The sequence below is a fragment of the Meriones unguiculatus genome, chromosome 4 (assembly GCF_030254825.1).
Source record: "Meriones unguiculatus strain TT.TT164.6M chromosome 4, Bangor_MerUng_6.1, whole genome shotgun sequence".
NCBI classification, from domain to species: Eukaryota; Metazoa; Chordata; class Mammalia; order Rodentia; family Muridae; genus Meriones; species Meriones unguiculatus.
This window is the reverse complement of record NC_083352.1, coordinates 98664133-98733202: the sequence shown is the minus strand read 5'-3', so window position 1 is coordinate 98733202 and position 69070 is coordinate 98664133. Positions and strand designations below refer to the sequence as shown.

Below are 69070 nucleotides of genomic sequence, written 5' to 3'. Positions count from 1 at the left end.
CCCTGGAAGGAGAGTGGACAGATTCCCCACCCACAGGCTGAGGAGCAGCAAAGCATGACTCCTGGGGGGGGGCGCAGTGGAGGAGGTGATAACAGCACAGAGGGTGAAAGGAAGGCTGGCTTCCCCACTCCTCCTCCTATTCTTTCTGCTGTGCTGCAGTTTCCTCTGAGGTTAGGACTTTCCGTCTTGGAGGGGAGCTCTTTAAGACGAAGGGTGTTTACAGGGAAGTGAAACAGCAGAAGTTCTGCATCCTGCAGAGAGAAGCTCCTTCGGGTCAGGAAGAAAACAACACAAAACAGCTTCAGGAAGTCCCTGAAACTGAGCACATTCATTAGGCCCCTCCCTGTAGGTAAAGAGAATCACTCTCAGAGACGCTGAGCTTCCTGGAAGAGGCAGAGATCAACTGAGGTACCAGGAAAGGCGCTCTCTACCTGTTCAGCTGCTTGCAGGCTGTTCAGTGTGCTCCAGGTTGCCAGCTTTGTGAGTTGTCACCCACACTGGGATGGGCTTTGGTGGTGCAGCTGTCTTTGGGTCTTTTCTGTTCCTCTAAGTAACCACTCACCTAAACCCAGGAAAACTACCTCATGGTTCACCAAGTCTAATTTTAATGGTATCTGGACTTTGGTCCCTCATTGATCCCCTATCTGGAGTTGTGGGTGCTTGATCACTGTTCCTGAGAACAGCATCAGACAGCCTCCTCTTTCTAGCACTGTTCTCCCTCTCTCAGCTGAGCTGTGAGGGCTCCTTCCTTGCCTTCCGGTGCCATTGAAGTCTAGTCTCTGATCTCTACTGCTGAGCACTGGCTCAGAGCAGTAGTGGGAGAAGCCACCCAGGGGAGACCGGTGGGGGAGGGGAGCACAAAGGCATAAGTTACCTGTCTTCCACAGCATCTTCTTTCCCACCTATCTGTTCCCTGGACCTCAATACTGTGCCGTTAAGGAGAAAGGAACCTAAGGCTTGGCGAGACAGAATGGCTGCCCGAGGCCACCCCATCTCATCAGGGCCATCCTACAATCCAATCCCAGGTGTGAATACCTTCTTGGGGCAGATGTGAGTAACTGGAAGGAGGCTAAGAAGGGCAGAGAGCCACAGGTGCATTTCACTATGTGGCCTTGAGCCAAGTCATTTGCCCCCTCTAGGCCAAGATTTCACTGGGTTTTTTTTTTGGGGGGGGGTCATGCATCCTGGGGCCTGTGGTCAGTCCTGTCTGCTAGGCAGTGTTCCCTGCCTTCCAGTAGCTTTGGCCCAAACAGCATCAACACTTCAATTGTCTTTCTCTTAGAACCCTGGGGAGATTTGAAAAATAATTTCATGCTCTCTGCTTCCCTCCCAAGATTGCCCTGCCAGGTTCTCTGTCGCTTCAGCACAGCCTCACGTCTGGGATCCTTCAGTTGCCAGCCTCCCTCCTGGCTCTGGCTTGAGCTGACTCATAACAGAGGCCATCAGACTTCAGCGATTGCTCTCCCACGCCCCCTTATTTCCGTCCATCAACATTCCCCGACTTGCTCCCAGGAACCTGTGCTTTCCTGTGGTATCTAAGAGGCTGCCCAGTTACCTATGCTAAAGTGTGGAGACTATTTTCTTATGAACCCATCCAATGTACTGTTTATAAACCTCACTTGATCCCCTTTATCTCTATTATGCTCCCCCCCCACCACCACTAATCTTGCATCATACATAGTGTGCTAAATACACCAATGGCCTGGTAGCCTCAGGCAAATTCTAAGCCTCACATTTGCTGTATAGTCCAGGCTAGCCTCAAAGGCACAGCAGTCCTTTTGCCTTAATCTCCTGAGTGCTGCCATGACAGGCATGCACCACCATCCTTGGTTTATCAAAATTCTTGGGGGAGGGGGACGCAGCATAAACAGGCAAAATGGGGCTGGCTTGGAGCACTGAGTTGGATTGAGAGTGGGCTGAGGGAGCCCCGAGTGGGTGTGTTCCGCTGACAGGGGGATAGATATCTCAAGAACAAGTGCCTCGGACCCACGGAATCTCAGGCTCAGAGGGATGGCAGGCAAAGAGCCATCTGGTCTGGGTGCGGTGTGGATGGTGTGTGTGAGTGACCATTGACTAGGCTCTTCACAGGACCCGGGTTCGGGTCCTCCCATCGACCTAATTAATGGTTTACAATTGTCCGTAACTCCAGTCCCAGGGGCTATGACGCCCTCTTCTGCCCTCTGTGGGCACTGCTCACAGGTGGTGACCCGCCTATGTGTAGGCAAATCACCCTTACACATGAAGGAAAAGAAACAAATTTAAAGCGTACATCAGTGAAACAGACAATAGGGATAGAGGGAGGGACTGGCAGCTAGGAGAGCTGGGAGCTTTAGCATGTGAAACGGACTCCCCACACCCAGCCCCTCACAACCACCTCTAACCCAGCTCCAAATTCACAGAATTCACAGACACAGGTGGGCACATGCACACACACAGAGGGAGGGTGAAAATAAACCTCGGAACCAGACAAACAAACGTTACAACGTTCCAAATCCCTTGGTCAGGGAGGCGGGTAAAATGGAAAAGCACAACGGGACACAGCCTTTGGTTTTCAATTTTAATTCTTTGAGCTTCGTGAGCTTGCGGGGCATGGGCTGGCTGACAGGGGTGTGGAGTTCCCAGAGGGCACAGGGGTAGCCCGAACCAAGAGCAGCCACATCCTGTGGCCAGCCACTCAGTCGTGTGCGCGGGCACCCCGGGCCGCTGGTGCGTGCTCACTGCTGGATCCTGCGCACGCTCTGCACCTGGAAGGTGTGGGCATGGGAACCCCACTCCCTGAAGTGCTTGTAATCACCCGAGTGGTGATCGCTCTCCAGGACGTACTGAAAACCTCGGTAGCCAGGAAACTGGGAACAAACCCACCTGGAAAATGGAAGATACGGTTATCACAGAGAGTGAAAGGGGCCGGAACGAAGGCAGGCGGAGATGCAGCAAAAGGCCCACGCCGGCTTCATCTTCAGGGCCACAGTGTACGGTCTCTCAAGACTATCCCCCTGACTCCCTCAGGCCCTGGTTGTCCATTTGCAACAATGACAAGTTTGAATAATTTTAAGATTACATTATGAGCTGTCTGCCTTCCCGACAGAGTAAGCCCTCGCGTAGGGGGCCTGGAGCTTCCAAATTCTACTAGTCCCTGTCTCCCCAGCGCCTAGCAGACGCTGTGCACAGTGAAAGGCTCACGAAGAAAGAAGGGACAAGGGGATGGACAGGAAGTCTTCTTTGTCCAGCCCTCCCTTCCTGAGCGGAGTTCTCGGCCTTCCCCACTCAGGAACGGGGAGGTGATGAGAGAACATACTGAGACACATCCCGAAATTGGTTCCTCCTTCTCTAAACAAAAGCCCCACTCTCATCCTTCCCTGCAGGAGCCCACGAAGGAGCCTCTGGTCACAGACCAGGTCTCCCTCCCAGTCCCAGTCCCAGTCCAGGCAGGAAAACTGGAGCCTGAGGCGGGGGTGGAGTACTCGAAAGCATGTGACCCTATCCAGCCAATTAGAGCGAGCATCCCATGCCTTTGGACATGGTGATTGGTTCAGTAGGAAGCACGTGACCCAAGCTGGACCAATAAGCTCTTTTCCTGGAAACAGCGTCTCCTTGGGGGAGGCGTGTAAAGTGAAGGTCTCCCTATTTTCGTTGGGGGGGAGCCGGTTTAAGAATAGAGCAGGGTTGTGGTAGTGGACATCTGTAATCCCATTCAGGAGGCAGAGGCAGGCTGATCTCTGTGAGTTTGAGGCCAGCCCGATCTGTAGAGCAAGTTCCAGGATAGCCAAGAATACACAGAGAAACCCCGTCTTGAAAAACCAAAAAGAGAAGAGGAGAAGGAGGCGGAAGAGGAGGAGAAAAGAAGAAAAGGAAAGAAGGATAGAGCCGGATGGAGTGAGATAGAGAGAAAGGCAGATCTAGCAGTTGTGCCTGAAGCCCTTCCCGCATCCCTCTGTGTGGTCAGGGTCCACTTACGCCCCGGATTGAACATGGAAGGAGCCCACTTCCGTGCCGTCCCAGCCCATGGCCTGCAGAGAGGGGTAGTCATCGCTCAGTTCGCCTTTCCTGCCCAGGAAGTTTTCCTGCTCGAAGATGGTCAGCCTTGAATCACGGTGATTCTACAGACAACAGGGATCAGGGTCAGCCTGCCAGATGCCAGACTGGGACACACAGGAGCCGCTGCCCCTCCCTCAGCCTTTGCCCCACCCCCCGCCAACCTAGCCCTCTGTCCAGAGTTCCAAGAAAGGCAGCGAGCAACGGGAAGCTTTAAAGACGCTTCAGCATCTTTCTTTCCAAAGGAGCAAGGACAGATCAAGTAACTACAGGGATGTCTACCATGACTGTAAAAAAATAAAGGAACTAAATGTCCGATGACGGGAGAGGACAGTGTGAGTGTCTGGGTTAAGTCCTGATTCTTTCCTTTGCCAGCTGGGTGAGCTCGCATAAGCCACGCTGAGTTTCTGCAGCTCCATTTTCCCATAGCTGTAACGTGGAGCCAACCGCGTCTCCCCTCCATCCATGGGGTAGGGGAACAATGCCTGTCTCCCCATCCGTGCTCCGTCAGCAACAGCAATGCACAGCGGACGGGAGGCCCTGTCTTCCTGTCCAGGCCTGCCTTCCCTGGCATCCAGCCTTCCCAGGGTCCTTGAACCATGAAAAGAGGGAAGTACCTCACGGAAGGGCTCCCACTGTAGCAAACACTGCTAGAGCCTGAGATTTTGTGTTGGGGTGTAGTCACAACACGGGTACTGTCCCCTCTTTTCAAGTTACCAAAGTCAGGGAAGAGAGAGACCACCCACTTCACTCCCTTGACTGTGGATGAAAACTTGGGCTTAGAGCTCTGATTCCCGAGCGTCCATTAGCAGTCACCCAGTGGTGCAGGCAGCGGGACTCACAGCGCAGGCCACGGGCCGGAAGGAGGTGAGCCTCTCAGCGGGATAGGCCGTGTTGCCACTCCAGGCATCCCAGCCTGGGTACTCGCCCCTCTCCAGCACATATTGCTGCCCTTGGAAGCCGGCATGCTCAAAGCCCACCCACCTGCAGACAGACAGGGCAGAAATGGTAAGCGGGAAGAGCTACCAACCTCAGAGCGAGGTCAGGACTCTCATGGGAGTGACTGAGCCTCTGAGGCCACTTGACAATACCTGGGTTGTTACAACTTCACAACGTGGGAGGGGCTGCAATGGTGGTCATTCAGTAATTGGAGGCCAACCACACTGGCACAGCACCCAGGTCACCCTACTCAAGAACAGCCATGCCCTCACCTTGCTAATGCCAAGTGCGGGAAAGCCTGCGTAAGACCCACATAGGAAATTCCGCCTAGAATTTCCTAGTATCACACTGGCTTCCTGTGCCCAACAGGGAAGAGGCTGCTTTAGGCAGGTGCTCTAAGGTCCTTGCACATGCTTTGCCACAAAGGTCACAGCATGTAGACAGGGCTCAGCCACAGGCTGACCTCAGTTTCACTACCTCTTCGAGATCCTGTCAGACACAAGAGGTTGGCAGTCTGAGGAGCAAGGAGCTGTCTGCCCTGAGCCGTTCCTTATTATCTCTTCCCAGGGAGGCTTCTGGGACAGCGTCTCCTGCCCTGCTTATTTCTCATCCTTCCACGTTCCCACATTGAACGGGAGCACAGAAGTAGACCCTCATCAGCCCCTTTGTTTTGTGTCACCCTCAGAGACACAAAGAACCCAGGACACGTGTGAGCGCTCTCTGTGTAAATAATAGCGCTCCGTGTCCGTCCAGTCTCTTCTCCTGGGCAGCCTCAGCTGGAGGCTTGCAGGACACTGTCCAAGCAGCTGTCTGCCTGAGCCCTGCCTCCCAATCTGAGTGGAGAGGAAAAAACACCATGGTGTGAGATGCGCATGGACCGCTGGGGTGACCTCTGGAGGTACCAGAGCCAAAGCCTGGGCCCTGAGTCATACAGGGAGAGTTTTGTGAGTGTTCTTTCTAACATTCTGGGGTCTCCTACCCAATGGGATAGGTGTCTGCTGCATACATACAACTAACTACAATTTTGATCTTAGGATTAAGTAAAAATTAAAAGGCAGCTCCCAAGTCACGGAATATACATTTGAAATCCTTCCTCAATGGCCATGTGTGGCCAGTAACTCTCATTTAGATTAAGCAGATTTACAGAACTTCCCATCCTTGTAGGAAGGGCTGCTGCAGGGCCCAGGTGTGAGTAATGCCGGCTTTCAGCTTCTGTCTAAGAGGGACGTTTTCAGGCCCAATGGGGCTGCCTCATCCAGTGGGCAGGGACTGTGTTGGCATCCTTTACACCTGGGTAACCTGCCTCAACAACCCCATACACTCTCCATCGGTTGGAAGGGGGACATAGGTGCTGTTAAAGCCGAGAAGGTACGTCTGGGGACACGTATAGGTCCCAGCATCTCTCTCTATATATATTCCATCTTGCCCCCACCATCCTGATTCAATATCCTCCAGACTCACGCTCCGCTCAGGACTTTCAAAGATCGCACGGTCTCAAAGCCAAGCTCCAGCACGCTGGGACACTCAGCTGTGAATTCGTGCCGTCGGCCCTGGAAGCCCTCTTCATCCCACACCACCATCTGTGCAGGAGAGAAAGGAGATCTGTGGACATCAAGGCTCTGTGAGCAGTGAGGACCTTACCCTAGACCCAGGGTGGGTCACGTGGTCAGGCGCCTCCAGGGCCAGGCGGGTGACCGCGGTGGGCTGTGAGGTCCTAAACAGCACAGGCCCAGAATATGAACAGCTTCTGTCTACCACCCCGCCCTCAGCTGCTGTCAGGCCGGAATGCAGGTAGCACCTCCATTTCTCAAAGGAAGACTTTCATGTGGCTCTGAGACAAGACCTCACGAGGCCCAGGCTGGCCTTGAGCTCACGAGCTTCTCCCAGTCTCTGCTTCCCCAGTGCTAGGATTAAAGGCCTGCGCCATCACACACAGCTTGTAGTTTCTTTTTCCAAACCCTAGGAAGGCCAAGTAAGTACAGCAGAGAGATTGTGTGTATTGCCTCCAGGGTGGGGACCAGAAGCCCAGGTTGTGTGCTTTGGGCATGTTGCTCCCTAGCCTGAGCCCGTGGCAGCCCTCCTCCAGGATGGGGGGGGGGGGGGTGACAGTGAGGTTGTGGTGGGAGGTTCTTAGATGGCTTCTTCCCTCCCCTCCCAGGGCACACCCTACCCTCCAGTGTCCGGCTGACTTGGTGCACTGCTGGGTCATGTTGGCCCGTTCCTACAGAAAGAAGAACAGAGTCACTTTCCATCTGATTTCCGGCCGTATCCTTGACTGAAGGCTGACTTGGGCAGTATCAGAACCCAGATGGGTGTGGGTGTTCCAGACTGGGTTGCCCCTCTCCCATTCTACCCACCTGCACACAGTACCACGTCAGCTATATTTGGGTGTCATTACCTCCAGCTCTAGCACACGATGGGCTGCTTTGCCACATGAGTAGAGTGGACACCACACACACACACACACACACACACACACACACACAGACGCAGCACTAGCCTAATGCATGGCTCTCATAGTGGACATGCAAGCCACAAAACGATAGGAGAAGAAACTTGGTACTTAAATAAGAGTCACAGGCAGGAGTCCCAACGTTTGGAGACTCCCTAGGATATGATGGCCTTCAGGGAGAGCCAGTGACATCCCCAAGATTGGGAGCCTGGGATCCCTACCTCATAGGATGCGACGAGAGAGCTCAGCTCCCATCCTGTCCCCCATTCATACTTACCAAGAAGTGCCCAGAGCACACGTCAGAACCAGGACCAGGCGAGGTCAGGCTCTTATAGGCAGGAAAGGGGCAGGGGCCCCGAGGGACAAACACAGACTCAGCAAGCCAGTGGTAGAAACAAAAGCCATTCCTGGCCAAGGCCCAGGGTGGACATGTCAGCAGCTCTGGCTTTAGTGGGGAGGGAACAGCAGCCTGCCCCAGGGTCAGCACTAGAGAAGATGAGAGATGGACAGCCTGCTTCCATTGGCTCCACAGGACTCTTGACTTGGACCAGGAAATGTTAGATGTCGGGCCCAACAACACCCTGATGGTGGTTGTCCTTCTGTCTCCCTGCATGATAGGACAAACATAGGCCAGACCACAGGGCTCTGTGACTGCCCTCCTCCATCACCCCCATGCCCCTGCCTCTTCTAGCTGGACATCAGGCTCTAACGTGAGGTCACAGATTTAAAGGATGGAGACAATTTGTACAGTGGCTTGGAAGGAGGGGCACAGGGCAAGAGCTTTGGAAAGCAAACACAGAGGAGCTGTGACACAGCTCTTCTGAGGGCTAGGAAAGAGCAGTGGTCAGGACCAAAGCCAGGGCTGTGCCTTCTGCAAGGCCCATGGAAGCGTCTGTTGCTGTACATGCAGAAGCAAGGAACAGGAGGGGCTGCAGCTTGTAAACATGCTCCACAAAGCAGTGCATGCCCCAAGGCACACGGCATCCCCTGAATCATCCCCTGAATCTGCCCCTTGAGAAGCACCTGTCACAGGAGAGGGTAGCAATGGTAGGAACTGCCTGCGGTAAAACTCACCCTTGATGTTGGGTAACCCAGATAAAGAGTGAGTCTCCCGAAGGCCAGGAAAACAGCAACACCCCTTCCTTCCTGCAATAGCAGAAGAGCTGTCACACACACAGGGCTTGGCGAAGGGTGGACAGGATGCAGCCCCCACAAGCCGCAGCCTGGGCCTGTACCCTGCGTCGTGGGTTGGGTTCCTTTGCTCAGGTTCCTGATGCCTCTGAGCCTTGGTTATGTTGTGTATTGAATGGAAGTAAAAAGACTTAAAGTTGGGTGCTATGAAGTGGCTCAGCGGGGTACCACCAAGTCTGCAGACCTCAGGACCACAAGGTGGAAGGACAGAACTAGCTCCTGCAAGTTGTCCTCTGAGACACACACACACACACACACACATACACACACACACACACTAAAAAAGAAAATTTAATGTTAATGGTTATCCTGAAAGCACAGGATGTCATGAGCACAAGTATGTTCCTGGTGAATGGCGTCCATACCTGCTCCAGAAACACAGAGAGCTATATGGGTCGTGGCCACTTTTATCACCCTTGCTAGCCATGGGAACGATTATTATTATGAATGACAGTTCCCCAAAAGCAGGAGCTCATACAGCTGGAATCAGGAAGTTGGAAGGAACCAAGTCCATAGCCCGACATCATGATGTATGCTTGTGACCCCTAGTCCGTGGGATGTGGAGCCAGGAAGGATGTGTAGCCTCAGCTACATTGAGAGCTTGAGGCCAGCTTGGGCTACATGAGACCCTATCTCACTATGCTAAAAAGGAATCAAACAGTGAATGCCAGTTCCACATGACCGATGGGAAAGAGGGCTACAAAGGGACAAAGGAACCACCCCATTTTCTTGTCTATAAATAGCTGGTCTGAAGGCTGCAGGGTCACAAAGTGCTCAGAACAGAGCCCAGAAAGGGAGGTTGCTCCCCCAGCCTTTGGCAAAACACTCATTGCTAGGAGGGTAGGGGGACGAAACTGCCCCAGATGCCTGCCCTTGAGGCCCAGACCTGTGGGTGGCACCTACCGCAGGCATCTTGGCCTGAGTCCCAGTGGCTGCCCTATGCTGTGGTTCCCGGCTCACCCCTCAAGGCCTTGGCCCAGGATGAAAGGCAGAGAGGAGGCAAGCAGGGAGAGGGGCTCATGGGTAGAGAGACGGGGCCAGCGCTGGTCCCAGGCTAGAGTGACCACAAGATAAAAATAGTCTTCATAGGGGTCCTGGGATTCCCCAAAAAAAGGTTTTCTCAGATGAATGCACTCTCCTGGGGCCGGGGACCACAGGATGCAGGTGGCCTGACCTGACCAGTTCCCACCCCAACTCCACTTTGAGTTCACACTGGACAAGTTCACACTGTGGACAAGGCTGAAACATCCTGTTCTATGCAGGTCTCAGTTTCTCTGGGGGAAACGGTGGGCCGTTTGGGACTCACTGGCCTACTGGGACACATAGCTGCCCTGCTTTCTCCTTTGCCCTGGCCCTCCCTGGCTCTCCATTTACTGTCTCCTCTACCTCCTTTTCTCTCTATCACTCTCTACCCTTTATCTCTGTCCTCACCTCGGATGTCCACTACCTCTATCTCCTCTCCTTCTGCAGTGGACAATGGGGCCCCCGTACTGGTACTGTCTTGGCACTGACAAGGACCTGCTAGGGCCCAGGCCCTGCTGGAGTGCTGGCCCCTTGCCCAGTCAGGTGCACTGGGATGTGAGGCTGCTCAGAGCCTCTGTGTTCCTGCCCCTGGGCAGCAGCCCTGGGGTCAGGCAGTGGAAACTGATGGGCAGTTAGGAAGGACCCAGCCCCACCCGTCACCCTAGAACAGGGAAGGCAGGCAGGCCTGAGCCAGAGGTCAGATGGCCAGAGCCTGCCTGCTTGCCGTGACCAGTACTGGCTTCTGTACCCAGCCTTTCTCATCTGAGAAATGGGGGCAGTGAGAGCTGGGGCAGGGCAGCTGTGCGGCAGAGCCAAGCAGTCAGGGAGCCCAGAGGCTGCAAACACACAGAAGTACTCAGGAATGGGGCTGTGGACTGATGGCCCCTTCTGTCTTCACAGAACATGCTCAGTTGCCATCTGCAGTTCTGTGCAGCATCTCACGGGGAGACACATCACCTGTAACTGTAGACTGAGACCCCCTAGAGGTAGAGACCTCTGAAGCCACAGGGTTCATGGGGCCTGGGGCAGGATGCTTATTCAGATCGCCTCCTCCCCATTGCCCCTTTCCTACCCTAGGCTGGCAGCCAGCAGGGCCCTGGGCCTGTCTCCAGCCCGGAAAATGGAGACAGGAGTCAGGGTAGGGTTGGGGCCAGGGTTTCTCTGTGTTCCAGGCCCACAATGGAAAGTGCTGGCCTGTGCGGTAATGGGGCAGAGCCGGCCTCGGGCCCTGTCCGGGCTTGCTGGATCAGCTGCCTCTTTGTGGTGCACACTATAGGCCCTGGTGTCTGCCAGGCTATAAAATGGGGGGTCGGCCCCGAGGCACCCACAGCACCCGCCTGTCCTTCAGCACAGGTAAGAGGGGACTTGCCATGCTGTCAGAGGACTGGGGGAAGGTAGAAATAAAGGGGGGGGGTGGAGATAGAAAGAGAGGGGGTGCTTAGGAACAGAACCGGGCAGACATTGGGAGAAAGCAAAACCCAGAACTGTTGCTGATGCACACTTGGTTATCTAGAACTCTGGAGGCTGAGGCAAGAGGATTGCTGAGAATTGGAGGCGAGCCTGGGCTACAGAGAAGGACCGTATCTCAGAAAATAAGCAAACCAAACAAAATCAGGAAGAGAGGAAGGGAGATAAAGTATTCAGCCAGAAAGGCAAGGGTGGAGGTGGAGGGAATGAACACACAGCTGGGAAACCAGCCCAGCCTCTGGGGAGTGTTTCCTAGAACAGAGACAAGATCGAGGGGGGCTGAAACCCCCAGATGTGGTCCAGATGTGTGGGTAGCAGAGCAGCCGGTCTTCCCGAGAAGGGCTAGGAGGAGTGTGCTCACCCCAGCTAGACAGATGTCAGGAACCCACCTGGACCCAGGAAGCTTGTTCTGGGCCCCAAGCGCTCCAGAGGTTTGTAAATTATCAACACAATCTTTGGAGCATCTCTCCCAGGGGACAGTGCAGTCAGGCACTGTGTTCCTTGAGGGACCACTGGAGCTCACCAAAGTCCCCTCCACCCTACGCCCACAGACACAGTTCTGGTGTGGAATGCCGGAAGCACACTACCCCCTCCTCCTGTGCCTCCCAATCCCGAGTGCCAGGCCGTTATTTGCACACCCACATCTGCCCTCAGAGGACGCCAGGGGCGGATGGCAGGGAGAGGTTCAGGACACACACACATTTGCACTCACTCTCTGAACAGATGTTGGCTGAGAAGCTGGCACAGAGCCAAGCGCTGAGGAGCTATCCCAGGCAGGCATGTTTACAAGGCTGCATTTAGTAACCCAGGTGCCTGTTCATCTGCTGGCTCAGATGGGAGCCGACTGCCGGGTGCACCCTCACTCCAGCTGGACTCTAGAGAGAGCTCCTAACCCTGGCTAGCCCACAGCTAAGGTCACGATGTGAGGCATTCATTATTGTAGTCGATGGTGTCCAGAGAACCTGGAGCACTCCTGAATGTGACTGTCACTCATCCGGCGAGGCAAAGCCATGCTACAAACGTTGAGAGTGAAGCAAGTACAAGGGGATGAGGAAGAGAAGGGTGGAGTGTGGGGCTAAAAGGAAGGACAGCATCCAGGGGAAGAGACTGGCTGCCCCCACACCAGACCCAAAGTGAAGCCAAAGCATCAGGGCTGCCTTCCAGGGAGAGCCAATGGCTGTGGAGGAGGCCACAGACAAGTGGGAGAAGCACAAGGATAGGGGGCAGCTTGGCAGTGCCCCCCAAATCATCCAGTCCAAAGACTTCTTTTTCTTTGCAGTGTCAGGAACCATGTCTCAGGCTGCCAAGGCTGCGGCCACCACGGCGGTGAACCCAGGTTCTGATGGCAAGGGGAAGGGGACGCCATCCACGGGGTCAGCCCCAGCCCCTGGGTCCACTTCTGTCCCAGCTTCTGTGCCCAGGCCTACTGCCAAAGTAGGCGACCTGCCTCCTGGGAGCTACAGGGTAAGGATGCATAGGCTGGGCTTTACTGAACCACCTCCTCCCCTTCCTTCCTTTCCTGTTCATTCCCTTTGCTATCCTTATCTCCTTCCTGTGTTTCAGAGTCTCTGTCTCCCATCTGACTCTTTCTGCTCTTCATCCTCCCTGTTCTCCATCCTCCCTGTCCTGTTCTTCATCCTCCCTGGCCTGCTTATATTCTCCCTGTCGTATTCACCATCCTCCCTGTCCTGTTCTCCACTCTCCCTGGCCTGCTCTCCATCCTCCCTGGCCTGTTCATCATCCTCCCTGGCTTGCTCACCATTCTCCCTGTTCTCCTTCCTCCCTGTCCTGTTCTCCATCCTTCCTTTCCTGCTCACCATCCTTCCCGGCCTACTCTCCATCCTCCCTGACCTCTTTCTTCCCAGCCTGGGAACCTCAGGGGTTCCACATACCTGAAAGAAAGTGGAGTCCGCTCTAGAGTGTGAAGCAGCCCTCCTTGCTGCCAGGCCAGCCCACATTCAGGAGCTTAGAGATAGAAAAACAGAAACAGGAGAGGAGTGCATTTGGTGGAAGGGACCAAGGAGAGCCACCAGGCCACCAGGTTGACCTCTGACCTTCCTGAAATTCTCCTCCAAGGTCCAGGTTGCAGGGTTCCTGGAGAGACGGACTCTTGAGGTTTTCTTGCCCTGTCTTTACCCTCAGGCAGAGAACTGGGTTTATGACCCACACCTAGTCTGGATGTGGCTAGTTTTGATTTGTGTCGTTGCATTTAATCATTGATTTAAATTTGCTTTTTAATGAGGTAGCAAGCACCTGCAAACCCACAACCCATATATAAGTTAAGATTTGGTAAAAACTAACTGGGCCCTAAGGGTCCCTTGGGACACCTCCTCCATCATCTCCCCACCTCCAAGCATCTGCCTAGCGCACCTGGTGCTGGGTAGGTGCCTTGACCCCACTGAATAGCAGAGTTGCTGTGTGTGACAGAAAATGAGTAAAAATCCAAATGAGAGGTGCAGAGATGAGGGAGGGGCTGCCTGTGTGCTGGGTTGTGGACTAGTGAGTCTTTCCTACATTTGGGTTCACAATTAAGGAAAGAACCCAGGCCCTGCCCTGAAGGAGCCCTTTGTGGGTAAGGAGCGGGAAAAGACAAATAGGAGGAGGAGGAAGATGAGGGAGAGAGGAAGAAGGAGGAAGAAGAAGAGGAGGAGAAAAAAAGAGGATGAGGAGAAGGAAAAAGAGGAGTGGTAAAAGGAGGAGGAGGAGGGAGACTCAGGGGCAGAGCTGGGGGTATCACAGTGGGAGGCACTCAGCCCCTACCAAGGGTAGAAGAGGAGCAATCTCAGAGGGCTTCCTGGTGAAAGTGGCTTCTGCACCTAGAACAGGGTCAGGACCACACATGTAGCCTAGGATACGAGTTAGGAAATGGAAGTCTAAGTTGAGGTCATGCCAGGCTGAGAAATAACACAGAGGGGCCAAGTAGAAGGGCTGGTAAGACGAAGACATGCTTAGTCTTACCAGTTGGTGGCTGAGGCCAGAAGATCACAGGCTGAAGGCTAGCCCAAGTTACAGAATAAATTCCCGGTCAGTTTAAGCTACATAGAGAGACCTTGGATAGAAGACATGGGTCCCTAGTCCTGCTCCCGATGATGGTACTGATCTTGGGTTCAGTGGTGGGGAGTCCAGAGGACAGGCTCATTCACACTCATTCAGGCCTGTGACCTCCTGAGGCCCAGACCCCACCTGCTTTGACTGACACATGCCCATCAAGGGTTTTTAGACTTGAACCCCTTCATCTGTCAGGCTTGGTTCATTTGGGGGTGAGGGTCATGGAGCCAGGCCACACCTCAATCTGTCGCCCCGGCGTGGGGGTGTGCTTCTTTCTGCAGCTGGTTATCTTCGAGCAGGAAAACTTCCAGGGCCGTCGGTTGGAATTCTCGGGGGAGTGCCTGAACCTGGGGGACCGTGGCTTTGACAGAGTGCGCAGCCTGATCGTCATCTCAGGACCGTGAGTACAGGCTCCACCACAGAGCAGCTACATCCACCTGACACCCAGTAGTCCACACCTGAGGCACTCCCTATTCTGTCTGCAAACCCCGGGGGGAGGGGTATGGTGCTCCCCCAGTGACGGATGAGGAAACTGAGTCTCAGATGGCCTGCTGCCATCATGGGGGAGCCGCATGTCCCCAGCCATCCCCTCTCCCAGACGCCTATAGTGTAAGAGGCTGGTGCATGCATGTGGACCACCAAGCTGTCTGAGAGAGGGCTACAGACAGGGGGCCTGAGGCTCTGAAGGGCCGAATCAATGCCTGGTGGTAAAGACTGTCACAGGCTCCCAGTTCATAGAAGCAACAGTCTAGGCCTCAGGGACCGTCCCCACGAGCTGAGGCAATCACAACCCCACTATCGTTTCCTTACTCAAAAGCCCTCCAAGGGGCGTGGCCAGTCAGTGTTTAAGTCACCTCAGGCTATCTACAGCACAAAGGGAAGTGCCAGATTGGGGTTCAAGGTCAGATGTAGATCAGGCCTTCCTGTGTCTTGTTCAGTCTCCAAGTAGCGGCTTCCTTGACTCTGAAGCAAGGAGAGTCAGAATGATTCTGAGGTGGAGTGGGGTTGGCACCGTATAGACATCCAAGTGTGGCAGGTGAGGGTGATGGCCGTCTACCTCCCCCTACTGCCCTGTGAGTTTCAGAGCACACCTTGGTCTATGTTCTGATTCAGGGGCCACTCATGCCTCTGTGCCCACTCCATCCCTGACTCGGTCAACCTCAACTCAGCCCCACCCATCCCCCAAGCCCATCTGGGACCGGAACTGCTCGATGTGGCCATCTTGAGGTTTCAGGATGTTTGGGATGCTGATGACTCAAAGCCAGAGTATTTCTCCTCAGAAAGAGAGACAGCTGTGCCCATGTTGGTTGGGTTTTTTATTTTGTTTTGTTTTGGTTTTGGTGTTCCGGGAACAGACACGGGCCTGAGACCCAGCAGAAAGGGCTGTGTCAGGATCAGCAGGCATTGTGGGAAGAAAGGGCGAAGAGGAGGTGAAGCGGGAAAGGAGGGGAAAGACAAGGACCCAAGAGTTCTCATGTATCACGGGACATGTACTGTACCATGAAACCTAGGAGACCTCAGCCTGAAACCCAACATCGTGGCATGACTTGGGTTGGGCACCACCTCTTGGGTTGAGGCTCCGTGTCCGCATTTGACCCCTCTTCTTGCCCGTGGCTCAAATGCACCACGGGCAGTGAGAATGGACACTGGGACACATACCTGGCATCCCTCACTGCTGACTAGATGCTTGTGAACCACCTAAAGAGGACAGAGGGGTGTGGAGGGGGAGGAGGAGGTGGCAGGACCACATCTGTCTTGCGTTTTCATAAGCAACAGCGTCCCCCTCTCTAGTCACAGATGAGATCACAGTGTGAACCTCGAGTTGGGTCTGCTCCATGGGGTCCCGGGTTTCAGACCCTCAAAACTTCCCAGTGATGCAGGTGCAGCTGCTTCTCTCTCACTGAAGCTTATCTGCCTTCAGAGTGCTCCAAATCATGAGGTGAACAGCCAACGATGAGCTGGGACTAGAACTCAGGTCTGTAATTTCCCAGAGTCTCTGGTCTTCATACCTGTGCAGCATCCCCTTCTGAGGCTCTCTTCCCGTCTACCCACTCTGTCCATCACATGTATGTCTGTACTTCCATCTATAGACCAATATATCAGGTCATCAGTCTTGTATCCACCATTCTCTTTTATTCATCTTTCCATCCCTGTATGCATTTATTTGTTCATTCATCTAATCGGCGTCTATCCTCCTGTCAGTACCTATTCATTTATTCAGCTGTCTGCTCATACACCCATCCATTTACCTATATAACCACTTATCCACCCATTCATTGACACACCCATCCATATGTTCATTAATTTCCCTAACCTCCTCCCATCCATCAGTCCATCTCTCCATTCAAATCCACCCATCTATACATATATCCATTCACCAATCCATCTGTTCATCCTTTGATCTTCTCCAGTCTGTTAAGATAACCTCAGTTGACTTTTTTGAGGACAAGTGTAAAATTATCTTTTATTTGCCTGGTTCAGTTGCTGTCTGGGAGGCGTACTGCCTCTGTCTGCTAACCTGGGCCTAGTCCTGGAAGCTTCTAGCCTCCGTACAGTCTACCCTAGGCCTAGAATGTTTTCAGCCTGTGAGACTTACTGCTGAATAAGCTCACCCTTTCTTGTTCTTACTAAGCTCTGGGCTGGCCGGTTCAACTCAGCTGTTCTGACTCAAACTCCTTTCCCAGCTGACTTATTCAGTTTGGCTTCTATCTCATCTCCTGAATTGCTCTATTTGGCATGAAACTAACTCAAACAATCTGCTCTAATAACCTGGCTCCTTCTCATTCTCCAGCTCATCTGGTCTTCACCTGTGTTCTTTCTCTGCAACCTTTCTATTACTGTCTCGGTAAAACTGCATCTTCTCTCTCTCTCATTCTATGTTGCTCCTTAGGTAGCTTCCCTTTTCTCTCTCTTCTTGTGAGAGCTGGGCATATTCTGTTTTGTCAGATCTTTCTCTGATTCATCACTGTTTCTGCCACACAATTAGACATCATTTTCAAACATGGCTGCTTCCTTCTACAAACTTAACTTTACCTTTTTTTTGGATTAAAAGTGTGTACCACCATGCCTGAATCTAAGGTTTTATTTTGTTTTTACCTGAAACTTGCTCTATACCAGCCTGCCCTTGAACTCAGCTCTGTTTGCCTCTGTCTCCTGGATTAAAGGCATGTTTGTATTACAGCCAGATCACTGACCTAGATGGTCTTTGGATGTGATCTCTTGCCAGACAGCCATGTTCTGAATTACAATTCTTCCACATACAAGTCCGTATCTTCTATTCTGTCACTTGACTGTAGTTGATTCATCCCTCAGACGATGTCCTGAGGCTCCTGGAATGCTTCTGTGAGTCTCAGCTCTTGATGGTGTCTCCTTGTTGCAGTCTTTCTGGTGAGACAGTGCCAGCTGCCCTCGGGGAGATTTCTGTGGCGTCTCTCTTGGTTCTTCACAACGCCAAACACATACAGTGAGGATCACCACCTCCAAAGTCCTAGCTTTCATCTTCCTAGTCCAACCACACTGAAAACGCTCCCATAGATTTTAAACTTCCAGTTTACTCTGTGAAAGATGAAGCCCTCGGTGTGTGCCAACACACGGAGTACCTGAGACTCGTTACCACACTCATTCTCTGCACTACTCGCCCCAGCTGTGGGCCTTCTGGCTGCCAGTCTAGTTCTTCTGGATTAATTCTTCTCTCATATCTGAATTCCTGGGACTGCTCACATTTTCTCCCTTTGATTTTTGTTTCCTTGCTTGGAGACAGGGTCTCACTGTGTAGCCCAGGCTAGCCACAGACATCATGATCTTGCTGCCTTTTCCCTGTAGTAGGATTGCAGGTGCATCATGATGCCCGGCTCCTGGGTTTTATTCTAAATGATCCTTTGAATGCCAGCTTGCACCACTCTGACGGTCAAAACACTAGTTCTGTTGTGAGTCACAGGTACCTATGAGAAGCCTTGCTTCGAACCCAAAGCAGTGCCTCATACCCGGCCTGCAGCAGGGCTGGGACCAGTGGCCCCTCCTCCAATGGCTGGAAAGAAGGGACCAGTAGGTATTAGAGTCACATTAGCAGCAAGCAGAGATTTTGTCCCAGCTTTTGTAAGTTAGTTGGCCCCAAGTCCTCACAGTATTTAAAGCCTTGTGAATCCCATATTTGCTAAAAAGAATTTGCTCAGATAACTTTCACACAGTATCTCATTTAATCCTTCACCAACTCCAAAAACCACTAGTGTAAATGAAGTGATGGAGACTGGGAGAGGGGAAGCTGCTTGTCCGTCGTCACACAGGGGTATATTGCAGAATGAAACCCAGACCCACTGGACACACCTTAGGTTTTCATTTTGGTGCCTGGGCTGCTGTGCAGAGAGGCGGGAAGACAAGCTGCGGAGGGCACTTGCTGATGGATTCTCCTTTCTGTCTCTGTCCCTCTTGGTCCTTTTTGTGTCCAGCTGGGTAGCCTTTGAGCAATCCGCCTTCCGTGGGGAGATGTTTGTCCTGGAGAAGGGTGAGTACCCACGCTGGGACACCTGGACCAGCAGTTACCGAAGTGACCGGCTCATGTCCTTCCGGCCCATCAGGATGGTGAGTGGCTGGACTAGGACGGACAGCTACGGTGGGGATGGAAGCCTGGTGGCTTCTGGTTTTCCGTGCTCTCAGCAATTCTGAAAACCCTCTGAAATACTCAAATACTCCATCTGCACCCTGCCTAGGCTGTGAGTGATACAGACACTTCTCTGCTCTGTGAGTTGGGAGTTAAAGTTCTGGAGACTGAACAAGACGTTTTAGTGTATTCCTTGATTACCCTGTAGAAAGTCAGGTTCCTGGTTGCACACCATACACCCTGGGGAGCTTTTCATCCAATAGGGGCCCTCAACATGCAGAGTGAAGTTTGTGCTATGGTTGGGCATGGTGGGTGACACAGGCCCATGATCCCAGCACAGGGGAGGTAGAGGCAGGAGAATTGTGAGTTCAAATCTAGCATTGGCTACAAGGGAGACCTTGTGGAAGGAAGCAAGGAAGGAAGGAAGGAAGGAAGGAAGGAAGGAAGGAAAAAGGAAAGAAAAAGTTAGTTGTGAAGTGGCTAAGAAATGGATGGATTTTGGGGGAAGACAACTGTGACAATATGGCAACGTGATGAATTAGGTTTGTGATGTTTAACTAGATCAGTGTAAAGGAGATGAATCTAGATTGCAGAGACAGCTCCACATGGTGTGTAGTTTTCCCAGAATTATGAATTGATCATGAGTCATGAGCCAATTACTTCTTACTCACGCATGCCAGGCTTTGATGGCACCGACTCTCACCTTTTGAGGTGGGAATGTCTGTGAGGAAAGCATATTAATGAAGGCTTACCCGCGACCGTGGGGCGGCGGTACCGATGCCTCACTGTGGGTTAGGCAGCCAGAGCGCTTGCGGCACATTGGGAGTCCCAGGCTGGATCTTGGCCTTCACTGAGCACACTGTGAACACCCAGAGCTTAGCTTCAAACCCTTGCATGGCCTGTCTGTGTCCCTCTATGTACGCTGGAACCCTTTAATGCAGTTTCTCATGCCATAAAATTATTTTCGTTGCTACTGTAATTTTGCTACTGTTATGAATCATAATGTCGGATTATACAGGATATTCTGATATGTGACTCCTTCAAAGGGGTGGTGATGGTGACCCACAGGTTGAGAACCAATAATCTATGTAATGGGTTCAGCTGGGAAACAAGCTCAGTGAGGGCCAATGAGCAGTAACCAGTCTGGAAGTTGCTATCCACCGTAGTCACTTGTTGATGTTTTGGGTCATGTGTGTGTTGCTTTGTGCTCTGGAGATAGGGTCCCACTTGCAGCCCTGGCTTCATGTTTTTCCTGGGGTTACAGGCGTGCCCCCCACAATCAGATCCTAAGTGGTTCCTAAACACGTGATGTTTGTCTGGTCTGGATTGAAACGGTCCACAAGCATGGAACACGCTCCTGGTTTTGAGCCCACCACCACGTTTTTCTCACAAAGTGTAAAAGATCTGGTTCGCAGGGTCACATTGGCCAAATTAAAATTATGACCGTGTTTTAGACATAATTGTTTAAATAAAATATATTAGGAAAATATAAAAACTCTCACACCAGACCCATTAGTTCTGATTCTATGGGTGCAGCTGGGGCATTAGCCCTTTCTTTCACCACTAACCCAAAAGGTCATCTCTTACACCTTGGGTTGTGGTCCAGTAGTCTGATTCACCTCGTGTCCCCTGTGACTGTCCTGGTCCACCATTGTTCTTCTCCTGAGCACCTCCCCCAACCCCACCCCACGCAACTCAACCCTGGGTTTCCTGTCCCTTTTCATCCTGCTTTCATGAAAATTAGAGAGTTATTTCCAAAATCAAACCTGATCCCTTGTGCAGGGCATAGTGGCACACACCTTTAGCCCAGCATTTGAGGAGACAGAGGCAGGCAGATCTCTGAGAGTTTGAGGCCAACCTGGTCTACAGAGTGAATTCCAGGCCAGTCAGGGCTACATAGTTAAGATTAAGACTCCTATCTCAAAAAGGAAACAGTGAAAAACAAAACAAAAACTGGTCACCAGAGTGGGTGTTCCTGAACTTTGGGCTAGCCTGATTCTGCCAGCTCCACGCCAGGCCCTGGAAGCCAATCTGTAACCGTAAACCTTAGCCTGTGCCTCTTGGGGCTGGGCGAGGGGAGCTGGGGTTGGTTGGCAGTTGGCAAAGGGTGGGCAGGTGGGGCAGGTGGGGCAGCCGGCATCTGAGGGGTGGGAACAGAGCCAGTCCAAGGACGGCAGGAGGGAAAGTTATACAGGGGCCAGTGAGGGCAGAGGCCTGCAGAGGCCTGCAGCAGCTCAGACAGGCTGAAGAAATTAAACGTTTGCACCTGGACAGAGGACAGGGGAGGGACTGGATGGGAGGGGGTGTCCGAGAGGTGGGGTTCTCCAGGGCCTTTTGGGGCACGGTGAGGTATTACCTCCATGGCAGTGGGGAGCCACAGACTGGCTGACCCTCCCCAAGGTCCTCCAAGTGGCAACAGTCACCAGCATTGATTAAGTGCTAATCACATCTCCTGTACCCCCATCCCCTACCTCACACCGCATACCCTCTTCCAGGACGCCAGCCTTTGCCGATGCCTTCTCCTCTGCTCAGTGTGACCTCTGCCCTTCTTCCTTTCTCTGACTACCTCACTCCTACTTGACCTACAAAGCACCCTTCCTTAAATTCCATTCTCCTATAACCCCCCCCCTTTGATCCACTTCCCTTCCTTCCAGAAGACTTAGCTGATTTGTTTTACTTACAGTCTTCCACTGTGTCCAAAGAAGGATGCACTCGTGTGTCCTGCCCTCCCCTCCTTTGCTAGTTAACAAAAGTGACTAGCATACCCCTGTATTGAGCCCCTGCTGTATGCTGGGTGCTTTCTCTTCCTTTGTGGGGTCTGTACAGCAGCCCTGGTAGACAGAAGCGGTTACAGCACCCACTGTAACAATGAGGAAACTGAGGCCCGAGCATAGGAAACGAAGGCTGCGTGCTGCACAGCTTGTCCATGATGGGCTGGGCCTCATTCTGTAGTGCTGGCTGCTCAGCTCTGCAGCACTTCAGATATTAAAACTCAGTGTGGGCTGGGCTGGGGCTCAATGGCAGAGCACTAGCCTAATGTGCAGCAGGACCAGGATAAGGCCTCAGTCAGGACTCAAACCCAGATCCATGCTCCACATGCCCTTCCACAACCCACAGTCCGTTGTAACTCGCTCTGATTAGAAGTTCAAGGAAGGAGATATTGGCCAGGGGCTCTCCTATGGCCCAGAGACACCGCTGGGAATTGAGGATGGTGCTTCTCGGAAAGCTACTATCCCCAGTCTTCTGTGTGCTGTAAATCAGTATGCCTGCCTTCTCTGAGCCTCTGTGCTGTTGCAGAGGGATGCCATGTAGGAACTCAAGCCTGTGTGGGTGAGTTCATTTGAGCCTTGGGCACCAGAGACATAGCAACCATTACTGCCTCTTCCCAGATGAGGAGGAGCCTCATGGCATAAGCCCTCGGGGTCCCTCCCCACTCCCCCCACTCCCTCTTCTGATGGGTCTTCCCAGGATTCCCAGGAGCATAAGATCTGCCTGTTTGAAGGGGCCAACTTCAAGGGCAACACCATGGAGATCCAAGAGGATGACGTGCCCAGCCTCTGGGTATATGGCTTCTGTGACCGTGTGGGCAGTGTGGCCGTCACAGGTGGCACGTAAGTATTCACGTTTTGGGCCTGCAGCAAGTGCAGAGTCTAAAGCTGAGGATGTCAAGATGGAATCAGGTCCCTGGGAAAGAGAAAGACCTCATAACCCTCCACAAATACACACACACAAACACACACTTCCCCTCCCACAGACACACACACATACCTCCCACACACAGGCACAAATCTTCACACGCACAAAACTTCACACACACATCTCCACTCACACAGAGACACCTCCACAGACACACACATGGAGACACACCTCCACACACAGAGACACATGTACACAGACACACAGACACACAGACACACACACACACACACACACACACACACACAGTCTTCCAGGACTAGGTCCTGGGGTTCTGCCAACAGATCCCATGGCTCCAGGGCATGTGACAAGTTCCACCTCAGTCTAAATACTAACCCACAAGTGTAGAGAATCACAGCTTCTCAGGAGTACTGAGGCCCTGGCCAGAATTGATGTGGACAGAGGGGGTAGGTCTAGCAGAGGTCCCTGGGTAAGGTGGTACCCCAGTTTTGCCCCTCCGTGTTGCTGTCTGCATGATGGGTGGGTGAGGGGTCCTAATTCACTCTAGGATCTGAGGTTCCCAATCAGGGCCCTGTCTCTTACTTCCCTGAGAACCTGGGGAGGGTCAGGTGCCTTACCTTCTAGTACTGTGACCCTTTCTGCCTTCCCGTACTGCTTCTGGGGTGGTGGCCTTTGCCTGGCTTCCTTTCCTCCTCCTGTGGGACCTGGGGATTCCTTCTCATCTGGGCTCTCAGAATTCTGAGTCTCATCTGAGAGCCTGGCACATGCTGGGCACAGAGAGGAGGCTTGGGTTGAGGCCACTTTCTGCTTAGAGAGGTTTCTTCTGCCCCGTGACACCAGTGTGCTTTGTACATTGAGGACATGGTCCAGCCAGAGTTCCCCTCTGCTCTCAGGGTAGAAGGAACTGGGTAGGATCCAGATATCCCTCCAGAGAAGCCAGCTAATGGCAAACAGTGGCTCAGAGAAGGACTTGAAAAGCCCCCAGATCATCCTCGGGCAAGGACCAAGCTCAGACTGAATGGCTGACTGTGCCTTCCTTGGTGAGGGCACTTCTGTGCTGCACTTACTCACCAGCAAAGATGGAAGGAGTAGGGTCACCACCGTCCCCACCCCACAGAGGGTAAACTGAGGCCCACACAGCTCAGCTTCTGGGCCTGAATCGTGGTTATCTGACCCTGGACAGTGTTTACAGTAGCCTCAGAGACTCAGTGCATATGAAGGACACCCAGGTTTGGAGACATGGCTCCTGATGCCTAGTCCTCATAGGCTGGGAGCTGAAGTCTCACATTCTGGACTCCATTTCCGTTCTTTCCGGGAGGGTCTGTGTCACCATCTTCTTTGGCTGTGGGCTGACTCAGCCTGTGGTGGAGTATTCGCTCTATCTGGTTCCCCAAGCATGCCTGAAACAGCAGCCACATGACGGTGCCCACTTTCCTGAGGAGAATACTGAGGCCTATCAGAAAGGGGACATGGTTCCATACATGGGTTAGGAAGGGCCAAGCCAAGGCAGGTGTGTGGCCGCTACTAGGACGCTCGCTGCATGATGGGTGGAGAGAAAGAGGTTTGGAAGAGACTCTGGCTGCCTCTACGACCTTCCCTGCTTCCTTCCCAGGTGGGTCGGCTACCAGTACCCAGGCTACCGAGGCTACCAGTATCTGCTAGAGCCTGGTGACTTCCGACACTGGAACGAGTGGGGTGCCTTCCAGCCGCAGATGCAGGCTGTGCGGCGCCTGAGGGACCGCCAGTGGCACCAAGAGGGCTGCTTCCCGGTGCTGGCCGCCGAACCCCCCAAGTGAACCAAGCTTCTGTAGCCCCTCCTCCTGCAAGCCTCCCTGCCTTAGTGTCCCACCTTCCCCTGCTAATAAAAATTCCTACAGCCGAACTGTCCTTGGTTCTGTGAACAGTGCGTACCCACCCGTGACTCCTGGTCACAGCAGCGACTAGAACAACCAGTCATAAACACAGCAATCACTACGAAGATTTTATTTGAGGTGGGCTGATCAGGTCCGAAGTCCCAAGCTGGCCTCTAGCTTAGTTAAATATATATAGTCAAGGATGACCTTGGAGTTCTGTCTTCCCTGTGTAGTGGGAAATAACCTTAAATTTCTGAGCTGAGTTCTTCTTAGAGGTGTGAGCCTCTACTCTTGAGTTTATTTGATGCTGGAGATTGAGCCCAGGGCTTTGCACATGCTAGGCAAGAGTTCTACCGACAAAACTACATCCCCAGCCTATCTGTTTATTTGTTTACTTATTTATTCAGACAAGGTCTGGAGGCTGTCAAGATGGCTCAGCAGTTAGGAGCACCCGCTGGCTGCACTTTCAGAGGACCTGGGTTCAATGGCTAGATCCTGCACCGTAGCTCACAAGAAGCCATTGCTTCAGTCTATATATTTACACACAGGCACACACATACACACACACACACACACACACACACACACACACACACACATACATAGTAGCCTAGGCTGGCCTTGAATTCAGGATCCTTCTACCTCATTGTCTTGAGTGCTGAGATCACAGGTGTGTGCCACTGTGCCCAGCTGCAGGAATCTCCACTACAGTTTCCAGGGTACTTGATTACCATTGTAATCCTTCTAGCTGAACATGTGAAGAGTACCAGGCCCAGAGATGGGAACTAACCTCACACAGCGAGCTCCTACACCCAAATCCAGGCAGTCTGTCTTCAGAGCCTGCACATCACATTCTCACCCTCCCAGTTGCCCCCAGATGACTTTCTGCTCGACTTGCAACTGGTTTGGTATGCATTTGCACTCGGCACTTTAAAATATACACATCGATTTGTAAATAAAACTTTATTATACCACTCGAGGAGGCAGAAACTTGGCTTCATGTCCCTTAGAAAGAAAGGAGTGCCATGAAGAGATCAGACACCCTTTAAAGAAGGCTGTGTGTTAAGCCACAGCCTCCCGGACTCCAGCCTGCTTATTCCTAACATGACTCGGTGTCTCATTAGCAAGTGTTGGAGAAAAGCACAAACCAGCTGAGATTTTTTTTTTAAAGTGTTCCCGTTTAAAGAATGAAGATTGAAAGGAATGTTACTTTTGAGTAATCAGTTCAGCCATGAGTCCACCCGGAACCATGTTCCGGAAATCTCTACCAGGCCTTCGTGACTCCTGCCTCAGCAGTTAGCATTGACTGACGTTAGCCGGACACTTGTGGTGAGAAGGGTGTTGCTATGGATATCCTCTGGGAAAAGAGGAGGGCTCTGGGGGAGCCGGAGTCTGCTTCATGAAGTGTGAGGCACAGGGGAGGCGGTGTTCTAGGCAGAGCAAACAGCGGAGCCCTGCCGGCCCAGATGGCACCCAAGTGTAGGTGATTAAAAGAGAACAGGCGCGTCTTCCTGTCACCTGCTAGAAACTGCTGATGGGAGCCTGTGGTGTTTGCAGTGTGAAAGCGATACCCTGTGAGGTGTCCAGCGCGCACAGCTGTGCCTGGCAGGTTTGTACCCTCCTTGAGTACAGGCAGATGTACAGAGAGCCTGTGGTAGATGGAGCAAAGCATCCTGGGGTGAGGGCGGGGGCTTGGTGGTTATGTGGGCAGAAGTGGGGACAGGTTAGGAGGCTGAGTGGGCAGATGAAAGTGCTAAGGAAGGTGGGGTCTCCTAACACCTCACTCTGGGCCTTCCGGGGCTCCAAAACAGAGGCTCCATGTTGCCTAGCCTTCCTTGGGTCTGTGGAGGCTACATCCTGTCTCTTCCTGACTCTGATTCTCCCCTCCTAACTCCCAAAATAGCCAGCATCCTAGGCAAGAAGATAGGCTTGTTTGTGGACTAGGATTCCGGGCTGGTCTGTGCTTCTGTTGGGCCCTGGGCTGTGTCCTATGAACGGCTTCATTCTGGGTCTTACTTCTCCTTCTGTCAACCAGTAACCCCACTGTCCTTTCAAACCCAAGATTCCGAGGCGATGGCTCTCTGCAATCCATCACCAACCTGCCATGACTGATCCTAAAGGCAAGCCGCGGAGATCCCCACCCTGAGCAGGTGAACTCCTACCAGCATTTTATTTCTCTTTCTCTTTCTCTTCCTCCCTCCTTTTTACTCACAACCCTGAGATCCTGTGGTGTGTGCATGCAGGTCCCCCCGCCCTTTTAGTTTGTTTTCTTTTTGATGTCACAGTCCAGGCTGGCCTTGAATTTATTGTGGAGCCAAGGATAATCTTAAACTTTTGATCCTCCTGCCTCCACCTCCTGAGTGGAAGGATTAAAGAGGTGCTGCAGCAGAGCAGAGCCCTACAGTTATGAGCCACAGGGATCTGACCTTCACACTGGCTTAACTCTAAGGACCCATAGCAGGGTGCTCATGGTCTCATGTTGCCAGAAAGAGAAAGTTGATTTCCACGGAGCTGATTCCTCAACGTCTGTCCGGTTCACTCCAGGTTTTTATTTTATGCTTGTTGAAAGAATGAGTTTGATGTTATTTACATGATAGTTGTTTTTACTTGTGTCAATCTGATGAATCCCAGAAAAAGGCAAACAGGAGCTGAGGGTGCCGCACAGCTGGCACATGCTTGCCTAGCCTGCTCCCATACCTGGGTTTGATCCCAGCACAGGAAATACCCGGTGTGGTGCAGCATGCCGGTAATCACAAGACTTGGGTGGTGGAGGCGGCAGGATCATATATATTCAAGGTTATCTTCTGCTATAGAGGGAGCTGGAGTCAGCCTGGGCTACAAGATGCCCTGGAGAGTGAAAGAGAAGAAGGAGGTGGGAGGAGGAAGGAGAGGGAAGGAGGAAGGGGAGAGAGGGAGAGAGAGAGAGAGTAAGAATCCACCAGCTTGGTTAATCTTAAAACTCCTTCCTAGAAGCTCTCAAATCAGTCACACCCACATTTTCTCACAGGTATTGACAGGTGAAAGAATTAGGCAAATTAGCATCCTTGAGATTAGATACATACACTTGCCAAAACAAATGCAAAAACCCAGGAGGAAATAACAGTCATTATTTATTTATTTATTTATTGTTTTGCCAGCAAATTTACGAGCACGTAAGATACTCTGTAAGAAAAACAAAGCATTCAAGAGACTCTAAGCAAAATAAACACTGTAGAGGAAAAGAATGCTCACACTGCTGGGTGAGACAGCAGGTGCCCCAAGCGTGTCGCTCCTGCCCTGGAATGGGGGGCTCTGGCCACCTGGGAAAGGACTTCAGAGCTTCAACATGAAAAACTGCGATGTGTTTTGAAACTGAAACCCAGTTTCAGCCCCAACTCAAAACACAAATTGTGGGTGGCAATGAAGGAGAGCAGGGGTTGGTCACAAGGCTCACCTTTCTGGAAGCTTCTCCAGGAGCCTGGAGTCCTGCCCCTCACACTGGCTTTCCAGCTGCAGTTCAGCTGAGATGGGACCCCCACCCGCACCCCTACCCCAACTAGATCAAGATCTTGAATCTTTGATCCAGTTCTTAGGGAAGACAAAGTGTCTCCCCGATGGAGCATTTAGAAATGTGTGATTGATGCTACATCCACGCTTTCAGCAAACATCCCTGGAAACTCCCTAAGAGCCATGCTTTGTGACCCTGCTAAGGAAGCAGGTTGGTGAGCAGATGAAGGAGGGGCCTATCCTGGAAGGTCCCAGTCCAGAGACAGGGATGGTATAGAATTGAACTCGTTCACCCAGCTGCCTTCAGCGTCACACTAGATTCCCAAGCTGGTCCATAAGGGGGACAGGAGAGCCTATTATTACTCCAGGAGGTGACAGTCGGATTGAAACCCGCAAGCGGTGGGTCGCTAAACTGAGTGGCTGAGAGACTGCCCACTCCAGCCATCCACTCAGATCTGCCTCTTCTGTCTTCCCGGCTTCTTTGGAAGCAGAAGCCTTACGCCGCGCCCTTGTGCCTACCTGGAGATGCTTAACGAGCCAAAGCCCTTGCCCTGCTTGTTCCTCCCCAAGAACACCCAGAGAGGTCTCAACAGAAAGCACAGCTAGCCACGCCCTTCCCTGTCTCCATTCCAGCAAGACTCCGAAGACTCCTTGCCTCAGCGCACAGGAGTCGGGTGGCACCCTGTCACCTTCAGCACACCCTGCCTACCTGTGTGCATGCAAGGCCCCAGGCTGACCTCCTCCCCACTGATTCCCGCACTGACCATCCCATGCTCTGCTGTGACTAATGCGCTTTTCCTAACTAGCAGCACACACCACCCTGCCTTGCTTCGGTCATGAGGTAAGCACTCTACTTTACCTCCCTGGACCAGCCTGCGCCCCTACTCCTGTCTGGCCAGTTACAGGCACTCTGCTGGGAAGGCTTGCTGGGGGAATCCAGCTTACTCCTGGAATCATAAAGGCCAGCACGGAGGCCTCAGCTGAGCGGAAGTCCCCTCTACACCTTTCTTTGATCTCTTTCCTCACTCATAAATAGTATAAGATCCCAGCCACAGGGTCAGGTTAGTCACACAAAGTCTCAAATACACAATAAATGCTATGTCCTGTGGTTTCATTCTTGGTAATTGGCTTCACCAAAGTGGGAACTGGATGTAGCTGGTCCGCCATCTCCCAAGGGGCAGGCCCTGTCTTAAAGAATCTGTGAATGAATGACAAACACATACCTGTGTGCCCTGACTTCTCTGGCCTATATGTACATTTGTAACTAGTATAGAAATGTATTACATTTATTTAATTTTTTTATAGGTACGGGGGATACTGTTTCACAGCACCCTGGGAAGTCAAATGACCACTTGTGGGGGTCAGGGGTCAGTTCATGCATGCTGTGGGTCTCCGATTGAACTCAGGTCATTTGGCTTGGATGCAGGCACTGTTACCCACCAAGCCATCTCAGAAACGCCAGAATTTTAATTTAAGTATTACTTATTTTTATTACTGGGTGTGCCATGGCAAAGGTGTGGAGGTTAGGGACAACTTTGTGGAGTCGGTTCTCTCTTCCCATCTCTATGTGGGTTTCGGGGATGGCAAGCATCTTTACCAAACAAGCCATCTCTCTGGCCCCAGAAATGTATTTCAAACTGGTAACACACACACACACCCCCACACAGCACACACTCACACATGTAAACACATAATAAAGAGGATGCAGTGAGAGGCAAGCCTGCATCTTCTCCTTTCCTCTCCACACCTAGGGCTGGTTGCTCTCTGGGGCGCTGTCCTGTGTTTCTCCAGCGTCTACCCCTGCTGGCCTGGGTGGCTGCGCCCGGCAGGACGTGGTGTTGGTGAGGAACGCCCGCGGGGTTGCACTAGGCAGGCAGCAGCCCTAGGGGGCAGGAGGCGGGGCGAAGGCGGGGCAACGCGAGGAGAGGGGCGTGTTCTCTCCGGGCACATCCCTTACGTCACGGCGGACGGCCTTCCCTTAGCTAGCCGAACTACCCTGGAGGCGGGAGGGGGAAGCTAGAGGAAGAGGGCGTGGTCGAGGCCGTGCGTGTGGGCAGGGCCTATCCAGGTTCCGCCCCCGGCCTAGCGGCTACCCTGAAATCCTCGAGCGTGAGGGCCGCGGCAGGGGGCGTGGCCAAGCGGTGGGCAACGGGGGCGTGATTATAGGTGTCTCCGCCCCTTGCGTCACGACACGCGGCCCCGCCCCTCGCGGCGCCTCCCTGGCGGCCGGCAGGGAGCCGGAGTCTGCGCGGGCGCGGATTTGGGCACGGTAGGTGGCGACGGCCTCGGCCGGTACCCGGTCAGGGCTGCATGGCGCGGTCGGAACTGTGGGCGGCGCGGACAGGCCTGGCCGCTGCGGGGGGATGCGCGTGGCCTGGAGCCCCACCCGTGAGTCGCCGCGGGGAAGTTAACTTGCGGAGGTCGCGGCCCACGGTGGTTCTTAGGACGCAGATGCCTCTCACTCTGCCCCAGTTTGCCCGCTTCCTGCTTCACACGTGGGGAAACTGAGGCCCGGGCGGTCACGTGTCTGGCCGCTAGGACTCCGCGGCCAGTCGGAGCAGAAACTCTCCCGCGGGGTTCCGCGCGCACTCGTGTTGGGGAAGGGGCTTTCTGTTTTGACTCTCACCCCCAGCCCAGAGGTGGCGGTCCCTTTGCCCCCCTTCTCCTTGTGTTCGCACTGTTCCTCAGCCTTGCCTTTCCCCAACCCTTGTTTCTTTCATCCTAGCAGGGTTGCCTGATGGTTAGGCCCAGCTTCTGCATGGGGCAGATAGGGTAGGAGGCTCCGCTTTAGTATTGGGACATGCCCTTTCTTCAGCCTCTGTTTCCGCGGGTGCAGAACTGGGTTTGTTGCGTTTACCCTAAAGAAGCTGTTAAGTTATTTGTGACTCGCTGTCCCCTCCTCGGCTTCGGCTTATCCATTTACCATATCTTGTTTAAAAAACCGTGTGTAAGTATTCTGTAACAGCTTTCTGGAAGTCTGACCCGCTAACCATACAACTCACCCTTCCGAAGTGAACTTCAGGTGTGTTTTAGGACGCTCTGATTAGTCACTGTCCCTGTTGTCTACTTTTAGAACATTTTTACATCCTCCAAAGCAGCAATCAATAACCCCTAACTCTCAAACCTTTTCCCCCAGGCCCTGGCCACCATCGTCTACACCTGTCTGTCTGTCAGTGAATTTGTCTGTTCTGCGTAATTCTGTGTAGGTTTATCATGGAATCATAGGTTACCGCCTTTGTGAGTGTCTCTCCACCAGAGCATTCAACAGTACCTATATTTTGTATGTGTGAATAGTATTTCTTAGTGTGGATATACCATATAAGTCCATTGACTTATAGGTGGACAGTGGGTTGGTGCTTTTTTTTTGGCTGTAATTAATACTGATGCTGGGAATGTCACACATTTTTCTTGACACATGTGTGTTTTCACTTCTGTCTAATACTTAACCTAGGAGTGGGGTCCTTAGGCTGTAGGGTCCCTTTAAAGCTTAACCTACTGAGGAGCTGCCAAACTCCCAAAGGCCTTACCACTTCACACTTCACTGCCTGTGGCATTGTGATGGTTATGATCTTGTTTGTGACCAGGTCTCATGTGGCCTAAGCTGACCTTGAACTCCCAACTTCACAGTTTCAGCCCTGGAGTGCTGGAATTAGAGCTGCGTGCCACCTGCTTGGCTAGAGAGTTCTCATAATCCTGAGCATGTTTAGTCTCCTCTGGTGCAGTCAGGATCCTGCTGGCTTTGATGCATTTGTTATAAATGATTTCCTAGTCCATGTTAAATCAAGTGTCTTGCTAATGCACTGTGGGGTACCCCGTGTGTCATTGGGACAGTCCCTGGAACCAGTGAGTAAGGAGCAGCGATGCTCAGGTGTGTGAGTGACAGCCTCAGTACCTGCTGCTTGCTGTTGGGACCTGGACCTGCCTACTCCCTTCCTCTCTGTGCTGGGTGAGGTGAGGCTGCAGAAGAGGTCAGTCAGGGCATTTCCCACAGAAAGGGAGGTGTGTGTGTGCGCGTGTATGTGTGTGTGCGCATGCTCATGTATGTGTGAGTTTGTGTATTGAGTCAGGGTCTCCTGTGACTCAGGCTGACCTTTACTTCACTATGAAACTGAAGACCTTTAACTTCTGGTCCTCCCGCCTCCACCTCCTAAGTGCAAGCATTACAGGTGTGCACCATGACTCATTTTTTTCATTCAGTGCTGAGGGTGGAACCGAGGGCTTCAGGCAGGCTAGGAAAGCATTCTGTCAACCGAACTACATTCCTTTTATAATTATTGTGGGTGGTGTGTGTGTCTGTGCACATGTGGGATGTACTTTCCATTTGTGGGTTTGGGGAAGCCAAGGGTAGATGCGGGATGTCTTTCTCTATCACTCCCCATCTTGCTTTTTGAGACAGTGCCTCTCACTAAACCCAGGGAGTCCCTGGGACACTCCTGACTCAACTCCAACTCTGAGATTACAGGGTGAAATTTTTTTTTTTTTTTTTTAAACAAGGTCACAGCTGTGTAGCCTTGGCTGGCCTGGAACTGAGAGATATCCACCCGCTTCCTAAATTGCTGGAATCAAAGCTGTGTACCACTGCAACCAGCCTTTTCCAGGGAGTCTGGGTCTCCAGCCTTGGTCTTTGGGCTTACATAGCATGATCTCATACCTGGTGAGCTATTTTCATAGCCCTGAGCCACATTCTTAAAGGGAGTCTGATTTCTAAAGGTCAGGCCAGGCTTTCTAGTCTAAACCTGTTGCAGAGTTTAAAACTGCATTGCCGTGGAGGTCCTGGTCCCCAGCTCCGCGGGCTGGTCTCACTTGGCTATGCCTGGGAAAGCAGAGCCCCAGGCACTGGGTGTAGCTCCACCATTCTTCATGAGTTCCTTGGTGCAATTTAGGGAGAGGGAGCTCTCTGGGACTTGTGTCCCCTCTGGGAAATGAGTGGGCATCCTCAGAGCTCACTATACTGATACCTTGAGCTCCAGGAGGCTGTCAGGGCACTGTGGGTGTGTTTGTAGCTAGAGTGTGGATTGTGTGGTTTCACAGTGTATCTTCTCCTGAGCTTATGTAGGTTTGATTTGCTTATGTGGCTTTGCTTTGCCAGGCGACCTCACAGAAGACCCCCCATCCCCCAGCAGAGAAGTCTGCCTGCTCTGAACCACCCATGCCTTTCTGCCTGTGAGGCACTGTGCTACATGACCATAACTGGCTCAGCTGCAGACATACCACAGCGGTCTGGGTCACCCTTCTTCTCCATCCCAAGCTGCAGGCTGAGGAGGAATTGTGGGCATGAGTCATTTGAAATAGCTGGGGGGCTGGGCCAAGCCTCAGAAATTGTAGGGGAGGACGGGGGTGGGGGGACATTACTGCTGGGAAAGATGGCAGCTGGTGGTCCGGCTGCCAAGGGGATACTCTCATTTGCCAGGCTCCTTGACCTAGGCTGGTCAGTGGCAGAAGGCTGGCAAGGTCAGAGAGCTGGCACAGCCTCCTTAGGGCCACTGTTCCACTTGGAAGCCTGGAGCTCTTGCCACGTGCTACCCCTGTGCCGAGTTTGCAGAGCACAGTACAAGTGGCTGCTACGTCCTGGGGATAGGAGGAGGTAATGACATAAGCCAAGCAGAATGGGCTCTTGGAAACCAGAGTCTGCTCCTTTCGGGCCTCAGCTTCCCCCAGTCAAAGGTGGTGATTACAAACCTGCCTGACACCCACAGGGACAGCTGAGTGCCAGCCACTGGCCCAGGTGCCTGCAGCCCTTAACTCAGTTCTGCCCATAGGGGAGGCACAGATCACAGAGAGCACCAGTCGTTGCCACTATAGGGTCATCCAGCTGCCAGGTTGGAGACAAATTTGAGGCCAAGGGCAGTCCTCATAGTTCACCCTCCTCGTCTCATTTCCCCTTGTAAAGCCCAGCACATGAGCCCCTGGGCTCCGTGGTTTACAAGTATTAGCCACTCGTGTGCACCAGTTTGTTATCTGTCTGTCTCACTTCCTCCCAAATGACAGGGTGGACAGACAGAGGGCTCTTGCGAAGTCCTGGAGATCTGTACGTCCCAGCAACCTCCAGATAGTTGTGATATTGGGCAAGGCGCTTGCTTCCCCTCTGGGCCTGCTCTTTCTGCTAAAGGAGGGGTTTACTGCCTGCGGTTTTCGTTTCGCGATATGGCTTTTCTAGGTTGGCCAGTTGGCCTTGTAGTTACGGGAGTTGACCCTAGGGTCCTGCTCTTTCTGGGCAGGCTCTTTCTTGTCAACGCTGCAGTGCCGGTCTGCCTCTCATGCTTCATTTTGAGAGGAGGTCTCCCTAAGCTGCCTAGGCTGACCTGGAACTCTCTGTAGCCCAGGCTGGCTTTGAACTTTCAGTCTTGTTGCTTCAGCCTCCTAGTTAGGATGACAGGCCTGTGCCACCAGGCTTGGCTGCTTTTCTGGTTTCAATTGAACTGACTGACATTCAGACATTTATAGAGAAAAATTCAGCTCTAAGCTGAGCAGCCTGAGGCTCCCTCAGGTGTCCTGGGCTGGCCTGATATCTGTAGTCCCCACCTGGCCCCATTGTTCAACTCAGGACTAGTGTCAGGACTCTGACCTGGTGTAGAAAGGCTTGAGGGCTTTGAGGGTGACCAGGGCCTTCCTTGTGTTTTCAGACTTCCTCATTGCTTAACACCTTTTAAGTCTACTTTATCTTCATTGATGTTCTTCATTTCACATTCTCCAAGTCACAGAGAACCTGGGTTCAGGTCCGGCCTAAGCCAGCGTGAAGCATCTGAGGCCAGCCCGAGCCCCTCTGCGCTATCTCAGCAGATGCGCGTCTGATTCTGAGGTGCGTGAGTGTGAGCCGCTGGATGCCAGAACAACACCCCCTTCCCCCGCTCTGTCCTTGGTAGCTGTACCTCTTACTTCCCAAACACCAGGGCTGGCAACGTGTCAGTTTTCAGAGGCCACACAAGCTTGGTTTCGGTTGTTGGCAGAGGCAGCTGCCATACATGGGGCCTGGAGAGAGGTACTCTGTAGAGTTGTGCCCAGTCACCTCTGTGCTGGGCCTGGATGACACTGAGCACTCAGTAGCTATGTCTGGTGTGAGGGCACAGTGCACCTCCCTAGGGAGAGGCTGCCTTCAGACGCAGCAGCAGCAGCAGCGAGGGCCCTTGTTCAGGGGGTAAAGTCACACTGGGACTAGATGTGCTCGCCGGCTTCATCTCTGGTCACTGTGTCACACTGAGTGTGGCAGCTTCTTTTTCTTTCCTTCCCCAGGTTTCAATTACTCCGTGTCAGCAGTGGTCTGAAAATATTAAATGGCAGTTTCTAGAAACAAGCAGTTCATAAGTTTAAATCATAGGCCGTTCTAAGCAGTGTGGTGAAAATGTGCCCTGCTGACCGGGACTTGACTCATTTCTCGCCTTGTGTATCCACAGTGTATATGCTACCTGCTCACTAATTACTCAGTAATTATTGTTATGACGCTGATTGTCAGCATTCCAGAGGGCTGAAGTAACCTGAGTTTACTCAGTAATTTCTCCAAAGCATAAGCTTTCATCACAGCATTTATTATAATACGTTTTATTGTAATTATTGTTAATCTCCCCTTGGGCCTATTTTATTAATTGGACCCCATCACAGATGTATGTGTGGGAAAATGAATGTATGAAGGAACTGTACCTGGTCAGGTGTCTCTTGAAACATCAGGGGGCTGCTGTAGTCAGGAGTATAGCCATGGGACTGCGGAGCTCCTGCAGCATCCTATGGGAAGTTGGCCAACCCTTGTTCTCTAAATAGTAGCAATTTCGGTCACGTCTGTGTACCTTCTGTACTGAGCTTTTCATGTTGAGTCTCCTTAGGTCAGCCCAGTCATGGCTAGTGCTGTGGGCTCCATTTTTATACCAGGCCGCTGGCAGGAGTCCCTGGGGAGGAGCCAAGTCGAAGCAGGTTGAGGAGGCTTGGGTGGTCAGCCTGGAATGCTGTCACAGAACCCAGAGCCACTTTATGAGTTGCTTTCTGTGTATCTAAGGCAGGTAGGGGCCTTTATCCCTTGTCCTCTAACACTTCACAGATATGTGTGAACTGCAAAGTGAGCTAGGGGCTGTGATGGCCCTGAAAGGATGTGGGGTTGAGGTGGGGTGCTGTGGGGAAGCAGCAAGGCCACTCCCAAAGCCACAGGGAGCCAGGTCCATTGGCAGTGTGGCACAGAGATGGCGTAGCCAAGGAGGTGTCCTGAAGGAGGAGCTGGCTGGTCAGAAGAGGGGCAGGTTTTCCAGAGGGAGAGAGCCACACCTGTGAGAATTGGCAGGCGTGAGACCTGTGGCCTGGTGGGTTTGCTGGAGCTCACTTGCATGAGCTGCTGTGCCTGTGGGGTGTCAAGAGGCGGTGTGGGGGTGGGGTTAGTGGTCAGGATGTGTGCTTTAAAATTGGAGGCAGTTTGAGTTAAATCATAGGCAAGCCTCAAGTACCAGCCTAGATTGTGCCCTATCTTCAAGTATCAGGAAGTGAGAGAAGGAGGAAGGAAATTTGTTTTTAAAACAAAATTTTAAAAGACTTGACTCATTTAAAAAGAAAATAACCAAGAGTAGAAGGTTCTAGATGTTCTGGTGTTATGATAACCCTTCTTAGGAAGGGCCTGGAGGACCACTACAGGCGCTGGGGGCTCCGTGCCCTGGAAGTTCTCACTGACAGCTTCTTTTCTCCAGTCCCCTCGGCTCCCTTAGGTGACTTGTGGCCACTGGACCAAGGAAGCCACAGGCCGCCTACTCAGAGCCTTCCTTTCTCAGAATGACTGTCTTCATCCCTGGCCTGTCCCCTCCATGCATGCCTTGCCATCTCTGTTGTGCTCTGGCTGTTTCTTTACCCATGTTTCTTTATCCCTGGCCTGTCTCATTCATGTGTGTCTCTGCTCCTGCTCGTGTCTCAAGGTCTGAGGAGGTCGCCGAGGGCTACTGGGTGTCTTCCTGTGTTCTGCATCGTAGCTTTTGAGAAAGTGTCTCACATTTCTGGGAACCCACCACTTCCGCTAGATGGGAAGGCCAGCAACCCCCAGGATACATTTGTCTTCACCGCCAACCTGCAGCATTACGATTGCAGATGTCACACTCCTTCCTACCTTGGCTTTTATGTGGGTCTTGGGGATTTGAACTCAGGTCCTCATGCTTGTACAACAAGTGCTTTACCCACTGAGCCATCTCCCTGGCCCTCTCTGTATCTCTGCCTGTGTCCATCACCTACCACTTTCTCCCGGTCTCCATCTTCCCCATCTGCCTCTGCTCCTTCTCACTATCTGCCCCTGCACCACCACCCCCACCATGTTGCTGCTTGCTCTGGCCTCTACATCTGCCTCCCCAACGCAGATCCCTCTGTTTCCTATCCTGCCTCTCTGCAGCTCTGGCTCTGGCTCCTTGTGTACCCTCCTCCTTCCTGCGCGTACACACACACACACACACACACACACACCCAGTCCTTCCTCTCTCCCACTTCCTTTGACTCTGGGTGACATCTGCCAACAGTTCCGTTCAGACCATTCTCTTGGAGCCATGGGGGATGCTGATGTGGCTGTTCCCCAGGCCTCCCCTCGTTCCTGCTACAGAGCTGTGGGAGGAAGAGGAAACCCGGTTGGCCCCGGGAGGGGAAGGGAACAGAAGGCTGCTCTGATCTGAGGAGGCTCCAGTACTCAGCTCAGGGATAACTAGTCCTTGGGACCCCTGACACGCGTGCACTCAGGAGGCACTTTTTTTAACCTCATGCTATGATACCATCGTGCTGCCTCTACTTCTTGAGCACATAATAGGCCCACACACTTTTTGCTGCTGCTGCTGCTGCTGCTTCTCCTTCTCTTCCTCTCCCTCCTCCTCCTCCTCCTCCTTTTTGGTAGGGGTAGGGTTTCTCTGTGTAGTCCTGGCTGTCCTAGAACTTGCTTTGTGATCAGACTGGCCTTAACTCACAGAGATCTGCCTGCCTATGCTTCTGTCTCCAAAAGCAATGTGCCATCACGCCAAGCATGTATTTGTTGACAAAGGCTTTGGAGTTTAGGGAGAAAGGCGTTAAAAGCTGACGCTGAGCCCTTTCCTTCAGGGGGAAACTGAGGCCTGAGAGTAAACAACTTGCATAGTATAGGAGTGAAGAATGGGTGATGGGAGTGGAAAGCAGAGTAAGGAGAATGTTCAGCTGGTGGGTGGGAGGCCTGCCAGGCTGTCAGGGGAAAGCCCTTCTGGGAGGGGGAGACCCACAGCTTCCCTACTGGGGATACAGCCTGCATGTTCCCTGTTGGAACCCTGGGCAGAGCTTGCTGCCTGCTGCTAGGACCACCATTTGGCGGGAGTTACCTCCCAGGATCCTCATTCCCAACAGGTGTCCGTGAGCTGCCTGGTTGGGAACACAGGCGGCAACCCTGCCCTCCTCTGCAGCCACCGAGTCCAGGGCTCACAGGATGCATAGCTGCCTGCCTTACGTCGTCATCAGGAAGTTCCTTGAGGGAGGCGATGGCAGGTCACTGTTCCAGATGCAGGGTGGGTGTGGTGATAACAGACATTCCAGAGCATGGGACACTCGATTCTTGTCCTCCATTGTCCTCTTGTTTTCTTCTCTGGGATCTGAGTCTCCACCTCTTCTGTAGACAAGGAGCATCCAGGAGAAGGGCTGTGGAGGACTCAGTGACTCTCCCTGTTTCTAGCCAACTCCTGAGTCCTCTGTCCTGCCATGCTCTGACCACAGGCACCGTGGACAGTAGTCTTACCTTTTTTGGGTGTTGAGTGGCACTAGAACCTCTTGAGGACCCCAGGCAGCCGGGCAGAAGCAGGCTGTGAGTGGGGCTGCTGGATGGCTGGTGTGATGATTGTAGACTGTGGTCCCAGGGTTCCCAAGGATTAGATGTTTCTTCACCCTTTCCATAGGATAGGAGATGGAGGCTTAGCAATGCCAAGGGACCCTGCCTGGTGACATTGGACTGTCTGGAAATGGCCAATGCTTTTCCATAGACTCTTCAGAGCCCCAGCCCTAAGAGAAGCCCATTCCCCCACCCCTGCTCCAGATCTGCCCTGTGCCTCCCGGGACTTAGTTAAGAGTTCTCGTTCTGAACAGTTTCGGAACTTAAGAAGCTCTCTAACTTATCTATCTTTTGTTGTCTAGGAACAGGATAGAAGGAGGAGGGGTCAACAGTTTATCTGAGAGGGAGCTAGAAGGGTAGAAAATGGCCCCAGCGGATGCTGTCTCAAAACTGAGTCTGTGTGTGTGTGTGTGTGTGTGTTGTGGCCCAGGGTAGCCTAATAACTGATAGGTCGTCCAGGCTGGTCTTGAACTCCTGAACCTTCTGCCTCAGTCTCCCCATGCTGGGATTTTAGGTGTTTGTCACCAGGCCCAGCAGACCTCCACCCTGTAATAACATGCCCCAGATCCCACAAGATTAAAGCCCAGTGCCATGTGGCTGGACCACAGAAGAGGTGCAGCCCATCTCATTGGGGACCATCACACTCAGCAAGTGTACCACTCTCTGCCTTTGTTCTTGTCGGGCCTGTCCCCTTCTGGGCCATAGGCCACTACAAAGACTACAGCAGTGAAGCATCGGGTGTGGTGATGGTGAAGCCACTCCTCCCTGGGGGAGCAAGGAAGGGGAAGTTAGCTGGAGACATTCTAGGTAAAATGTGCCAAGTAACTCTGGGGCTTCCTGTCAGTAGACTCTAGAGTGCACTTCCTGTGTGGAGCACAGATGCAACTCCTAAGGCAAAAAGAAGTAGTGAGCCAACCCCAGCCCTCACCTGGAGTCTCCACAGAAGACCGGAAATAGATTTGGCTTAGTCATGTGAAAGCCCGTTTGTTTCAAGATCACATGGGGCTTTAGATAAGTGGTTTGGATGCTGAGGTGGGTCAGGCCTGGTATGTGCCTCTGACCACCAGGCGGTGATTAGAGGCCTCGACGATGGCTCGAGAAGAAGGCACAAGAGAAGTGTGTCCCGCCTTAAGCTACAGCTGTGTCTGGGCGCGTTCGTGCACAGCTCTGTGCGACTGTGCTGCCAGCCCAGCTGTCTCGGCCAAAGTGAAGCCAGGTCCCCAGCAGTTCCTGAAAGCTCCTCGGAATTGTCCCCACACGCAGAGGAGCTCTGCTGGGTTACGCCACTGGCCAGGCCTTGGCTGGGGGTCAGCACTGAGGAGGTGCTGGGACAGCTGCTGTGAGCGGAAACTCTGTCCTTGGAAAGGGGAAGCTGTAGTTCAGTTGTTCTCCTGTTTCACAGATGGGAAGAGTGAGGCCCAGAGACATGATCTGCCCAAGGACACAAGGCAAACATGAAAAATTCCTCTTTTCTCATGAATCTCTTCTTCCCCTGACTCTCAGATATGTAAGGACCTGCCAGTCAGTGACATGGTCTCGAACACATGGATGAGCCTCTGAGGGTATCCTTGGTTCTGTAACAAGTGTGGAAAGAGAGAGGGAGGGGCCAAAGACTTTGTCTAGCCCCTCAGCCCGTGAGACTCAGCCATGTGGGGAACAGCAGGGCCAAGACATGGACATTAAGAGTTGGTGCTGAGGTCAAGCTTAGTTTGGGCTCCCTAAAGAAGGTGAAGCCTCAGGGGAGGTATCTGGGATGGTGTGAAGACACTGGGGACTCAGCGTAGCTATTGATCGGCTCCAAGTCCAGCAAATATCAATAGGTTTATGGTTCTTGCACCGGAAGTAACACAGTTAATGGCTTCAGGTACAGCTGGATCCAGGAGCCGGACCTCACTGCCCCACATAGCTCCACACTGCTACCCTTGTCGCCCTGTCTCCTGGGTCGACATCTCCCTGGCTCTGTGGCTGCTGCTTACAGTGGGACTTTGGGACCTGCCTGATTTAAAGACACAGAGAGTTAATATTCAAAAGCTTAGGCCTATAGCTGGCCGGTACTCTCAGCTAGCTTGTCCAAATGATCCCGACTCTCCCAGCCCACAGCCTGCCACGTGGCTGGTTCTTTACCTCTCCATCCTGTTCAGATCTGTCTACCTTCGGGTCCCACTGGTAAATCTCTGGGGTCTGCCTCTTCCTCCCAGGGTTCTCTCTGTCCTGGTTTCCACTTCATGCCCAGCTCTTGGCTGTCAGCTCTTTATTGAAGCCAATCAGATACAATTCTAGATTACCTTAGGCAGATCAGGAAGGAACAAATAATCTAAAATATGAGACCTGGTGATAGGCCATAGCTCTCTGCCGGTACAGAATTAACAGCTTAATATACGGAGACTCACCCTTACACGGTGTACCCCAGCAGCTGCCTGCAGGGGTCCCTACACGGTTAGGCCTGTACCCTTACTTAGCTTCGCCCTCTAGAAGATCTGTGGAAATTTCCAGTCTGTTTCCGTTGACCCTGCAGGTCATGTGTCCATCCTGAGGCAACTCTGTGGACTGGAGACGGAGCACTGTGACCGGACAGGCCTTTGGCATTTGCTGAGGGAGGAGTGCATGATAACCCTAGCCGCTCCTGGAAAACCAGCTGAACAGACAGGGCCGAATCAGAGGTCAGCAAGGCGCCCCAAAATGGGCTGGGACACAGTGGGTGGTAAGAAGTGGGTGCGATACACCAGCACCCCATGCTGTGGGTGATGGCAGCGGATTCCGGGCTGTGTTGCTGGTGAAGTGGGTGGGCTTGGTGACCCGGTGGATTGGATACTGAGAGGAAAGTCCCCTCCCCCCGGGGGGATGAAGCTATGGGCGGATTCCATACCTTACCAGAGCCTGAGAGGAGGGGGCCAGCCCGGGAGAGGACACTCTGGTGCCAGACACTGGAGGGTAGTGTCATCAGGAAATGTCCCTCCATCCTGGGGTGGCTGCAGGATAGACAGACAGCTCGCCCACAGGTTGTTGGCCCTTTTATGGAGTGTGAGTCTGGGGTCAGTGCCAGGCGCTGAGGTTCGGGAGGCAGGACGAGAAGCCCCAGCATGTGTTACCGCTGTGTTCCTGGAGCCTGGCACAGACTGAGGCTGAGAGTGAACGACAGCCTGTGTGCTCCTCAGTGGTGGCCAGGGGAGAGGGGTACCAGTGACAGGGGCCCGGCCAGCAATACCGTGCCTCAGCCCCGGCAGCCTATGACCCCTGAGGACTGAGGATGCCTGGCATTTCTGACTTTCTCGTGTTGATTTTCTGTTCTGTAAAATCCACTGTCATGGTTGGTCTAGTCACGTGGCTATCTGGTATCTTTCCCCCTGACCAGTTGGTCTGTGTTTATTGATCTGTGTTCATTTGTTTGTTCATCCTGTTGGCGGCAGGTTGTCCCCAGCAGAGCCTGCTGGGAAAACTCAGTGCTTCCTTTACCAGGGACATTCTAGATGGCAGAGAGTCACCACATTCGGCATGTAGCTCTGTAATACTGCAGCTTGCCCACAGGCCGTTGGCCCACTGCTGGTTTATAGGGTGTGAATCTGGGGTCAGCGCCAGGTGCCAGGGTATGGGTGGCATGACCAGATGGCCAGGCATTATTCACCCATATACCTTGGAGCCAGAGAGCTCTGTCTGTGCCATGACCTCACCAACACTTGCTGTTCCCATCCTTGTCCTCAGGCAGAGAGATCCCACGGTGCCCTTAGCCCATTTCCCTGATGGGAAATACTGAGTCCTGGGTTCATGTGCTTAGCTGATGGTTTCGGCAACCTTTGTCTCTTTAACCCATTTGTCTGCCAGGTTGCCTCACTGCCTGGCTGATTTCACTGAGCTCTCTGTATATCCTGGATGCACATCACTTGTGTGACGCATCACTAATCTCTTCTTTCCCATGGAGCATCGTTTGATTAGTAAGAGGTAGCAATGGGAGTTTTGAGCTTCAGAGTCATTGCTGTGCCAGGCCTAGAGGTGCAAACCTGTAATTCCTAGTGCGCCAGAGACTGAGGCAGGAGAATAGCAAAGCCTGAGGGGGTGCTCAGCCACAAGTTGGTCCACCAGAGGAGCCGCAGGCTGCCCTCCACTCCACTCTCAGAGAGTTGAGTACATGAGGGACCTGGGAGGCATCAGACGGCCCTTTCATCTATAAGTCTTACACCGTCCATGCGTGGGCTCAGGCTCATGGTTGGGATATGCCAGAGATACAAGGTGGGCCCTAGCCAGACATGGTGCCTTCACCTGCACCCCAGCTCTCAGGAGGCCAAGGAAGGACGATCGTGAGTTCCTGAGTTCCAGACCAGCTTGAGCTATAGTTTCCCTGTCTTAAGAGGAAGGAAGGAGGGAGGATGCAGCAGCTTTCCCAGGGTCTCACAGCTACATGGGCAGAATTCTGGAATGCTGGCATTATGGGTTGAATTCCCCTCCCTATCCCTGAAATTTCCCTGAGTCCATCAGGCAGTGTATTCTGGATGCCTCAGTTTCTCCATCTGTTGAGTTGGGGTATAGCACTGGTCATTTGACATTGCTATACAGCTGTTTTAAGTAGAGGGAGGTATTGCCATGCTGGCCCAAAGGACCTCTAATGTTTGTTAACTGACCCTGGGTGGTTCACCGTGCAGAGGAGGAAACTGAGGCTGCACCCTGCGGCAAAGCTGAGCTGGGGTCCCAGGAGTCTCACCAGTTTCTTTCCCTTCCCCACACACCATCAGTTATGTGTCAGTTATGTAGCATGGTGGGCAGACCTGCTCTGTGCCTGGCTGGTTCTCAGTGCCGCATGACTAGACATGGGCAGACACAGGGCAGCCTTCCGCTGGCACCCAGCAGCCTAGCCCACAGGCTGCCTCCTCCCTCAGGAACGCTGTGTCATTTGCTGGGTATCCACGACTTTGTGTTCTTAGAAAGTCTGAAAGCCAGAGTGACCAGTTCAGTAGGTGCACTAGGCCACCTGCTGCGGCTAGATCCAGAAGCCATAGCTAACAGGGGTCTTGGAGGTAACTGACCCCCCCCCCAGCGGCTTGCCCAAACACCTCCATCAGCCTAAATCTCCACATCTGGCAAATGGGGGGACTCGCCAGCTTGGTGAAGATGGCAGAGCCAGGCAGTTCAAGGTTGGTGCCGACAGACCTGAGGCTGAGGGAGGGCCGGGGTGCTTAGATTGTCTGTACAGCGGGAAGCAAGCCAGCTGCGGCTGCTGTGTCCTTTTGGGTCCCTCTAGGTCCCTCTGTATGGTATGCAGATCTGTGTGGGGCTGTTGAGGTGCAGACCAGGTCCTCGGAGTGGGACTCCCACGCTGCCATCCCATCCTTTGCTCCTGCCCAGCAACTCCTTGGGCACCTGTCACACAGGGCACAAGAACAAGGTCCTTGTATAGGTGAGTTGTGAGTCAGGGACCTAAGACGACCTGTCCGCTGGATGGCTTTGGCTGAGTGCATGGTGTGTTCTTGCAAGGGTGTGGGGACATTTGGCAAGTGCTGTGAATCCTGTGTGTCCTGTCCCCTCCGTGTGTGTTGCCTCTCACCGGCAGTTCACCAATGTGGCTCTGGTCTGAAGCGGGGCCTGGCACGAAGCAGGTGTTGAAGCAGTGTGTACTAGACCGTGGGATTGATGAGCACTGTGGAAAGACCTGGCCTTTCCATTGCCTATCAACCGCCTGAAGCCTGACTCTCTTCAGACACAATTTGGCTCCAAGTGATTCCTTGGGACTCAATGGTGGAGGACCTTTGACAGCACCATGACCTTCCCCTCCTGACCCCTAGTTGTGACAACCAGAGCTGTCCTCAGACACTGTCACCCATCCCAAGAGACCCCTGGGGTGTGAGGACAGTGAGTGGCCAGAGGCAAGAGGGACAAATGTGTGGTGGCCAGACGGGAGAGTAGTCCGAGTCGTTAGCGTTGGATGAGAAGAGCCAGTGCGGTGGCGCCTTGCACCGCTCCCCAGTGGCTATCCCTTGGGAAAGAGAGAATTATAGGCGTGTGCCACCGTCCCCTTTGTCACTCTCAGCATGCAGTGTTCTTGTGAGCCATGGCTGCTGCGTTTGCTTTAGAATAAGGAGTATTGCAGGGCAGGTCCCCAGAGCAGCGTGATACACATGGTGGGTGCCGCAAGAGGGAGAGCAGACCAGGGAAGCCCCTGTTTCAGTGCTGAGCGCGCTCCGTTAACCTCCAAGGATCAAGGCATTGAAGATCCTTTTGTGTAGATCAGAGCTCAGAGAGAGAACAGAACTCCCCCAAGGCTGTCCAGTACACCACTGCAGGCTCCTGCGCCTCCTGTGCTTGCCTTGAGGCCTTGCTGTTTGCTTCCAGCCTCCTTTATGTTTGACTGGTTGGTGTGCAGCAGCCTGGCTGGCACCCAAGAATGGGGCAGGCTGCAGAGTTGTTGCCTGTGGGAGCAGTGCTGTAGTTTGACCCGGTGGCACTGGAGAGCCTGAGAAGGACCTTGGCAGACATGTGCCCTGCATTGCTTCTCTCTAGATCATACTCTCACCATGGCCCCCAGTACCCAAGTCTAGATTCACTTCTTGAGTCTGCAGGGTTGGCATTGCATGTCCTGCAAAGGGCCTTCCATAAGAGTGGAATTCCAGAATGCTTGGGACCTGAAATGTTGGAGGTTTTGACCATTAAGTTGTTTTTGTTTTTGTTTTTATCAATTTCACATGTTGAGCAATCTTAACTCTGGAATTTCAGCTGCTCCAAAATTGGAAACTGTAAAAAGTTTTGTTGGTGCTCAATAGCTTTTAGATTTTGCAGGTAGAGTAACATTCATGTGTTGACCCTAGCACTCAGAAGGCTGGGCTGAGTCTCCAACAAAGCCAGCTTGCATTATGTAGTCACACCGTGTCTCAAAACAAACAATCAGAAGGTTTCAGGGTAATGAGGAGAACAGTAATACAGCACCTACTGTGTGCTTAGCATGGGTGGTGGGGATGCAGTTGGCCGGCTATGTGATCCTCCTGCTCTCCTCAAGGCATGCCCCAAGCACCCTCCCTAGCCACTGCTTGTGTATTTCAGAATGCAAGGTCATAAAGCCACCAAGCAAATTTAGAAATGATGGGTTTCGCTTTCCTACTTATCCGTTTACTAAATAATACAGGATCTCACGTAACAAAGACTGATCCAGCTCACTATGTAGCTGAGGATGACTTTGAACTTCTGCATCTGTCTCCTGAGGCATGCTGCAATTCATACATGTGCGCCTCCACCCGCTTTATGCAGTGCTGGGGATCGAACCCAGGTCTCTGTGCATGCTTGGTAAGCTGTACTGTCTATGGAACTTCTCCCGCCCTGCTATGCTTTAGGATAGTGGGGAGGTTAGGAGGGCTGTCAGGAGCCCTGTTGTGCTTAGAGCAGGTTTCCTGCAGAGAATATCACGCTCTTCATCGGGACATCACATCCTGAGGTCCCAGGCAACGAATGCTCCCCTTTCACGGTCTATGTACAATATTTAACTCATCCCTAGTTGAAGGTGATGATAAGTTGGTGGCTGCCAGGTCCTGCCCTGTGGCAGGCAGCCTTGCCTCAGTGTGCAAATGGGGAAACTGACACTGCTTCTGCTAAGTGCCGTCCCTCCCCTGGCCGCACCCTGGCAGAGTTACATGTGATCCCAGTCTGTCCAGAGGTGTTCCCTGGGCCCTGAACTCCCAGGCCTCATGGACCACAGCTGCTGGGTCCTGTGGTTACCATGTGGCCTTGTGGGAAAAGAGCGAGTGGAGTGCTGACCGAGAAAAAGGTCTGTGGCCACCTAGAAGCCCCATGGGCAAGCAAGGGTGGGTGTGTTACTGAGAGCCATCCTTCCCAAGAGGACTGCCTCCCTCAAGGAGAACCCCAGCCAGAGGCCTGGGCAGATGCGGACCCCTGATCTGGGTGTTCCCAAGGCAGAGAGTCACTTGAATCCTCTCCTGGTGTGCTGGGGACACCGGCATGGTAAAGGACACTTTTTTTAGGGTGTCACCCTTCCAGGGACACAGTTCTGTTATCTGAGGGGACACTGAGTCTCATGCAGTCTCACCCACTCAGCTGAGTCAAGGGGCGGAAGGAGCGCAGGGCCCCATGTGAATCCTCATTGGGGTACTGAGCACCTCAGGCTCCAGCAAGTGAGGTTTGTTGTCTTCTTCAGCTCCTGGACTCCACTCTGAGGACAGGGGGCCAGCCCCACTGCTTTTGAAATATGGACCATGAACTGGGGTGGGGCTCAGTGATGAGCATTTTCTCAGCATGCCTGGGCCATAGGTTCACCCCCAGCTCTGCAGAAATAGGAAACGTTAGATGTGGTACCAGTTCAGGCACCAGGTTACAGCAGGTGCTGGCCATGGAACTTGGCATAGCCCAGGTGCAGGAAGCAGAATTCAGCCTCCCTTTGGAAGTCTCATGGGGAAAGTGAGTCCCAGAGCAGAAAGTGGCCTGGTGTGTGAGCGGTACAGTGGGGTTTGTGCCCACTCTTTCTCACTGAGGCCTGCAGGACGTTGTTCTGCCCATTCCCAGACTGTCCCCTAAAGGCCAGAACTTTAACAGGTGGCTGAGCTGAGGCCTCTGTCCACCTGGAGTGAGGTTGGAGCAGCAGAGTCTGAGCTCAGCCCAGGTTGGGCCCTGCTTTAGTGCTGACTCTGGCAGAGGGGCGCAATCTCTCAGTCTCCTGGCCCTCATCTGCGATTGGGTAGCAGGTGCCATCCTCACAGAGCTGCCTCCAGAGTGCTACAATTAAAGACGTAGCCACTTTAACCTGCAGTAGCAGCTTGTGAGTATCTTAGGCTGGGTTGGACTAAAAACCATGATGCCATGCTCTTGAAACCGTGGTGTGTGTGTGTGTCTCCCACAAATGTTGTGGTGAGCCACGTACCCCAGCATGTGGCAGGAGCAGGTGGGTGGTGATGCAGTTGCCTTGCCCCACTGTTCTCCACTCAGCAGCCCCATGGGTGGGAACTGCTCAGTCCATTTCGCACGTGGTGGAAACTGAGGCCCAGAGAGGCCGAGTGCAACAGTCCTCCCATTGCCGCCCCCTCCCCCATCCTTGGTACTGTTATTCTATCCATTTGCTTCTATCTGCCTTTTCCTTGGTTGATGGGCTAACCTGTGGCTTCCTTCCCCCTCCCCTCACTCTCTCCCCTCCCCTCCCCACCCCAGGCTGTTCAGACTCTAGCCATCCTCACCCCTGAGGTCCTTTTAATCTTGAAGTTTGCCGGCTGGCCTGGGGTGCCAGTGAATGGAGGAGACACGAGGGCTGGCTTCCGGTTCTGGATCCTCCTGTCTCAGCCTCCAGTGGGATCAGGAGTGCGTACCCACCCCTGGCTCCAGCAAGGGCTTCTCAGATCAGGAGCCCCAGTGCATTCAGGGCCCAGGAATTTAGATGGAAGAGAATTCCATGTTTAACAGCTCCATCTGTCAATATTGGTGACAAGTGTGAACTGCAGGAGCTGCAAGTGTGTCAGCAAGAGAAACCCTGTGTGTTTTTCTGGCACATTCCACAACCTTAGACCTGCTTTCCTGGCTGGTGCAATATGGGAGGGACCTGGTCCCACTTGGTCCTTATTGATTGACTGCTCTGTTGCCCCCTGGATGCCTCCCTTAACCCTCTGTATTTATTGTGTTAGGTTTAAACCACTCTTTAACAGGCACCTGAAGATTTGCTAAAGTGTGTGTGTGTGTGTGTGTGTGTGTGTGTGTGTGTGTTAGCAAGTGTTAGCACCAGGTGTGTGTGTGTGTATGTGTATGTGTGTGTGTGTGTGTTAGCAAGTGTTAGCACCAGGCAGGCTCTGAGATGCCTCCACCCCTGCCTGCGGCCAGCCTCTGATCTCTTGTCTCCTCACGGAGGCTGCCTATGTTATCAAGGAGGCCCATGTGCCACTGGCTGCTGCCTTGCTGTGGGTGCTTCTGTCCATACATTGGGTGTCATTTAGAGGCTGCTCTGTGTGTGGTGTCCTCTCCTGGCCAACCCGTATGCCCATCTTGCGCCGTTTCCCAACATCCCCATCTCCCTGGGTGCTGTTCTCTGTTAGGCGGGATCCTGTCTGCGGCGTAATGCTCACCGAGGTAGCCACCATCACAGCCTGAGCTCTGCACCACCCTCAAGGCAGGCACCGTCTTCAGATGTACATCCCAAATGTGACTGGCAGAGAAGCGCTAGTGTGAGCCAGCCACGGAAAACTGTCTGCCTAATGTGGGACACAAACTGCCACCATGGTAAGACATGTCACATTCCCCATGGCCAGCCCGCAGGAAGCACGCACTGCATGCTGGGGATGTGACCAAAGTGACATTTCAGAGAGAGTGGGCAGGGAGCCAGCACTAGCTAAAACCCAAACCCTGGGTCGTACTGTGTCTTCTGAGTCAGTCCTACACATGACTTCACACAGGATGCGTTGCCATAAGCACATACTTCACAGAAGAGCCCCGCTGACCATGTGGTGCATGGGAGTAGCTTAACTTTTTTTTTTTTTTTTAACGCAGGGTTTTATGTAGTCAGCCTGGATTTAAAATTACTTTGTAGCTCAAGCTGACCTCCAATTTTTGATCCTGCGTCAGACTTGGGAGTGCTGGGATCACAGGCTAGTACCAGCACACCTGGTACTTGATACCAGCAATCCCCTACTTTGGGGAACTGAGGCAGCAGGAATCATTATGAGTTCTGGGCCAGCCTGGGTTACAGAATGAGGCCCTGTCTCAGCCGTCCTCTACCTGAAGACAGTAAAATGCACACACACTGGTTGTGAGAGCTGGTGACAATGGTTTTCGTGCAGTGTAGAGTATGGTATATGGGCCACACTTTTCTGTAAGTGGCTACTATCAGCTTGTACAGTTTGTGCTTGTTGCTGGCCAAGGTGCTGCTGTATGAGGGACGGCCCTTGGGGACACACACTGACGTTTAAATTCACCTTACGGAAAAGAAATAGGACATGCAAGGAATCACACATAGTCACACATTGTGATGTTGGCACTTGGCAAGTAGAGGCAGGAGGATTGCTGGAATTTGAGGTCAGGTTGCGTTGCAGAGGGAAACCTTGTCGTGAAACCCTGTTGCTTGCTTTGTCAGCACCGTCTAGTCTAAAACTGGATGGAGAGGAGCACAAGGGTGACCTGTGAGGAAGCTGTTTTGATGGTAACTTCCGGAGAGGGAGACTGAGGAGGTGTGTGTGTTGTGTGTGTATGCAGTGGATGTGTGTGTCCCACATGGCTTGCAGTCAGCACTGACGGGTCACGGCCAGGTGTACAGAACTTCACACCAGTGTTCAGCTTCCACCCCCAGCTTCCTGCCGAGTGGAGACAGGATCCTGTGTAGGAGGCCGTGCCGTCTCAGGAAGCTGGGCTCCTGCAAGGTAGTCCTGGCCCTTTCCTGTTTGTTCTGCCCTGGACAGAGGCCTTGGGACCTTTCTGCACAGTAGCTGCCACAGGCCCAGGCAAAGCTAGGAGCTGAGCTAGGCACTGGGCAGACTGTCCCTAACGGTGTGCGTTGAAAAGTGCAAAGGCTTTAAGAGCCTCTAGTTACAGACACACCTGGGACCCATCTGGGACCCACCTGTGCCTTAGTAAAACGTGGTGATAGTTGTATCTGTAGGGTCTAAGTTAGATCCAAAATGTGTGTGAAACTTACAGACCCATCCAGACAAAGTGGTACACACCCATGAACCTTGTGAGGGGGAATCTGGAGCTTGCTGGCCACCTCACAAGTCCCTGTCTCAAAGACAGCAGAGTAAACCCAGCAAGCTCACCTCCAAGGGCACTCGGGTCTCCTTAGACCTTGCTGGGCTGTGAACAGGAGGCAATGTTCCCCGTGTGTTTGTGGGGTTTACGAAAGATCAAACATTGTGTTCTAACAGCATGCATTTTTCGCTTTCTCTCCAAAGCCGGCTACCCAAGTCCTCCCACTGACCTTTCTGAGAACCAGAAACCCTTTGGCCTTGCCCTCGGGCCTTGAATTGCCCTGTGGGTTTGCCCATGTTGCACTGTCCTGTTGGTGTTTAGTCTTGGGAGTTTACACACCTAGCCATCCATAAGCCCAGGCCAGCTTGCCACACAGCCCTGGGAAGTGTCCAGTGAGAACACAGCCATCTACGGTCACATGTGGCATCTCTGTTGAGTTCTGTGCTGAGGTGGAGATGTTGAGCTCAGAGCACACCTGACCTTCAGAGGCCATCAGTGAGGTGGCTCGTGAGTTCTGGAAGCAGAGGCTGGGGTAGGTTGTACAGGACAGGAAGTCACTGTTGACCCCACAAAGCAGGACCATGCCTGCCTTGATTCCCGAGTCCCTTCTGCTCTTGACGCACGGGGTCTGTGGCAGTGGTCCTAATTCAAATGCTGACATCTATGGGGTGGTGACTGTATGCCAGCCTTGTCAGCTGTGTGGACTTTGTGCTTACTTTGTCCCAGACATCCATGTTCCTCACAGAGAGCTGGCCCAGAACAACCCAGGACACCCAGCTTGGAGTGGAGAAGCTGTGAGAGTATCAGACTCCCTGCTCCCCACTCCTGCCTCCCCCATCCCACCCTGCATGCCCTCCCCATCCCACCTGCATACCCCCCAGACTTATCAGCAGCCATGACCTGAAATGCTTTTCCCATCCTCTCGTTGCTGGCTTTCTGGGGTTGTTCCCCAATGTAATGGGTCAATGGTCTCTGAACCTAGGGCTGCCCTCCTAGCCATTCATGGGAGAGTAGATGGTACAGGAGTGAGATGACATTGCTGCCTGGCAGGGGGCAGTTTGAGGGCTGGTTCCCTGGGGGCAGGACCCCACAGCCAGTGTGGGTTTGTGCACAGGGGCCTGGCTCCCATCCAGAGCCACTTTATAAGTGCAGCCTATGTCCTGCCAGCTCCCTCTGCTCACACCTCATCTTTTCTTGGGAACCTCTTGATCTGCTGAGCGTAGGGAAATGCCAGTTTAGAAAGCACACGTGGGTTTGAGCCAAAATGTCATTTCCTTCCTTCCACTCTGGTGTCTGTACCTCAAGCTGGGCAGTTCCTTCTGCACTGGGCACCAGTGCTGTGTCTTTTATGTAGTGCAGGCTGGCCTTGAACTCACTGTGTAGCTGAGGGTGACTTGATCCCCCTCCTTCATCTTCTGCTCTCACTGAATTCTGCTAGTGTGAGTGGTTCAGGTGCACAGTAGTTTCCTCGTGAACAAATGTCTTTCTGGTGTGATGTAAGTGGCTCCCTCAGATCCTTCCACACTTGATGCCTTCTTCCCTTCCCATGGCTCTTGGGCACGTTGGGGACAAGCTGAGAGCTGGTGTGATTCCCCCATCTCCTAATGGCCCATTTTGAGAGTTGCATGACACCACGGTGGCCTCAGCCTCTCCCAAGAGCGAAGGGGGCCAAAACCCCACCTCACAGCACCTGCCACCAGCAGCACTCGCTCTGGGCAGGTACCCCTGCACAGCTTCACCGACAGTCCCTTCCCACATTCCGGGAGGCTGCAGTGTCCACACTGCCTTTTTAGGTTGAGTGTGATGGTGCCCAGAGGCATCGTCAGCCCCGTTTCTCAGAGGAGCTCAGAGGTTTGGCAGTGACAGGCCAATGCCACGCAGCTGGGTCTGCAGGCAGGCAGGCTGCACCATTTCTGTACCTGGCACACAAAAGGCAAACCTAGTAATCACTTGATCCCTCATCACAGAAAACCATGTGACCAGCACAGCCAGAAGCATGATTTAGGAGGAGATGCCCCTCCCCCGCCACTAGGACTCTGTAGGGAACATCCGAATGCTTCTTAGTCTTTTTCTCCTACTGTTTTTGGGTGCCAGTCAGTTTGCCTTATTAGTGATCTGCCCTGGGGCACAGTTACACTTGTCCCGCAGCCTCACAGACCTAGCAGGCCCATAGAAGGCACAGCCCGCTGTACAAGCACGGGGCCGATGAGAGGATGGGTGAAGCAGGGTATGGATAGCCCCGGGTGTAGTGTTGACTGGTGGTCCTCCTGTAAGAGAAGAGAGCTGTGGACCCCGCCTCGGCCTTGTTGCTGTCCCCGGAGTCAGCGTTGTGTGGTAGAGCTCATCTGACAGTCTGTGGCTGTTCTCGTGGGGTTTGTGCTATACTGGCAGTTTCTGAGGCCCTGCTCCTGTACAGTTCTCTCCCTTCTTTTTCTTCCCCTCTCCCTCCCCATGAAAGGGCACACAATGCTCCTCCTCCAGCCACTGGCATGAAAGGCATTGGCACACGTTCTCCATGTACCCTGATACCTTCTTTTATTTCTGCATGTGTGATGGGGAGGACGGATGCCATGGTATGAGTATGGAGGCCAGAGAACAGCACGGTGGGGTCAGTTCTCACCACATTTTTGTGGGTTTGGGACACTGAACTCACTTTTGCAGCAGGTGCCTTTGCCTGCTGAGCCTTCTTGCTGGCCCACCTCTGTACTGCACATCACCTCGAATCGATTTACCTGGTGCAGTGCAAATGCAGTGGGAAGAGTTGTTCCTCGCCATTGTCTAGGTGAAACAAACAGACATTGTCAACACAGAGGCAGTTTTCCTTCCAGGCTCAGATAAGCCTGTGCACATAGAACCTGCGGGTGCTGGTGAGGAAGCACCCCACACTCTGGGGGCCACAGAGGCTGGCTCCCATTGCAGTTACCCTGATCTAGGTCAGGGCTGTACAGTATGGTAGTCCCCATGGACTCCAGTGGTTTCTGAGCCTTTGACCAAGGGAAAGCAAAATGAATTTTACATTTTTCTCAGTCTGGCTGAATTTAACCTCTTCTCAATCCCTGTGACAGTACATTGGGTGCCCTGCTTGGAGGTGGAAAGCCCATCACTTGGTCCATGGCTCTCAGCAAGCCTGTTCTTCGGGGAGTAGTTGATGGCAGCTATGCGGTTGGCAGGCCTGTGGTATGTTTGGCATTTCAAGGGCCTCCCAAGGGCAGCCAGATTGCCTCCAGAAGCTTCCAGTGCCCTCCCTGGATTGCTGGGTTTCTTCCCAGGGGGTGAGTCAGCCCCCATGCCCAGGAGTTCTGGGCCTGAGCATCTTGTGTGGGAGCTAGATAGGATTCCTTCCTCAGCGGGGCCTCATTGTATTAGCAGGGATGGATTTCCAGAATACAGAAAAGACACAGACAAACGAAATAAATAAATGATAAAGGTGAGGAGTGAGATACAGGTGACCGCTCCTTGCTCCTTTCCGTAGTGACACAAATGACACTGTTGGTATCCTGAGTCCTTCTGTATAGTTGGAGCTTCCCAGCAGCCCCTGTTTCCAAACGGAGACTGTGGTCTTAGAGGTCAGGGAGGGGAGGACTCTTCCATCTCTAGAGCCACGTTCTGAACCATCCACACGCTGGGTCTGAGACAGGACCCAGGAGGGACATAGAATATCAGGTGTTGGGTGTGTGTCTATGAAGCTTGCCTCCCCCAACCCCTTCCCAGGCTTTAAAAACCCTCTTGACATGCACCCATGGGGACACAGCCTGCCTCTGAAGCACAGTGTTTGGAACTGAGTGATGAAGCCTCACAGACCGAGGTGGGAAACATTCAGTTGGTTCTTGGCTTAACTGCTTTAGAGACGTTCTACTCTTGTCTCAGCGCAGCCTCAAGACACGTGCACATCTGCACTGAGCGAGTGCTGGGTGGAGGCTGGGCATTATCTGACTACAGGGAACACTGTACCTTGGTATGTGGTACCCTTTGGAGCTGCGCAGAGCCGGACTGGGTAACTGTGCCTAGCATTCCCTGGGTGGTGACAGGCATGCTGTTGTATTATTTACTTTACCTGATGTCTCGGGCCGAGAGGAGGAAAGAGGCTGGCAGGGACTCCCCATCTAGTGGCCATTGTCTGGTGCCTCAGGGAGCCTGAAAGCTCCTCTGCCTCAGCCAGCTCCTGACACAGTATCTCCATTGCTCTGCAGGGCAGGAAGCCGTGGTGAGCAGGCTCGGGGAGTGGTGCTTGGAAATGAGGGCATCCATGGGAGGTGAGTCTACCCAGAGATCCCGCTGTCCTGACACAGCCCCTTAATGCCTCCACGTTCCCCACCTCCAGTATTGGGCAGCTCTCTGCACAGCTGGCTAATTAAAATGCAGGAACATCAGAGCCTGGTGCACATTGGAAATGCCAGCACATAGGAATCTGCAGGTGCACTGTGGGTTCTAGCTCAGCCTCCTGCAGGCACCATCCAACATTCACGTTCTTGGGAATGGTTACCATTTTATCCTCACTACCCTTGACTAGAGGAGAAAATGTCTTGTTTACATTGCCAGCCAGCAAGTTGCAGAGGTAGGATTTGAACCCAGTTCTGCAGAACTCCTGCCTGCCGCCTTTCCTGCTGGGACAGCAGTAGCTCCTCAAGCCGCCCTCTGCTTCATCCTGCCTGCCTGAGAGAGGCTGTTTTCTTCTGGAAAAGCGTGGCCTTGACCCTGGCTGTGCATCTCTGAGCATTCTAGAATTATAAAAACACAAAATATAGGCAGAGTGTTTGCCAGCTCAGATTCTGAAACGTGAACGACTTGTTGGGGGCAAACTGGCCATTCGATAACCTTTTCCCTCCAGGGTCACTGTTACCAGTTAGAAACCACAGGCATGCACATGCTGCTGTGCAGCCCCATTGTGCAAGCAACCTATAGTTAGAGCATCCCCTCCCCCATCAACCCAAAGGGCAGTAGTTCTAGTTCCAGCTAAGGCGTGGTTGGCAGCTTCCAAGGGGTCCTGGCTCAACAGTCATTGCAAGTGGCAGAGTTTGGATCTCAGGTCCACGGGGCGAGCTTTATGAGACACTTGAAGGCATCCTTAGATACCTGATTCCAGCGGGTCAGGGCTTGGCCTGTGGAACTGGCCACGTGCCTCCCATCTTCCAGTCCTGGGCTTAGTGCATGGACTTTATTGTTGGCTTGATGAGCAAGTCCCAAGTGCAGATGGAGAGAAGGCTAGAGAATGACAGGGGCTGAAGGAGACAACCCCCCTGCCATGCGGGACCCTGACTACACTGCTCCCTTGTCTGGTAACTGTGGGCATCTCTGCTAGCTTCAGTTTTCTCCTGTGTGCCAGGCCCTGGTCATCCCATCATTATTAATTGAACAGTAATGAGGAGCTAGGCATGTGCAGGGAGCTGAGAATTCGGCTCTCCTGTCGGTGCTGCAGGAGTCAGGCAGATCTGTGGGTCACTCCCTGTGTTCTTGCTGTTATCTGTCTGTTTTTTTCAAGACAGGATCTCCTGCACCTCAGGCTGGCCTCAGACCCCTGATCTTTTGCCTTCACCTCCCACATGACAGGTGTCACAACCATTAGCCACCATGCCTGGTTTATGTGGTCCTGGGGGTCAAACCCGGGGCTTTGTGTACACTGGGCAGGCCCTCCCCAGGGAGCTACAGCCTCACCTCTAAGTGCCACCACTTAGTTACCAGACTAAGGTCACGTGATGTGACTGCTGAGAAATGAGCCAGGCTTGTGTTGGAGGGGCCACAGCAAGACTGAGGCTGTGACAGTTTCATTGAGAGCAGACTTTTTGTACCCTTACCAGAAACAGAATTTAGTGGCAGTTGCCAGGGTCAATACAGTTGTTGCCAGGATACATGGATGTAAGGTCCACAGGCCACACAAGGTCAGTGTCTGAGACCGACTGTCCTATCAGGCTCCCGTGCTTCCTGGACTTCTGAGGGAACACACAGAGAGACACAAAGCAGCCTGAACACAGCCGAAGGGCGAGCCTCGGTTTCTCAGGAACTGGAAGGCATATTGTACCCCGGGGGCCGTGGACCGTAACCTGAAAAACCTATGATGCGGGGCTAGAGAGATGGCTCAGGGATTAAGAGCACTGTCCTTTCTTCCAAGGGACCTGGGTTCAACTCCCAGCACCCACATGACAGCTCACAACTGTCTGTAAGCAGTTCCAGGTGGTCACATACCCTCACACCAATGCAAATAAAATAAAATTAAATTAATTCTTTAAAAAAAAAAAAAACCTATGGTGCATGCCTCTCAAGGCAGCAAGGCCAGGCCAGCTCCACGTTTGGCATCCAGCCCTGCTGTTAGCCACCACCACCGTCCTTTATTATCAGATGGCCAGCTGAAACACTGATAGAGAACTCAGCTGACTGACCGAGGCACCACAGCCACGGTGGTAAGGGGAGTGAGTCTTGCTCTTCACTGAGGCTCTGAGGCCATTGTGGTCCCCTGGAGGGAAGGAGGGAGGGAAAGCACTCATTTGTCACTGAGCTTGTAACTGCAGCATCCTGTTTGTGTACCAGTGGGCCTGCTGACACTGTCCCTCTATCCACAGATGCATACCCAGTGGGCCTGCTGACCCGTCGATGAGGCGGGCCCCCTGGCTGGGCCTGTGCCCCTGGCTGGGCATGCGCCTGTCAGTGCGTAAGGTGCTGCTGGCCGCCGGCTGTGCACTGGCCCTGGTGCTCGCGGTGCAGCTTGGGCAGCAAGTGCTGGAGTGCCGGGCAGTGCTTGGGGGTGTGAGGAACTCACGGAGGATGCGGCCGGAGCAGGAGGAGCTGGTGATGCTGGGTGCTGACCACGTGGAGTACCGCTATGGCAAGTCCATGCCCCTCATCTTCGTGGGCGGTGTGCCACGCAGTGGCACCACCCTCATGCGTGCCATGCTGGATGCTCACCCTGAGGTGCGCTGTGGGGAGGAGACGCGCATCATCCCTCGAGTGCTGGCCATGCGGCAGGCCTGGTCCAAGTCCGGGCGGGAGAAGCTGCGGCTGGATGAGGCCGGTGTGACGGATGAGGTGCTGGATGCTGCCATGCAGGCCTTCATCCTGGAGGTGATCGCCAAGCACGGCGAGCCAGCCCGAGTGCTGTGTAATAAGGACCCCTTCACACTCAAGTCCTCTGTCTACCTGGCACGCCTCTTCCCCAACTCCAAATTCCTGCTAATGGTGCGCGACGGCCGGGCCTCCGTGCACTCCATGATCACTCGAAAGGTCACCATCGCGGGCTTCGACCTCAGCAGCTACCGAGACTGCCTTACGAAGTGGAACAAGGCCATCGAGGTGATGTACGCACAGTGCATGGAGGTGGGCAAGGACAAGTGCCTGCCTGTGTACTATGAGCAGCTGGTGCTGCACCCCCAGCGCTCACTCAGACGCATCCTGGACTTCCTGGGCATCGCCTGGAGCGACACAGTCCTGCACCACGAGGACCTCATTGGCAAGCCTGGGGGCGTCTCCTTGTCCAAGTGAGTGGGGCCCCACAGCTCCTCCCAGGCCCCGGGCGGCAGATCGAGTCTGCCCCTCCTGAGCTGTGCTGCCTGAGGCAAGTGTCTGTGCCTCTCTGAGACTCAGCATCCTTCTGTGTACTGGGGAAAGAGTTGGGGGTCGGCTGCCTGAAAGCGGAGTCTTCACCAGACAGGCTTCTCCTCCCCGGTAGCCTCCGTGTGCTATTGAAAAACGCAGACAGCACATAGAAAGTGTGTGCTGCGCACTGAAGGCGCCTGTAGGAAGCTGGCGTCCACGGGGACTTCCAGCCTTACCATTAGAATCTGATCTTTTCCTTTCTCAAGGACAAGCTGTCTGAGTTAGTTGTAGATTTGACAAGTTACTTTCAAGGAGACACGGGCCGGGCTGGCAAGATGGCTCAGTGAGTAAAGGGGCTTGCATGGCAAGACACTGAGTTTGATCCCCAGAACCCATAAGAGTGGAAGAAGAGAGGCGACTCCACAAGGTTGTCCTCTGACCTCCACGTATGACTGTGGACGTGCCCCATACATACACGTGATGCTTGTGCACACACAATTGCAGACAGGCTGGCTCAGTGGCTGTCCATGCTTGCTGTGCAGGCGTGATGGTGGCGGTCAGCTTCTCTGGCACACACATAAAGCCATGTGTGGCTGTGAGGGCCTGTCACATGCATCTAAAGGGGCGGAAGGCAGATCCTGGAGCCAGCCTAGCCAGGCACAGTGAAGCTACAGGAAGACTGCCAAAAAGCAAAGTGGAGAAGTGAGTGAGGACATCAGCATCTGGCTTCCTCATGTACTACACATGTGAACAGACATGCATGTACACACACACATACACACACAAATGAAGGAAACCTCGCTGCATCACTAGTGCATGCTGTTCTTCTCACCACAGCTCTGCTTTCTGCTATGTGCAGCCTCCATGAGGCACAGCGCCCTGGCTGCACTCACAGCCGATAGAGCAGGGCTGCCCAGGGGTCAGAGCCCCATAAGCAGCAGGGGGTGCCCTGAAGCCTGACCAGACTGTGCTCTCTCCCCAGGATCGAGCGGTCCACAGACCAGGTCATCAAACCCGTGAACCTGGAAGCCCTCTCCAAATGGACTGGCCACATCCCTGGAGACGTGGTGAGGGACATGGCCCAGATTGCCCCCATGCTGGCCCGGCTTGGCTATGACCCATATGCAAATCCGCCCAACTATGGGAACCCTGACCCGATTGTCATCAACAACACACACCGGGTGAGTGTGTGTGCACATGGGAGTGTGAGCATGTGCTTTGGCAGCGTGGGTACTTCAGTCTCTGCTCCTGACCAGCACGTGTTCTGCCTGATGCACACAATGGTCCAGATTCGGCTACTCCCACTTTGGCCACAAAAGGAATCTCAGAGCCAACAGGCCTCCTCCTCTCCCTGTCGCTTCTCTTTGTGTCTCAGGTCTTTTTAGGATTTTGTGGAGGGGAGTTCTAGACAGGGTTTCTCTGTAACAGAGCCCTGACTGTCCTGGACTTCTCTGTAGACCAGGCTGGCTTAGAACTCACAGAGATCCACCAGCCTCTGCCTCCCAGTGCAGGGATCACAGGCGTGTGCCACTGCACCTGGCCTGTGTCAGGTCTGGCTCACATTTCTTTACTGCCTCCCTGGCTCTTTTCCATGTGCAGAGCCCTTTGAGGCTTGAGAGCAAACTTACATAAAGGAAGAAGGGACCACACTGTTGTCCATTGATTTCTCAGACCGGAGCTGTTGAAATTCTGTGGTGAAGATGGTTAAGGGAAGTGGGGTGACAAAGCATTTTATAACAACGGCTCACTAGCTCAGAGCCACGTCTGCTTGGCATCATCCAGCTTCTTGAGTGCCTTCCCTGGGCACCCACACAGGTGCCCTGAGGTTGCAGTTCTAGTGTGCCAGGAGATGTTAATGAGGCTGACGTGTTGCTGTCGACCAGTTAGCTGTTGGGGTGTCCGTACACAGCGCACCACCCACTGGCTCGCAGCCACTAGAGGCTCAGGGCTCGGCTGTGCATCTAAGGTGTGTGGAGGCCATGCCGTGTGCACAGGTGTGCAGAGGCACACTACTGTGTGGGGGTGTGCAGAGGCCACACTGTACTGTGTGGGGGTGTGCAGAGGCCGACCCGAGCTTACGTGTGCACGGGTCTGCGCAGGCACTCTGACACTGTAGCAGTGGCCACCCTGAATGTGCTTCTCACAGCACTGCCCCTGTGTTTCTGAGAAGCGATAATGTATTTATTTACTCATGGGCGCGTCTCTGTGTGGCACAGAGCAGCCTCAGACCTGGCGTCCTCCCTTGTCTTTGAGTTGATTGGATCATAAAGGTGTGTTCCACATCAACCGCTATTTCAGTGGTTCGGATTTTATCGTGGTTGCTTTGTTGAGGCGTGGTTTTGCTATGTTGCCCAACCCCTGGGCTTAAGCCATCCCCCTGCCTCTGCCTCCTGAAGAGCTCTACCCCAGGTGTGCATTCCAATGCCGTTAGCCCAAAGACGTCTGTGTTGCCCCTTTGCTTCCCATTCATTCCTCATCTTCTGTGTGTGCGGTGCTGCGGATGAGCCCAGGCCTTGAGCGCCAGCCAAGTGCTCTGCTACTGAGCTGCTTCCCAGCCCTCTCACCTTCACAAGGGAATTCCCTCAGGACCGTGCCAGCCGTCTAGGGTCCCCGCAGCCGTCCCTCCTGAGCATCTCAGTGCTTACAGAAATTAGCCCCACCACAGCAGTAGTTTTGATATTCTCAGGGAGGATGTGATCATGTCTGCTTTTATTATAAATATTATTAATTCTTATTCAAAAATAAATTATTCAGCTCCATTTTCATGTTTTATATTCCTTTCCCTACAGAAGCTCCTCTTGACCATGATAAATAACTAACCACAGTATTGTAGAGCATAAATGTTATGCTTAAAAGTTAGAGCATAAAAGTTAGCTTATGTCAGTTACAAATGAAAAGAGGCCAGGTTCTGTCCAGTGTAGAATCCTTGCCCAGCATGCATGAGGCTCTGGCTTCCATCCCATTCTATGCTTAAAAGCAGAAAAACAGTGACAGAAATACAACCCTGGGCATCCAGAAGTGCACAGCAGCAAAAGGCTGTGTGTGCAATGGCTCCAAAGTTCCCCGGAGGTCAGATTCTATTGTATAGAAAAAGGATTGTAGTGGATGTCGGATCAATCAGATCAAGTATTTGAACGTTTTTTGTTTAAAATAAAGCTGCCAAAAAAAAAAAAAAAAGATGGCTGGGCATGGTGGCACACCTTTAAGAGTCTCAGTCTAACGACTGAGCCAGCCGTGGTACACGCCTTTAATCCCAGCACTCAAGGAGGCAGAGACAGGCAGATCAATGCAAGTTTGAGGCCAGCCAGGTCTACAAAGCGAGTCCAGGATAGCCAAGGCTACACAGAGAAACCTTTCTGTCTCGAAAAACCAAAAATAAATAAAATAAAACTGCCTAATTTTTTCCCAGAGAGCCAGAACATTTCTCCTTGGGCTTCTGGTCTCCGCAAGGGCCTAGTCTTGATCTCCATGATGTTCAGCCCCTGCTGCACAGGGACACTGCTAAGGAAATGCCATGTGGGGCCTGGTAACCAGCCATGAGTGCTTGAATGCTTTAGGCTATCTGCCTCCCTGTCTGTGGGCCCTGGGCCTCAGTAACTCAGTGATGAGAATTGCACTTATGAGCTTGTTCCCATACGGTTGGTTACTGTGGCTACAAGCTATAGGCAGCTGTGATACAGGAGCTAGGCCACACTGAGACTGGAAATGCACAGTGGGTTTGTCTTTGGCCCCAAAACATGTCAAGTTTCTCATTAGTCATTTTCGTACAGAGTCCATATTGATTTATTCAAGGTCTTCACATACCAGGTTGAATAAGAGATATTTGTGTAATGGGTAGAGTTCAGCAGTTGGTTCCCATTGGACTTGTGTTTGGCAGCGGAAGGTGACACTATGAAGACACTGGCCACACTGTCAAGGCTTCAGTCTTACCCTCTGCCTGAGTACTTTTACTTCCCTATTCAACCTGGCTGGTTTTACTTGTCCTTTGGATCTCACCACCTTGGTTACATGGTTGCAGAAACACCTGCTCACTCCCAACCACACCCTTTTGCCTCACTGCCTTCCTGGCACATCCGTGGCTGCACATGCCTGTGATGGTTTATGGTTCTGTTATCTGCATGTCATCTGTGTCCCTGTCAGAAATAATTGCTGCAGGGGAATAAGAACTTCAGTTGCTGATTACCACTGTCCCATGCAGGTAGAATAAGAGGCTCTCAGTAAATGTTGCTGAGGGAAGATGGATGGATGGATGGATGGATGGATGGATGGATGGGGTGGATGGGATGGAGGGTAGATGGACAGACTAATGATGGTACATGGAATGATGGGTGGATGGCGGTTGGATGCATAGATGAAAGGAGGGGTGTGGGGGAGAACTGTGAAACTGACAGGTGAGTGGGAGGAGAGCTGGAGGTCCAAGGATGGGCAGATGGGTGGGTGGTTAGATAAATGTGTCAATGGTGACCTGGATTTTACTCTGCCCATTTTTTCCCACAATGACACTTACCTTCTTTCCTAGGTTTTGAAAGGAGACTATAAAACACCAGCCAATCTGAAAGGATATTATCAGGTTAGAAAGCCCAGGACGGGGTTGTGCTTTGTGTCTTCCTGGTTGGACCTCAGTTGGTCCATGGCTGCTCTACTTTGCCCTCGATGGATGGATGGATGGGTGAATGGATGGATGATGATTGGTGGGTGGATGAACAGATGGGTGGGTGGGTAGATGGATGGGTGGTGGGTAGATGGATGATGATGGGTGGGTGGGTAGATGAATAGATAGGTGGGTAGGTGGGTGGTAGGCGGATGATGGCTGAATGGGTGGGTGGCTGGGTGGGTGGATGACACTTCCCTGAGACAGCCTGGTTAGGGCTGGGCCAGAGAAGTCTCTAAGTGACTATAGCCAGCCCATCTCTGGAGTCCTTTTCCTAAGCTGTCCTGCCCCTTGTCATCTGGCTGGAAGGTGGCTATGGACTCTGAAGACTTTGATTCTAACTTCAACCCCATCCTGGTCAAGTGACGCCAAGCACATCCCCCCATTTTCTTCTTTGTCAGGAAATGAGAGCTGCAGGGTCATGGGGTATTGTGACTAAGTGGCCATGAACCACACTGCCCCATGCCTCCCACAGCTGGGCCCACCGTCCCTGAGATAGCCCTTGGGGTAGTCCATGCAGTGTCAGGATAAGTATAGCTTCCGCCTTCTGGCATGCACTTGTGCTCTGCCACAAATGTCTATGCTCCTTTTGGGGCTAAGATGCTGCCTTTCAAAAGATGAAATGGTCCTGAGATGAGTGACCTTGCACATGTTTGTTTTTGTGTGTGAGGTGAGTGTGTCTTTGTACACATGTTTACAGGTTCATAAGGCCACATGTGAAAATCAGGTGTCCTCAGTCTCTTTCACACACACCCTTTCCACCTTGTATTTTGAGACAGAGTCTCTCAGCGAATCCACGGCTGACAGCTGGGGCTGCACCAGCTGGCAAGTGAGCTCCGGGGGCCCTCCTGCCTCCACGCTCCCAGCCGTGTGTTTCTGTAACTCCTTATCTTAGGTGGGTCCCGGGGATCTGAACTCAGGTCATCATGCTTGCATTGAAGCCACTTTACCAACTGAGCCATCTCCCCAGCCTGTGTTTCATTCATTTTAGAAAAATAAAGTGTGGGCACCCCCCTATGGCAGTCGCCATTCTAATGGTCAGATTATCAGTATCTGAGTTCGGGAACGGCAGCTTTTTGCTGTTGCCCTCGTTGGCCTGCTATCTACATTTTTATGCTGATTGTGCTTTCATGGCATAGCCTGCTGTCCTGGCATTCCCCCTGTCTGCTGGGTGGGGTCCTGACCTTTTGGGTCAAGTCAGTATGCCTGTCCAAACTGGCTCAACTGCTTCTCCCATGAGTTCTGGATTTTACAGTTATCTTATGAGATGTCCCATGTGGGGAGAAAAACGTGTTCTTTCAGGTTACAGCTTTAAGGTCTGGGTCAGCACTGGGGGGGGGGGGGGGGGTGGAGGCCTGGGAGGGTGGAACAGATGGATACAAACAAAATATGGCCCTGCCACCTAGGAGATCCTAGGGACACAACTACAGTCACCCTGTCCTGAGCGCAGTGTGTCATGTGTGTGTGTGTGTGTGTGTGTGTGTGAGAGAGAGAGAGAGAGAGAGAGACAGGTTTTCTGGTGGGTCTTTGAGACCAGGACTGGGCCTTGGAGAAGGGAAAGGGAAACTTTCTTATCCACCACTAGGCCTTGACCCCTTCGTCTGCCTGTCTACCTGCAGGTGAACCAGAACAGCACCTCCGCACACCTGGGAAGTTCATGATTTCCAGGTGAGCTTTCCTCCCGCCTCCCGGAGACTCCCAGCCCTGGCTGAAGTGCCCATCCTTTCAACCTTCTCTCAGCTGTGTCCACTAAGGTGGACAGGCCCAGCCCCATCTCGTTTCCATGGTGACTGCCTAGAGAGCTATTTATAGAATGGAGGCTTAGTCTGGGCTCTGGAGGGGGGGAGTGTGTGGTCAGTAGGCATGGATGCTAGACCAACCAAAAGGAGGCTTCTCTGATCCTGGGGAGGAGCAGGGAGGACCATGGAGATGGGGGTCCTAAGCTATCTCCATACCTAGTGGAGACTCATACCCTCCCAGATAAAGATAAACCCTCAGGCTTAGCTCAAACACTGAATGCTGTCACAGTCATTTCATGATTGTGGGACTCCACCAAGAGTGGCCTGAGGGGTTGAGACAAGGGGCACAGCTCCACCCCCCCTTCAGAGAACCCTATGGCCCTCCATGTCCTAGCCAGTGGCTGACATTCTCCAGTGCCATTTGCAGACTTGGCTCCTTCAAAGCCATTCTTGGTGCCTCTTTTGCTAAACAGTAGGGAAAGGGACTTTGAGCTCAGGCATCCAGTCTCTGTGACTGCAGCTGTGCTGAGGGATTCATTTCAAAGAAAAGAACCTGGACAAGAACACTGCTCCCCTCTCTTCCTGCAAGTCTGTTAGACTCCTAGACCAGTCCATTTCCAAAGCCCTGATTCACGGTTTAAATGAAATACCACGTACAGGGCTCGCCAGCCAACCCACCGTGGACTGGCCTGGATCAGGTGCTGACACCTCTTGCTTCTCTGAAACTCATAGTTAACACGTAATTTTTGGGAGGTGAGGCTGTTGAATCGAGGACTTTATGCATTGGACCTTTACTCACACCTTTAATCCCATCACTTGGGAGGCAGGGTCAGCTGGACCTCTATGAGTTCTGGGCCAGCCTGCTTTATCTATGGAGCTAATGTTAATTAGCTTAATTAATTAATTAGTTAATTAGTGTTAATGTCGTGAGACCCTGTCTCAGAAATGAAAAAACAAAAACAAAAAACAGAAATGCTCTATTTCAGCATCGCCCTCTGCTGACGCCACTTCCCCTTTCTCAGATTCTTCGCAGCTCGGATGCCTGAGTCCTCGCCCTGCAGTGGAAGTCGGACTACCCCAAGCACGTTGCTTGCTGTCAGTCGTGCCGTGGCCTGCTGAAGTGCAGTGTTCGTACCCCTCAGCGGAAACAGACTTGGAACCTCTGCTCCAGGGCGGATGTGGAGGAGAGAGAGACTACTTCAGCTTCGGAAACTTGGGAATTTTCTATTTTTTTCCTCCTTGAGAACTTTTTTTAAAGAATTGAATTTGCTATCTTCCCTGATGGACAGGCTCCTTTGGTGGCCTCATTTCCTGGAGCAGGACCTGTGAGCCGTGCCTCTCCTTGCCTTGACTTTGACCTCAAAGGATCTATTTAAGAGTTTAATATATGGGCTTTCCTCCATTCTTTAGTCCTACTCAGTTTCACAGAGAAAAGAAATTAATTATTTGAATAAAGTAAACAGGCTGCTGTCTGTGCCTTACTTCACACGGAGTGAATAGGCTTCTTCCCTCACGACTGTGTGACAGGAGAACATGCCCGTGCTGCTGTGGGCACCTCTGAGCTCCTGTGATCCCTCAGCAGAGGCTCACAGGCAGCAAAGGCTCACAAAAAGACCAGTTTGGGGGTCCCTTCTGGTAAAGTTGGTGTGTACTTGGGTAATTCTTGGCACAGAGATACATGGCAACACAGATAGAACATTCAGCTGAGCAAGGGCCCGTTTTCTTCTTGTCCTGGGCCTTCTGGGCCGAGGACAGCTTCGTAAGGGCTGAGAAGCACCCACACCTTGCACCTTCCTGGGTTAAGCTGGGAGGCTGGGAGGCAGGGGCTTGTAGGGTCCTGGGGGTATGGTTTTGGAGGCAGGCTGGCTTGTCACTCTGGTACCTGACATAAGCAAGGGAAGGCTTCTTTTGGCCCATAGTTTCCATCATGGCAGGATGCCTGTGACAGATGTTCAGGTCACAGTGGGCAGTGAAGCAGGGAAGGGAGGGCCAGGGCTCCCTCGGTTGGCCTTCCCTTTTCCTTCCTCTTGAGTCTGAACACCCCAGCCTGTGGGATGCAGGCTGTCCACATGCAGGGCCAGTCTTTCTCTTCTAGCTCACTATCTCTGGTAAAAACCCTTGCAGACAGAGCCACAGCTTGCCAGTCACCCAGTGCCTCTACATTCAGTCAAGTAGATGGTGAAGTTTCTTTGTGACTCAGTGCTGGGTGTGGGCCCTCTTCATCTGCACAGTGGCGCTTCCTGAAACTTCATGCAGTTACCAAGAACCACCAAGGGTGACACAGCAATGCTCCTGTGTGGCAGCACCTGACTCTTCTTCAAACCAGTGAGAGGGTGGCCAGGCCTCTGAGGCCCTTCCTTTCCCTTACTGTTTTATCCCATATATTTGTTTATGGGTGAGCTGGCACACACATATTACAGAACATGTATAGACATCAGAAGACAACTTATGTGAGGTTATTCTCTCCTTCCACGCGTAGTTCCAGGGGCTGAACTCAGGCAGACTTGGCAGTGAGCACTTTTGCCTCTGTGGCTCCTGAGTGTCTTCTGTCATCGACATCACCAGTTTGCCAAGTATGCTTTTTTCCACCTGACTCCTTCCCTGCCGGAAGCAGGCATCCCTGGCCTCTGTGTATGTTTGTCTACACATCCATACACCCTGCTCCCTGTAGCCTCAGTTTGGCATTTCCAGGGTCAGCCGTGTGTGTGTGATCAGTAATACCTGAGAAGGGGGTTGGAGAGATGGCTTAGCAGTTAAGAGCACTGACTGTGCTTCCAGAGGATCCCAGTTCAATTCCCAGCAGCCACGTGGAGTTCCCATTTGCCTGTAACTCCAGTTCCGAGGATCTGGCACCCTCACACAGAAAAAATAAAATGCAAATAAATGTAAAACAGTGCCTGAGAAAACTGGGCTGACTGCGTGGCCTGCTTCTCAGTGCAGCCAGGCATGGTGCACCATTGTGAGTTGGAAGCCAGGCTAGACCATGTGAGACCCTTTTCAAAATAATACTGACTGTTACAAAAAATACTTAATTTTGTGTATGTGTTTGTGGACTGGGGCATGTGTGGGATTACAAACACACACCACTGCATTTGGCTTTACATGTGTTAGGGATTCTAGCTCATATCCTCCATTACACAAGAGTCTGACATTGGTTTCCACAGTGTGAGGCATTTTAAGTCATAGAGGAGAGCCTGAAAGCACCCAGGAGGGGGTGAGTTCAGTCCCTGGAACCCATGTAATGCTGGAAGAAGAGGACCAACTCCACCTTGCTCTCCTCTGACCTACTCTTTGTCCATGTCTCTGTCCTGTCTATTTCCCTCTTCCCCCGCCCCCGCCCCCAGCAGTGGGCTGTGATAGAGCTTCCATGCTCCCTCCCATGGAGTCAAGGCTGTGACTGTGCACCTGCCTGTGGAGAGGGTCTGTAGGTAAGATTCCTGGGGGCGGGGGGGTGAGGGGCACGGCGAGCGTGATCAGTGTTCTACCATCCTAACAAACCAAAGTACAGTCCCACCGCAGTTCACTGTGGGCACCAAAGCAGCTCTTGGTCATGCAGAGCGTAAGTGAGAGGCTGCTGACCGCAGTGGGTGTCACTGAAAGCGGCTCCAACTGGAGTCTACACAAGTAAGGACAGTAGCTTCCTTTGTCTTTACCACCTTTATGTAGTCCCGCCTTTCGACCTCAGACCAAGGACAATTAGGGCAAAATCTTATAGAGTTGGTTGGGAGGGCCCCAGTGACTTCCCACTTGGTCAGTAGGCCTGGGTGTGGTGATCTTCTGGGGGAGACACGGCTGGTCTGCAGATGGGGGCACTTTGGCTTGGAGAACAGCACCTCACTATAGGCACTTGCCACAAAGCCTGGTGGTCTGGGCTTCATCCCGGGATCCCACATGGTGGAAGAGGAGAACTAACTCCTGCAAGCTGACTTCTGACCTCCACCAGTGCTGTGGGGTGCATTGTCACAGCACAGGGGGTGGAGGGAGGAGCAGGGAGAGAGAAAATAAATATAAAAATTAAAACTCTAAGAGCCGGCTGTGATGCAATTTGCAACCCTCATACTCAGAGGGTATTAGGCAAGAAGGATCACAAGTTCCAGGCCAGCCTTGGCTACCTGTAAGTAAGACCCTGTGGCAAAAAACAAAACAAGCCTGGAGTGTTGTTTCATGCCCTTAATCCCAGTACTTTGGTGGCTCTCTGAATTTGAGACCAACCTGGACTACATAGTAGCACTCTCAAATCTCAAAATCTCTTCTTGGGCTGAAATGGGCTGAGTGATGGTACCTAGCATACGTTAGGCCCTGTTCTTAGCACTCGTATGTGCACACGTGCATGCAGAGAGACAGAGCGAGAGAGACACCCTCTTCCTGGGGCTCCAAAGATGACTAAGGAGATGCAATCGTTCATTTTAATGTCAGCTTGCCACAGATGAGTCACTTGGATAGTGAATCTCCCTTACAGAACTGTTCTGACTGCCTGATGGGCGTGGAAAGACCCACCTGGATTGTGGGAGGCACCTTCTGATAACAGTCTTGATAAAGGTTGATTTCGAAAGGAAAACCATCTGCCTTTTGCCCTTCTGGCTTCCCTTTCACCACTGTTGATTGACATTTGAACCAGAGAGCCTGGGCTCAGCTGCTCCCCAGGAGCCTTCTAGAGTGACTGAAGCAGATGAGATTGCTGAGGTACCAGCTTCAGGGACTGGGCAACTACTGGGTTGTCGGGGTCTCAGGTATGAGACAGCGATTATTATTTTAATGGAAACTGACTTAATAAATTATTTTCATGTATATATTCACCCAGTTGGCTTCGCTCCTCTGGAGAACAGTGACTAATACAGCAAGTAAGATGCCTGCCCCATAAGCACAAGGACTTGAGTTTGAATGCCCAGCTCTCACAAATCTGGAAATGAGTGCTTTCTTTTCTTTCTTTCCTTTTGAGACATAGTTTCTCTGTGTAGCCCTGGATGTCCTGGCACTCA

The 69070-nt window shown here is 52.7% G+C and overlaps 3 protein-coding genes across 6 annotated transcripts; 2 read left to right on the top strand and 1 right to left on the bottom strand.

The window, feature by feature from the left end:
* Positions 1–2539: 2539 nt before the first annotated feature.
* Positions 2540–8554, bottom strand: Cryba4 (crystallin beta A4). Its single transcript, XM_060381297.1, has 6 exons — positions 8498–8554; positions 7142–7192; positions 6433–6551; positions 4875–5016; positions 3955–4097; positions 2540–2862 (listed from the first exon to the last, which is right to left on the bottom strand). The coding sequence occupies exons 2-6, from the start codon at positions 7178–7180 to the stop codon at positions 2715–2717; spliced, it is 591 nt and encodes a 196-aa protein (XP_060237280.1). The 5' UTR covers positions 7181–7192; positions 8498–8554; the 3' UTR covers positions 2540–2714.
* Positions 8555–10758: 2204 nt separating this feature from the next.
* Crybb1 (crystallin beta B1) lies at positions 10759–24287 on the top strand. The gene is made up of 6 exons (XM_060381296.1): positions 10759–10990; positions 12384–12568; positions 14434–14552; positions 18598–18730; positions 22218–22360; positions 24019–24287. Exons 1-6 carry the CDS (start codon positions 10939–10941, stop codon positions 24200–24202), a joined length of 816 nt encoding a protein of 271 aa, XP_060237279.1. The 5' UTR covers positions 10759–10938; the 3' UTR covers positions 24203–24287.
* Positions 24288–29926: 5639 nt separating this feature from the next.
* On the top strand, positions 29927–65577 carry Tpst2 (tyrosylprotein sulfotransferase 2). Of its 4 annotated transcripts, XM_060382616.1 has the most exons (8): positions 29927–30014; positions 41047–41191; positions 54368–54430; positions 56732–57643; positions 58684–58882; positions 62221–62271; positions 63972–64020; positions 65114–65577. In XM_060382616.1, exons 2-7 carry the CDS (start codon positions 41136–41138, stop codon positions 64011–64013), a joined length of 1323 nt encoding a protein of 440 aa, XP_060238599.1. In that variant the 5' UTR covers positions 29927–30014; positions 41047–41135; the 3' UTR covers positions 64014–64020; positions 65114–65577. The 4 variants fall into 4 exon arrangements, 3 of the variants coding, with proteins under 3 accessions (XP_060238599.1, XP_021502620.1, XP_060238600.1); XM_021646945.2 differs by lacking the exon at positions 41047–41191; XM_060382617.1 differs by lacking the exons at positions 41047–41191; positions 54368–54430 and having other exon boundaries at positions 29966–30014.
* The last annotated feature ends 3493 nt before the right edge of the window (positions 65578–69070 follow it).

Excerpts from the sequence above, each read along its gene's own strand:
- Cryba4 (XM_060381297.1), bottom strand. The coding sequence starts at position 7,180 with ATGACCCAGCAGTGCACCAAGTCAGCCGGACACTGGAGG. Across the intron at positions 6,552-7,141 it reads AGTCAGCCGGACACTGGAGG|ATGGTGGTGTGGGATGAAGA; the intron begins GTAGGGTGTGCC and ends TCTCCTGCACAG. Across the intron at positions 5,017-6,432 it reads TTGAAAGTCCTGAGCGGAGC|GTGGGTGGGCTTTGAGCATG; the intron begins GTGAGTCTGGAG and ends GTCTGTCTGCAG.
- Crybb1 (XM_060381296.1), top strand. The coding sequence starts at position 10,939 with ATGGGGGGTCGGCCCCGAGGCACCCACAGCACCCGCCTGTCCTTCAGC. Across the intron at positions 10,991-12,383 it reads CCGCCTGTCCTTCAGCACAG|TGTCAGGAACCATGTCTCAG; the intron begins GTAAGAGGGGAC and ends TTTTCTTTGCAG. Across the intron at positions 22,361-24,018 it reads GTGGCCGTCACAGGTGGCAC|GTGGGTCGGCTACCAGTACC; the intron begins GTAAGTATTCAC and ends CTTCCTTCCCAG.
- Tpst2 (XM_060382616.1), top strand. The coding sequence starts at position 41,136 with ATGATAACCCTAGCCGCTCCTGGAAAACCAGCTGAACAGACAGGGCCG. Across the intron at positions 54,431-56,731 it reads AATGAGGGCATCCATGGGAG|ATGCATACCCAGTGGGCCTG; the intron begins GTGAGTCTACCC and ends CTCTATCCACAG. Across the intron at positions 58,883-62,220 it reads TCATCAACAACACACACCGG|GTTTTGAAAGGAGACTATAA; the intron begins GTGAGTGTGTGT and ends CTTCTTTCCTAG.